At 50.8% G+C, this 64,157-nt stretch overlaps 1 protein-coding gene across 1 annotated transcript; it reads right to left on the bottom strand.

The window, feature by feature from the left end:
* Positions 1-6,461: 6,461 nt before the first annotated feature.
* Positions 6,462-47,250, bottom strand: LMO1 (LIM domain only 1). Its single transcript, XM_040258434.1, has 4 exons — positions 47,052-47,250; positions 10,822-11,035; positions 8,252-8,377; positions 6,462-6,846 (listed from the first exon to the last, which is right to left on the bottom strand). Exons 1-4 carry the CDS (start codon positions 47,071-47,073, stop codon positions 6,741-6,743), a joined length of 468 nt encoding a protein of 155 aa, XP_040114368.1. The 5' UTR covers positions 47,074-47,250; the 3' UTR covers positions 6,462-6,740.
* Between the last annotated feature and the right edge of the window lie 16,907 nt (positions 47,251-64,157).

Genomic DNA, 64,157 nt, shown 5'->3' with positions numbered 1-64,157 from the left:
TGAGAAACCTCCAGCCCTGGGACTGGTGACTGAGAAACCTCCAGCCCCAGGAGTGGGTGAGCTGCTGGAGTCTCATCGTTGCTCCACCTTGCACTGCCTCTAACTCCATCACCTGGAACCGCTCTGTCCCAGCCCAGCACCCAGCACAAGCCAGGCCCAGTGACAGGCTCAGTCGGGATGTGCAGTAAGGGATAGAAGGGCCATCCTTACCCAAGAAATAAGTTCTCATTTGGAGGATGGGTTGTGAGACTCAGGGGCAGTCTGGGGAGGTGGAAGTCCAGGGGCTATGTCATAGGCAAAACCTACTGTGTACGCTCAGATCCTTTCACTGCATGGGGCTGCGTCTAGCTATTCATCTCATATGGAAATTACCTGCATGGAATCTGGTTAGGCCAGGTCTGAATTCAGATCTAGGTTCTATTGCTTACTAGAACAGCTCTCTGAGCCTCTTTCTTCAGCTGTAAAATGGGGATGATGATAATAGTGGCACCCATAGCAATGGGGGTAACAAAAATAGCACCTCCCAGGGACGGGGGAGCCTGGTGGGCTGCCATCTATGGGGTCGCACAGAGTCGGACACGACTGAAGCGACTTAGCAGCAACAATAGTTACGGCTTCCCTGGTGGCTGAGCGGTAAGGAATCCACCTGAAAAGCAGGAAATGTGAGTTCAGTCCTTGAGTTAGGAAGGTCCCTTGGAGAAAGGAATGGCAGTGCACTCCAGTATTCTTATCTGGGAAATCCCATGGACAGAGGAGCCTGGCAGGCGACAGTCCATGGGGTCCCCGAAGCGTTGGACACAAATAAACAACGAACAAGAACAGAGCTCTAGAACAGCTCAACTGGTTTTGGCATGTTTTTGCTTTTGAAAGCCCACTGAGTCCAGAGTGCAGTGCCCTTTCCAGGGAGCACACACCGATGCCCAGGAACAACCAGTGGCGTGTGGCCAGAGGCTGCCGTGGGGAGCCCAAGCCTCCTATGGGAGGGCTCCAAGCCTCAGAACCAGACCTAGACATGGCTGAATGCAGTGAATGTTCCAGCAGTGGAACTGCGTGTTCTGCTATTTACCATGAGCCTGCTGCAGTTGTAAATGTTGTCCACGTAATGACTCACTTAATGCTCAAGGCAGCTCTGAGAAGTAGGTACCATTGACACATCCCTTATAAGGATGAGGAATGCCTCATCTGTAAGCTAAGTAAGTTGCCCAAGGCAGTAAGCCGCCAAGAGGAGGAGCATCTGAACCCACACAACTGGCTCCCAGGCCATGTGCCGCCACCATGCCACACTGCCCTCTGCCACCATGGCGGCCCCTACCCCAAGTCTTCCCTGCAGTTAGCAGATTCTTCCCAGACTCTTGCCCATTCTCTCTCCCACTCTATCTCATCTCTTTTCGTCTCTTTTCCCCACGTCCCCTTCCTGCTCCCTATCCTCATTCGCACCTTTCCTCCCTTCCTGCTCCCTCTCTCATTCCCTGCTTCAGCTCTCCCTGACCCTCTGTCTCAGGGAAGTGACCCCTGATCTGTGTTGGCAGATGGAGAGGGAGGAGGAAGAAGGGGAGCCTGGGTCCCCTGGGGAAGCCTTTGGCCCCTTGGGGCGAGCCCCCATGTCCCCAAGTGCAGCGGGGAACCAGGTGGAACAAGAGGTGTGGCCTGGGAACTGCCTCAGTCCCTTAGCATCTCAGACTCTGGGAGATAACCATGGACTTGCCAGAACTATTGGAAACTCCGCTCCGCTCACAAAGCAGACCCAGGAGGTACGAGTCTGTAAGTCAAGCAGAGGGAGAAGCCCCTGCCTTAGCTTCTCTCTGGGATCTGGTTGTGCCTGCAGAGAAGGCAGGGGAATGTGGGTATGCAGACCCCCGAACTCGGTGCTTCAAGCAGCCCAAGGGACTCAGCCTTTCTCTGCCAAAGTCATAGTCTTTGTAAAGCCCAGTGCCGGTGGGATGGACTTGGGACTGGGCTGCTTGTCCTGGGCTCTGAGCATGTGAGTCCAGAGAATCGGGGCCTGAGCAGCACCCACTGGAAACCTTGGGTAGCTGTGCAGACTGGGCATCTGGAGAGCAGGAGCGACTGGTGATTTGGAGTACCCAGCAGCACAGAGGGCTTCTATCAGTTCTCAGAAAGGAGAAGGATGTGGCCCCAGAATAAAAAGCATTTTGTAGAGTCCAAAATATTTGCATCCAAGTTTCCCCTGCCCCAAACACTGAAAATAGGTTCTTAAAGCTAACTTCTCTCTCTGGGCTACAGGGTTCCCTCCTACCTGAGGCCTGGTCCAGCCTCTCCTTCCTGCTACAGCAGTTTCAGAGAAAAGCACCTCTCACCTCTGCCCCGCACCCCTGATGGATGCCGGAGCAGCAATGGCGTTCCCTTTCCTTAGGTGCAGCCCTGAGACCCTAGAGAGGGTCGTGAGGATCTAACGCAGGTGGAAGGAGCCACACCGGGGGAGGTCCGCTGATCCAGTGAGATGGGTATAGGCGGTGAAAGCGAGAAAGCACAGGGTGGAAAGAAGTTTGCTGTGAAACGTATTATGTGAGCGTTGGATCCAGTCCCAGGGGGAGAGTTGGTGAGTGCTGGAGGCCACTAGGGCCTCAGGGGCTGAACATGGTAGCAGGAAGAGAGAGGTGTTGGTAGATTGGGGGCAGACCCACTGGCTGGAGGGGCTGTTGGCGGGGGACCAAAAAATGGCTCCAACAGAAGGGAGCTCAAGAACAATCTACTCTGGAGGTACCAAGAGTCTGAAGAAATCTGGACACCCCTCAAACCTTGCATCTGGGAGCAGGAGGTTCCCACTCTTGCTGGGATAAAGTAGCCTGAGAGTCTGCCCCAGGGGCCAGGAGCAGAGATGAGGTTTGCTCAATAGGTACTGATTAACCAGCACTTTTTTCCTGGATCTTAGTTCTGTGTGTGGGTGTGTGTTTGGTTCATTTGATCATTTTCTCATGATAAACCAGTCTGGATCAAGTATTTTTCTGCACCAACTCACCTTCATGTCAGCTCTTCTCTATTTGTTATTAGGCAATTAAAGTATCGGAGGAAATATATAGTGAACTTTGGCCACCTGATGCGAAGAGCCACCTCACTGGAAAAGATCCTGATGCTGGGAAAGACTGAGGGCAGGAGAAGAAGGGGGCAACAGAGGATGAGATGGCTTGAGTTTGAGCAAATTCCGGGAGACAGTGAAGGAAAGGGAAGACTTGTGTGCTGCAGTCCACGGGGTCGCAAAGAGTCAGACACGACTGAGTGACTAAGCAACCAATAGCATATAGCGAAATAATGATTTGCAGACTGACAGAATTTTCTCACTGGAGTTTTCACCAAGAGTGATACACAATCTCAGCTACAAAGCATCTTTCCTGAACCTACCCTCACCTCGTGGCAGCATCCCCAGGTGGGTGATGCTGGGGATCGCTCAGTGCCAAATTTAGCCTGCCCTTCACTATCTGACAGCTTTAAGGGAAAGAGCAGCTGCCTCCATGTAGAGATGAGATGTCCCAGGCAGAGATTTCATGTGGATTTCACCTGTGGCTCCTATGTGTCTCATGGTGTGGAGCACGGTTTCTGGGCCATGTGAGATTTCAGGATGGGCCTTGTAGTAGTCTCAAGGCTAGAATCAAACTTCTTTCCAAACACAGACTCTGTGGTCCAGCTTCAGACCAAGCAGTGGGGGCATAAGCACATGCCATGTTCCATGGGCCCTAGGCCTCTTGTTAGAGTATTCTTGATGCCAAGCCACTAAGGAAAGCAGGAGGGGAGATGGGACCCCACGGGCTGGTTGGGGATAGAGGGGATTTAAGCATCGCTGCAGTGCAAGGCCTTCCACATTCCCACCACCCACAAGCCCCAGGCTGAGGCTTGAGTGACTATAACCTCTACTGGATCATGTTCAGTCAACCTGGCTTCCCTAATCCATTCCCCTGCGGTGGTGGGAGGCAGCCTCAAGGAGAACCAGGTCAGGACCATTCACGCACTATATTTAACCAAGTTTCTCCTACACAGTGACCAGGCAGGTGGAGAAAATCAAGGTCTTCCTGCATCTCCCCTGGGGGCTTGCAAATCCTCTCCAGGCACATAATGCCTGGCTCCCAGTAGCCACTCCAGCCCTGGCTTGGTTGCCCTGCTACAGAGAGATTGGACCCCTCTCTGACTCACTCTCCTCCCCACCTACTGGTTCTACACCTGCGGAGGCAAGGCCTTGTGTGGCCTCTTCGTGGGGGCAGCTGTGAACTGTTATGGGTCTTCCTGGGCTAAGGGTCTCCTACTCAGGACTTCATGATGTCCAGGATGGTGACCTCAGCTCATGTAAGCACAGCACTTCACAGTGTGGATCTCAGCCTTGTGGCTGTCCCAGGAAACAGATCACCTCCATCTCCTGGAGGAGGACAGTGAGACAGAAGTACGTGGAATCATGATGCTGGACTTGGAACTTTCCCCACCATGTTAGGCTGAAGAAGCATCCTGGCAAGGTCTGAGTCAGGCAGAGTGGGGCTGGGGTCATCTTAGAAGGCCGGCTCTGCTCTTAGGGGCTTTCAGAGCCTAGCTGCCTGACTTCTGAGTCAATCTCATTGTGAATGAATTAATTGTTGTGCAACCTAGAGTGTGAGACAAGTTAATTACATAATTACTGCAAAATGACACATTATTTCATGGCTGCAATATGGTAACTCTGTTGGAAACAACTGTAATTGCCCAGAAACTGCATTCGAGTGGCTCCGTTATTTCTCGATAACCATGCAATTAACTTGCATTACAACTTTATCTGTGGCAAACTCCAAAGTTAGGAGTTGGGTTCTTAGGGGTGGGCACAGCCATCCTAGACCTCAGGGCCCAGGGAGGGTCTGGCACTGGGGACTCTGCTACAGTCCAGAGAAATAATTTACTTGTTCATGTTGAGCAAGAAAAATCCCTCACTACGGACTTCAGCCTCCAGTTCATGCGCTCAGATCCATTCAGTCTCACATAGTCATATGGATGACAGTTCCTGGTCTCACCAGACTCACTCAGAAGTACCCCCTTCAGCCTCTCTTCTCTCTCATATACATGGATGTAGCTCCTTCACAGAAGGTGGGAGACCCAAAGAGGAGAACTCTTACCCCAAGATCCTTGGCCGTAGCAATCCCTTCCTGTGGACTGGGTCACTGGCCACAAAATCATATCTTAGAGACACAACCTCCTCCAAGTGCCCCTAAGAGCCCAGGTGTCCTCCCACGTCACTCCAGGAGAGAAGCAGGCCTCGGAGCAGGTGACGTGAGGTCACAGTGCAGCCCCCGCTCCATCCAGGCAACAAGTCCCTTGTCCAGGAGTAGGCAGAGCTTGAAGCTGTGGGCTGACTTCATCTGGGCTCCGGTCTGTGGCCAGGAAGAAAACAGTCCCTGGGGAAGGGGGAGTGAGTGGCCTGATGGTTGGAGGAGCCTGTCCATTCAGCCTGCTCTGTTTCGGCTCTGGATCCAAGGAGCCTCTCTCTTTAATATTGAAAAGGTGATACCTTTTCAGCTCCAGGCCATGTGCTTGGCACTGTGGCTGCAGCCATGGCCCCAATCGGCCACTGGTTGTCTGGCTGCCTTCCGGTCTGAGTACCTGCCAGCTACCTGGCTGTCCCTACCTCTCTCTGCCAACACACCCACCTACGTGTGTGTCCATCTCTTCTTCCTGTCAGCACATGTATCTGTCTGTGTGGTGTTGACTTGTCTGTCTGACTCTGGAGTCATCGCAAACAGTCCTGTGTCTGCTGGAGGAAACGGGCCTGTCCCGGGTCTCCCCATGGCATTCGTCCTCACTTTGATGTGATCTGTTTGTTTTCTTGGCTTTCCCCTTGGTCCTCAAGGGCACGGACTGTGTCCGATCCGTGATTCATCCTCGTGTCTGGTACTGGCAGCACAGGGCTGAGACAGAGAGCATTAAGGTTTGCCGACTGAATGAATGAAAATCTCCAGCCTGCGTGGGTTGAGTTACAGAGAAACAGGATTTTCTCTCTCACCCAGAGGAGCAAAATGCCAAGACCCAGCTGTAAAGAAGAGACAGAAAATGCTGCTTGTCCCCTTGAAGGTGAAGAGAGGTTTCAGGATTGTGGTCCCATGGCAGGGAGCCTGGGATTTGGGGTCTTAGCATGGAGGTAGATCAGAGCTGGGTTCCTGACTGAGCAGTACTGCGGGGATGTAACACAGGATCCCAGGGAAGGGAAGTTTTCATTTGGGGGCCAGGGTATATGGTTGCCAGAGGATGGGGGGTGGACAGCCTAGCTCCCACTTCTGGTTGGGGGGTACTGGGGGTTGTCCCTTCCCCTCCCGCTTTTCTCCGTAAAGCCCACCTGGAACTCGCTTGCCCAACAACAGCACACGCTAGGGCCCCCACGTCCTGCTCTAGGGCCCTCCTCCCTGCCAAGAACTGAGGGAGGGCCTTGTTTTACTCCCGAGCTGAGGGGAGGGTCCCCCAGGTCTGTGTCAGTCATGTGATCAATGCAGAGGAACCTCCCGGGAAACATTCATAAGTTTAATCCACGCCAGTAATAAAATCGCATTACATTTCTCATAAAATAAATGTTCCCATTTATATACAGAAGACAGACTGTACAGGCCCAGCCTGGCCCCAGGAGGGGTCACACACAGACGGGCAGCGGCGGAGGGAAGGCCGTCCCTCCCATCGAGGACGGAGGAGTTCTGATCGGCAGGAGAGCGGCTGGCCGGCCAGGCGGGTGGACAGGCGGGTGGATGGACAGACAGACGGGCCTGGAGGCCAGGTGCCGGGCGTTACTGAACGTGGGCGTCAAAGGCGCCATTGAGCTGCCCCTCCTCATAGTCCATCTGACACAAGATCATGTTGTTCTTCAGGAAGAATTTGTCTCCCACACAAAACCTGGAAAATCCAAGCAGGAGAGAGAGGCCATGGTGGGGTCCCAGTGGATGGCAGGAGCTCCAGGCAGGACCCCACCCGGCCCAGGAGGAGGACATGTGGACAGTGAGGTCCTGGGGAGTCTGTGCCTTGAGCTTTCCAGAAAGGATCCCAGAAAGTCCCAAGCAAACCCAGCCAGTCACCCTGGGTCAGCCCAGCCCTCGGCCAGGCCCACAGCCCAGGCCACAGGCTTCCACAGCCAGGTCTCTCGTGGGCTTGGCGGGAAGGTGTAGAAATGACGCCCAAGAGAGGGAGAAAGAGAGATGGACAAAGAGATAGGAAAAGACCAAGAGAGGAGAGGGAAGGAGAGAGGCAGAGATGGGGAAAGAAGAAGGGATAAAATGGCTGACTTTTCCAATCCTCTGTTCCCCACCCCACCTTAAAGAGATGGCTCAGGGAAGGGCCCTCGTCTTCTAAACAGAATCTGTGGGTTTCCGGGAAGAGGTGACCCTGTCCCACCATCTTCCCTCTAACCTAAAGAAGGCCCTGCCCCTCCCAGTCCTCCTCAGGCACTGAAGGATTCAGCCCTTCCCCCAAAGATGTCCCCAGGGGGTCGGAGGCCTTGAGTGGGACCCCAAGGTCACAGGCCCGGTCCCAGCCAATCCTGCTTCAACCACCAGGTGGCGCTGCAACTTCACTGAGCCCCTCTGGCAAGTGGGTCTAGGCATAGCCCCAGACAAACCAGTGTTCCCTGGAGGTCCCCCTGGACCTCAGCCTCTGGGAGCATTTGTATGAGCTCTTTCCTAACTTTGGGGCTCCTGAGCAAAGGGTCTTTAGGGTCTCCCACAGGGCAGGGGGGGCAGGGCACAGAGCAGGGGCCAAAAGACCAGAAAGAAGGCTGGGCTGGAACCAGAATCACAGGAATGAGTGACAGTTCCCAGGGGCATTTCAGTGGTCAGGTCTGGGAGACTCTTCTCATTAGAACATCCACGCGTGCATCTGGCCGTAGCACATAGGGCAGAGGACACATACGCAGGGCTCTTGTGCACATACATTTACAACACACGTGCTCAGGCATCCTCACCCGTCACACACATGCAACACAGAGAAATGTCCGCCTCGTACACGGACACTTAAGAATACAGTCATGGACACGACGCGCAACGCACGCGCCGCTCACGCACGGCCCTGTCCATTCCGTCTGCACAGAGATGGACTCCACACATGAGTACACATGCGATTAGAGCACACACATTGGGCTGGAGGGCGCAGGCACACATAAAACACGCACACACATGTACATACTTACAGCAACATGCACACAGAACCCGCGCTTGCGTGCGTGCCTCTATGGCACTCCTGCTCTGTGGCAGCAGGTGTCAGCTAGGGTCTGCTGAGCGTGTTGGGTCTGGTACGGACCAGCACTCACCTCTGGTTGCAGAGCTGGCAGGCAAAGCAGTCGAGGTGATAGACGTTGTCCCGGGCCCGCATCACCATCTCAAAGGCTGGAATCAGCTTGCTGCAGGCGGCACAGTTTCCTGTGGTGCCGAAGAGCCTGCAGAGGGAAGGGTGCAGAGGGCTCAGGGGCCTGTGGGGGGCTGTGGGGGGCAGGGGAGTTGCCTTGACTTGCGGGCCCACTTGCCCCCTACCCCTGTAGTTCAGCAGGTGGGCCCGGGCCAGAGGAAAGAAGCACAGATGGCAGTGTCTAACTTGGGCTAAAAGAGCAGGCTTCAGAGAAACTGATACAGTCACTCAGGTAGGAGCCTGTGGGGACTCAGGAGTTGGTTGATACTGCCTGTCCCCTGGCTTCGCTGACAATGAGGGCTCCCACTGGGGTCCCTCAAACACCTGGGGCTACCAGAACAGGTAAGTAGGCTGGGCCCTGAGCAAGGATTCCAGGCTTACACAAGCTTGAACTTAGATACAGTCTGCCAGTCATGGGCTGTGTGTCCTTAAGCAAGTCATTGAGTTTCTCTGAGCCTGATTTATTTCAACTGTAAAATGGGGACTGAAACATAGCCTTCACAGGCTTGTGAAAACTGTAACCTCTTAGCCACAGCTCTTTTAGTGAATGCCTACATAACATTTGCTATATGCCAGGTGCTATTCTAGGGGCTCTTCAAAGACCAAGTCATTAAATCCTGACACCACCACTATGGGGTAGTCTTTTTCTGCTACTGACTTATGGTGTGACTTGCCTAACTCCCTTGAGCCTCAGTTTACCCTTCTTTAAAATAGGGATGCTGGACTAGATGATCCTGTTTAAAGACGCTTCTAAAACAGGACTGATGCCAAAAGGAAGTTTCAAGGACATCTGGCACAACGCCTCTTTGGGGCAGGCACCCCTTCTCTTGGCTGCTGATTGCAAAGCTCTAAGGACAGGGAACTCACTCCCTCCCCATTCAGGCCTGCCCTTGACTGGACATTCCAGGGGTATGTGCCAGCCAGGCCCCAAGTGAGGCAAGGGACCGAGAGGCAAGCGGGAGGCCCTCTAATCCCTGATCTGTTCAGCTCAAGCTCAGGCACCTGCAGATGAGCGTAGCTCCATTATTCATCAGCCTGAGCTGCCTGGTGGCTCAGATTAAGGCAGACAAAGGCTGGGCCACAACATCTGCCCGACAAGAGGGGCCTTTCTGGCCACCAGTCCAATGAGAAGTCACTGCAGAGGGGCAGGTTCTGGACAGCCATTCTCTGGGACTGAGCAACCCAAGGAAGCCCCACAGGCCCCCTGGCCTACTGGCCCACATGGCCTCAGAGTCATTCCTGGGCCTCTGCCAGAGCCCAGGAAAATATCTTCAGGCTCCAATAGGTGCCGGGGCCCAGGGTGCTTGTGGATGCATTGACCTTATAGATAAGCCCCTCCTGCACTGTGGCCACCCCTGGCCAGGTCAGTTGGTCTGCCATCTCCCCTCAGCCTGGTTGGGTTAGCCCCCAGGTGATGTCCTAAACCTCCAGACTTGGAGGTGGCTTCCAGATTGCCAAGGGGTGAGTCCCCAATGCCTAACCCCTCCTCTTGGCCTCAGCATCTCTCCTCCAGCCCCAGTCTGAGTCACACATCTTGGTTTACAGCACCACTTTAAAAACAAAACAAAACAAAACAAAACCTCCTGCAAAGGCAGAAGGTGGAGGTAGGTAAATCTTAGGCTCTTTGGGTAAGTAGAGGAGCCCCTGCTGATAATCGTACCCTCCCCCGCAACAAGCCCAGTTCTGAGCAGAGGGAGCCCCAAGAAACCCACGACCTACTAATTAATGAGATGGGCCTTCCTTCCCCGCAAGGCCCGGCCACTACCCAGCAGCCTGCATGGGAGCCAAATGCAGATGCTGGGTCTAAGCCAAGGCCCCTGCTTGGTGGACTCCTTCCAGCCTTGCTGATGTCACAGATGGCCTAAGGGAGGGTTAACTGGGGGAAGCAGCCCCAGGGACTAGGATCCAGGTTGTAGGGGAAGGGTGGGTTGGAACTCTGAGGAATGCAAGGTGGGGAAGTGTTGGTATTTTCACTATCTATAGAGGAGTAAACTGAGGTTGGGGAAAGAGGCTCAGAACTAGTTTAAACCCAGGTTTTTAAGCTCCAACATCAGTGGCTCTTCCAGGGTCTGGCTGCCTACCAGATTCTGCAGGCATGGGGGTGTCTAATCCCAGGGCCCACCTGGAGGATTGGGAGCTGGGCCCTGGGGATATTGAGGAGGAAACCAGCAGGCTGGGGGGCCCAGGGAAGTTGGAACTCCCCTACTTGCTCCTGGAAGCTCCTTCACCGCATCCCTTCCTCGATTCCAGGGACAGGGTGGGTCAGAAGCGCCTGGCAAAAGCAGAAGCAGAACCATATTGGTGCCCTTGGGAGGCTCCTCTTGGATGCCCTATGGTTAGAGACATGCCCGCCCTGGACAAGTGCTGGGCACTGAGTCCCAGGGGCGGGGCAGGGGCTGGGATGTGCGTGGACTGGGTGTGGGGGCTGAAGCAGGGCAGAGCAGGGGTGCATGCGGGGTGGGGGAGGCCGCCCACCTCAGGTAGTCACGCCGGCACAGGATGAGGTTGGCCTTGGTGTAGAGTGTGGAGCCCACCTCGCCCAGGCGGCAGTCACAGCAGGCGCACTTGAGACAGTCCTCGTGCCAGTACTGGTCCAGCGCCTTCAGCAGGTAGCGGTCCTTGATCTTGCGGTTGCAGCCCGCGCAGCCCTTCTGCTTCCCTTTGGGCTGGACGGAGAGCATCGGCACACCTGTGGACGGACAGACAGATGGACACGGTGGGCACTGTGGCTCAGGACATGTCCCTCTGCTTCTTTCTGCTGCCCCCTCCCAGGATCCCTCCCCGTCTCCTTGGCAACCACCTCTCCCGGCCTTGGGTCCCACGCTGTGGAGCTGCAAGGCACAGCCTCCTCCCCTGGCCCATGAAGCTCCCTCCAGAAGCTGCAAGAGCCCCAAGTCTGCTCGGCTGCAGGCACACAACCAGCCCCAGGGCCCAGCCCCCGAGTCACCCCTCTCCATCCAGCCACTGTTCCCTGTGCTGTGTGACCCACTGGACACCCGAGGCCTCCTCAGGCAGCCCCATCTCATCAGTGCTTCCAGCAGCCCTGAGAAGCTCATCATGGGCTTGGGTTCCACTAGGACGCCTAGATCTGTTTGCCACCTCAGGACGTCCTCACACTGCAGTGTGCTTTTTATTTTAACTGGACACATCAGACTAAAGCCTCGTGGTTGTGGGGGTCTCAAGAAGAAAGTGGAGTGCTCCTGTGATACGCCTAGGGGCACAGGAGCTCTGGAGCTCCTGGCTGGTGTTGGGGAGACAGTGGGTGCTGGCCTCGTTGGTGGTTTCCCTAGGAATGTTTCTGCATGTGTGCCTGCTCAGTTGCTAAGTCGGCTCCAATTCTGTGACCCTGTGGACTGTAGCCCGCCAGGCTCCTCTGTCCATGGGATTCTCCAGGCAAGAATACTAGAGTGGGTTGCCATTTCCTGTTCCAGTGGAACTTCCTGACCCAGGGATCAAACCTGTGTCTCTTGCATCTCCTGAATTGGCAGGTTGATTCACGCTGGGCCGCCTGGGCAGCCCCCAGGAATGTTTCTAGCTAGATTCAAATTTCCTACCTGCCCTAGCCTGAGGAAGGCGAGTTTCAGTGCCTCTGCACCCTTGCTCGAGCTACCAAAGTAAGACTCTTGGAGACTCTGGCCGGCTCCCAGGGCCCATATGAGCTTCCCAGCATACAAAAAAATGGTGAGTACAGAGGACAGGAAGCTCAGCATGGCCTTGCCTGGAGGGAGGGGCAGACCACCCAGCAGCAAGCAAGTGCATTCACAGGCAACCCGTGCACACTGGCACTGCATGCCGGCGTGGGCTTGTCTGTGCACAGAGGCTCCTAGGGCCCCAGCCCTGAGGCCACAGGGAGGGGAGGTTGAGGAGGTGGGGGCAGATGTCCCCAGGGGACCTGGACACCCATGCAGAGCCCTGAGGCTTGGGTGTGGTGAATTCCAGGCTTGGATGGACGTGCGGGGAGTCTCAGAGACAGGCTGGACAGCGGGGTTGCCTGTGACACTTGTCTAAGAGCCCCTCACAGGGGTGGTGGGGGTAGGGGGTGTTCCTTCCCTGACCAGGGCACTGCTGGGCTGAGGAGTCGCCTCTGGAGGAAAGAGCCCACTTCTTCCTGCCCCCTCGGTTTTCCAACAAGCCCCTGAAGGCTCCCTCTTCCTAGGCCCATCTTCTCCAAAGGACCTGCGTACTCTCCAGGCTCTTGGTTCAGTTCTAGTTCCAGGGCACCCCTCCTCTCGGCCCTCCCCCTCACTGCACCCCCCACCCCAACCGTTCCCTTCCTTCCTCCAAGGGTGACCCTTCCTAAGGCTTCAGGAGAGAAGTAGCTTCCAAAGGACCTCAGTCTCAGAGTCCACAGATGTCTGGTCAGAGGGGCTCCCAGAATTCTTATAGGCAAATGCTCTCATTCCACAGGTGGGGAAACTAAGACCCAGACAGGCCAAACTGCTCATGTAAGCCCCGCATCAAGTTGGCCTCTGGGGTCCTGTGTCCCTCCTGTGCTCTTCTCTGCCTCGCTGCCTCCTCTGGGAGAGGGGGCGGCCCTGGAGAACCCAGGATCAGCAAGACAGGCGAGGGCAGTGTGGAGGCCGACCAGGCTTCCTGTGCTGGGCTCGCTTCTTCCTCCCCCAGTCCCCGCAGGGCCCATCTGTTAGCTGGGAAGTCCGTTGCCTCATTTCCTTAATGCAGCTCTAAAGGTTAATTGGTCTGAGAGAGTGATGGGGCTCAGGTTGGCTGCATCCTCAGGCCTGCTTGTGTCTCCGCTGACAGGGGCCAGCCCGGTCACAGAGCTCTGAGGAGCCCAGAGAGGCTGGCTGGGGAACAGACACGCCCGCGAGCTAAGAGGGGCCCAGGGGGCCTTTCCAAGGCCTGGCCTACAGGGAGCAAATGCGGGAAGGATTCAAAGAGCTGGGTGTGGGAAGGTCTGGGGGCTCCCGGGGGCAAAACTGTCCCTGGGGCCTGTGGAGGGATAGCCAGCCAGCATAGCTATGCATATAAATTCCAGCTTGGAAAACCCCAGGCGAAGCCTCTATCCAGCCTCCCTAAGGCTGATTTTCCCCTTGTTCCCCTGTGCTGGCAGCAGGCCTGGCTCCCTTCCCAGACATGCTGGGCCCTCCCGGGGCTCTACACTTGTGCTTTCACTGCTTGGGGGTTTGGGAGTGGCTGGAACTTCCTTACTCAGGGGATATATCTGGCCCACTAAGTTATACCCCCAAATGAAGGGGGATCCCAGCACTAGGAGTGTCTGTCCTGCTCCATATTCCATCTGGCTTGACTTCTGGAAAGGCTAAGCCTGCAGGGCTATAGACCACATGGTAGCCGGTAATTCTATCGCCGCTGGGACGGGGCACCTAGAGGACCCAGGGAGGTTATGGGGAGTGAATCTACATGCTGCCCCAGGTCCCCAACCTGGCATAAGGTGGGGGCTCTGTATGGCCTGAACACCCTGCTCCAGGCAGGCTGCTTATCTGGACACTGCTTTCTGGGCCCTGGAGAACTCTTAAGAAGCCATGTGGCTCCTGTTAGTGTCTGATGTCCACTGAGACACGGAACACTAGGGTCAGCCTGGCCAAGGAGGTCCCAGAGCATCCAGGGACCTTGTGCTTTCTCTGCCTAGAAAGTCTGAGGTCCTGGGAGAAGTCTGACTCATCCCGCCCTTCTTTAGGGAACACTCACGCTATTTGCTCTCCCTGGGCTGGTCCAGGAGACTTGAAAACACCCCTGGCAAGGTGAAAGGGCTTTAAGGAGGACATCTATGGTCCCTTTTTCCCCAGATGGAGCAAGATGCTCCTCAGAGGGTCTGGGCTCTTCCTCCCTGTCCTGCCTCCCCAGCCCCCTTCCAGCCTGCCAGTCGGCCCTGCAGACACCTCTTCCCTCCCTCCCTCCCCTGCCCGGCTCTGGGAGCTGAGCCTCGGGCCATGCACTTTCCATTAAGGAGATAGCATCCTTTTGCTGAAGTCCATTTGGGATCCATTTTAGTGTTATCTAAAAATCAAATCTACATGGTAATCCTTTTAATGTACTTCTGACTTTAGAAAAAAACAGCTTTGCGCTCCTTCAGGAAAGGTTTTAAAGCATTACCCAGTAATTACTACTCACCCATGAAAACACTGATATTTTACAATGGATGGTGTTTGCCCCTGCACGCGTGTGCAGGCTCATGCTCACACACACACACACACACACACACACACAGGACCCAGCAAAATAAACTAATGCACTCAGCTTGAGTGTTCCCTCAAATCTTGGGGTGTGGAGGGGGATATTTGAGGGGAGATGAGCCCAACCCTTACCCTATCCCTACCCTGGTCAGACTGAATCCCTGGGCGGGCTGATGCAGGAAGAAGGCAGGCTCCCAGTCTGACTCATCCGGCTGCCAGACACTAACCCTCAGCTCTTTAATCTGGGGGAAAGCCAGACAGTCCGGGTGACCGGGAGGGACTGCCAGAGGTCATTCAGCTCTTCCCACAGCCCACAGAGTGGTCTGTCAGGCCATACCCAAGTCCTCAGCAACTCTTGCCACCTACCCCCAGCCAGCCTGCCCCTCAGATCGGATGTTTCCAAAGTGCCAAGGCCACCGGCTCCTGGGCCCACCCATGCCTCCATGCTTGGAAAGCAGGCTAAGCCCAGCTGTGGAGCACTCTCTCCGTTCCTAGTGATCTCAAGGGCCGGTCCTCCTCCCCAGAATGCCAACCCCATTCAGCCCCGGGTCACTCCACGTTATTTATGCTCTGTGGCTCCCCTGCTGGAAGCCACTGTGGCTACCACCCAGAACTCCACCTGGTATTTGAGGCCCCCTCCACTGCCTGGCACTGTTGGTTCCGCTCCCAGCAGAATCCAGGAATAATATTCCCTTTCCATCCTGCAAATGGAGTTCATCTGCTTCTGCCCCAAAGCCTTCCTTTCACCATTGCTCCAGGAAGAAAAATGCCAGGTCCTGCCCACCCCACTCTTTCCCAGAGGTCAGGGTCAGCAGTGGAGCTGAGGCTGAGAGCCTAGACCCTGAACTCAGAAAGCCTACTTTCCAGTCTTGGAACTGTCCCAAGTCACTGGAGGGCCTGGTGCAAATCCCTTCACCTTTCCAACTGTCATCTGTGAAATGGGGCCAAACCAGTTTCCTTCCACCAGGTCATGGTGACGATAGAATAAGGTTCTGCATAGGAAGCCACAGCCCAGAGTCTGGCCACTGGCTGGGACTGACAAATAGGAGCCTCTATATTGTTAACATGCACCCTGGGAAGTCTTCCCCGTTCTGACACTTGTTTTCTTGCTCTTTAACTTTTTATCTGTCACCACTTCAAACTTCCAGGTTTTGCAAGAACAGAAAGAATTCCTGTATATTCTTTACCCCAAACCTCTAAATATTCACTTTTTAAACCATATTTACTTTATCCTTCCCTGTTTATCTATGCAGCTATCTCCTTCCCTTCCCATAATTCTTTTCCTGACTCAGTTGAGAGTTGGTTTCAGTAATGAAGCCCCTGAACCCCTTAAAACTTTGGTGTGATTTCCTAATAGAAAGGACAGTCTCTCACATGACTCCAGTACAATGATCAAAACCAGAAAATTACCACTGATCTAATACTGTTATCCATCCATTCAGATTTCATCAGTTCCCCCAATAATATCTTTTACGGCAAAATAAAAGTCATGCATTTCATTCAGTCATCAAGTTCAGTCTACTTGAATCTGGAAGAATTCCTAAGCCCTTCTTTGTGTTTCAAGACACTAGCATCTTTGAAGAGTACAGGCCAGTTATTATGGAGTTTCCTTCAATTTGGTTTTATCTGACACCTTTGACTATATGACCTTAACTGCTCTGTGCTTCTTTGTTATAAAACGAATATGAGAATAGCACTCCTAGAGTTTCGGTGAGGAATCTGGGAGCCAATCCATGTGAAGTGCTCTGGACTAACGGAACCTGGTAGTCCAGAGTTAGCCCTGATTAGTGTCAGCCCATTCGGCACGTGGGGAAGAATGACATTAGTCACAGCTCCATCTCAGGGCCCTACAACCCGTGATGGACACATTTAGAGGAGAATCACTTGATTTGAACGTACCACCATGGTTAAAGTCATACAGGCACTGACTAGAGTCGAGCCTTACCCAAAGGACTGCCTAGTGGCCACTGCAAACGTGTACAGATCGGCCGCGTCTATCTGACAGGCAGCTTCAGGGACCAGTCAGGGGCAGATGGGGGCTGTGGCAGCTCAAGGGGTGACAGCTCAGGGCAAGTCTCGCTGGGTGCCCTGGGAGGCCTGGGACACAGGCAGGTGTGGGCTTGGGATTTCTCATCATTGCCCGACATGCCTCAGCACAATGTTCCAAACCGCGTTCACACAGCACCACACAACTGTCCAACACAGCACTGGGCCTCCCTTTCTCACCCGAGGGGCAGGCAGGGAGCCAGGGCTAGACTCTCCTGGGGGCTAAGGGTATTCTGGAGGGAGATATCTATGATTGAATACTTAGCAGTGCTCGCCTCCCAACTGCCTTATGAGATGGTACCCTGATTATTTTCATTTTATTATTTTTTTACACACTACGTGGACCCCATTCCTGTCCACTGTTGACACCTTTGCCTCCCCTGAACTTTTCCTCGGCTCTGTTGGTGGTGTGGGGCACCCACTCCTGCAGCAGGCCGATGGAGCAGGGACTCCATGGACAAGCCCCTGTCTGGTCTCCTGTGCAGAGCCCTGGTCTTGATCTTGGATGAGTCACTGCGTCTCTCAAGCTCCTGTTGGTCTCCCCACCTGCATGGTGGGAATGACTCTAGCATGTACTTCCAGGATGTCCTCAGGGACATGTAGGATAACATCTGGCATTAAGTGCACCTCTCCTCACAGAACCACGGAAAGCCCTCGTGCACCAGTGAAGACCCAGCGCAGCCATAAATAAATAAAACTATATTAAAAAAAAACCCACAACACATCCAAAAAGTGGATTGTAGCTCAAAATCAAGCTCTGACTTGAACAAAACCCACAAGAAGAAGCCTGGCGCTCTGTCCTCAATACCACGTTCCCCAGGAAATGGAGGCGCTCGAGCCCTGAGGTTTTGCCCACATGGACCCACGTGAAGTGGCTGAAATTATCCAGAAGTGATCAGTCTACAATCATCATACCCATGTCAGCTGCCAGAGGGTAGGGTCTGGGTCCCTGCCACCTGCAAGGTGCCTGTACCCAGCAGCGTCCACACCTGGGCCTGGAACTGCAATGTAGGATCCCAAACACAGCCAGCCGGCGGCCCCTCCTCAGCATCAATCCCGTTTAATAAGGAAATTTGAAAGTGTAATCTAATTCTGCAGAATCTCTTTAAATCTCGTTTTCTCAGAAGTAACTTCATTTCACACGGACACATCCAGCCTTGTGCGAAGGCCTCCATTTCACACCAGTTTTATCTCCACAATTTCTCGTCTCACTGCACTCTTATCCCAGGGCCTTGCCATGCGCCAGGCGAGGCCTGAACTAATAGCATTTCCTACTCATTTGGACTCAAAAGCCAATGAGAACAACTGTGGAAGCACGCAGCTACAGCCACCTAGAGCACGCTCATTACTACGTCTGTGTGCACACCCCCTTGCAGGCAGGCGGCTGTGTGCTGGATTCGATGAGGGAGGAATGTGGGGCTCCTGTGATCTCCAACTCCCCGTGGTGGGGGCTCGGCTCCTGGGATGCTGGTCAGTGCAGTGGGGCTCTGGCCCCTTTGACTCTGGAGGAGAGGCAGGCCATGTAGACCCTGACAGTGGTCCACACAGAGAGATGGACTCAGCTGACTCCATCACTCCCCAGCCCAGGCTCAATATATTCACCTGCTAAATGAGGACAGCCTACTTTAAAGGATTATTTAGAGTATCAAATTAGATAATGGACATGAAATGCTTATAACAACGTTTAACAAAGTAGCTTTAAAAAGTCAGCTAAGAAAATTTACATACATCTGATGACCCAACAATTCTCTTCCTAGATATGCACCCAAAGAGTGAGAGTTTATGTCCACCAAAAGAGACGCACAAGGATGTTCCCAGCAGTTCTCAATAGCGCCAAACTGGAGACTGCACAGATGTCCATCAACAGTAAAATGGATACTAAATTATGCTATGATTACACAATGGAATAGTACACAGCCATGACAAAGAATGAATCCCCAATATACACAACAACATGGATGAATGAGACAGTATAATGTGGTACAAAAGAAGCAAGACAGAAAGGCACACTATCATTCTACATGTATGAACTTCCCAAACAGAAAGCCGACCCATGGTGATCAATGTCAGAATGATGGCGTGTATCATCACCCGCCAGAAGATGTGAGGAAGCCTGCCGAAGGCCTGAAAATGTCCTTTATATTGATCCTGGTGGTGTGTCAATGGGTGCACACATACAGAAAATTTCACTGAACAGTTGAGACTTGGGCCTTTTACTGCATACACATTATACCTCAGCAACAACAAAAAACTAAGAAGGCCCCTCAGTTGGGACTTTGTATGTCTTTTCATAAAACCCACCATTTACCCACCATTTACCCACCATTCACTACCTCTGTTGTCTCAATGAATCCTCATTTTTACCCTGAGGCACTAAATGATTAATGCACTCAACAGAGGCCCAGAGAGGTTCAGGCTGTTACCCAAGGTCAAACAGCAAGAAGGTGGGAGGGGAAGGATTGGAGCCCCAGCCTGTCAGATTCCTAGGATCAAGTTCTCACCCCTGCACACACCCCATGGCCTCCCTGAACAGCCCGGGTGACGAAGGTTTGCTGGAGCAGCTTCTGGGTTCTCCTGTGCAGCCTGAACAGTCTAGGGTGGGACTCTGGGGGCAAGCTTAGAGCAGGGTCTGGACTAAGGGCAGGAGGAGTGACGGGCAGGGCACTGTCTCCAGGCTCTGGTGTGTCACAGGCTTCTCACCTGCTGGTCCTTCAGAAGCTGTGGCTGCTATGGGATCTAGACAGGGCTTCTGGCTGGGCCAGCAAGAGGATGTAGACTGGAATCTAAGGACAGAGATGATTCAGCGGCTGGGAAGGGAGCAGAAAGACTGTGTGGAGGCAGGGCTGAGATGTTTGCACTGAGGCCTTAAGAAAGACGAAGAAGCTTCACTAGGGAGAGCTGAGCTGTGAGAGGACAGACAGCTGGCGGCTCCATACCCAGAGCTACAAGGGTTGGGGGAGCCTCAGTCAATAGCCAGGAGCTTCATGTGAATGAGATGATTGGGGAAGCGGGGCCTGGAGAGGGGCCTAGGTAAGAAATTTAAAGGGGTCCAGCAACAGTTGCCTTCTCTAAAGTGCCAAGTTTCTCCTGGTCTCCACAGACCACCACAGTAGAGGCCGAAGGAAAGCACTCTCCAGTCCTGTCCCAAACATCTGCAGCCACAGTGGGTGCGTCTGACCTCATGATAACACTCCACAGTGAATGCCTACGACAGCCAAACGCTTTAGACTCCTTAACCCTCATCCTCCTCATGACCCCAAGGTCAGGGAAATCACAATCCTGCCCAAGGCGACCTGTGAGTGGCCGAGCAGGGCTTTGGACCCAGGCTGCTGGCCAGGAAGTGCCCCACCCCCTCCCTGCTCTCTCCAGAGGCAGCATTGCATCATTTTTTTCCTAAGCGATGGGGAAAGTGAACTTCTGCTTGGACCCGATCTAGGCCTGGCCGAAAGAAGGCAGCTCTGAAACACCCCTTGCAGGGATGCACCAGGACAGGATGGGCCCCTGGTCCCCAGGGTCCCCCAGGGAGCCACTTTCTGTGCTGGAATCTGAAAGCAGCTGGCACTTCTGCAGTAGGTTCTGATGGAGGCAAACTTCCTGAGGTATGGTGCATCTGGAAGCCTGAGCCCGCGGGGACCTCCAGTGGGGGCAGATAACACCACATGGGTCCCTGCTGCTGAGGGAAGCCGGACCCAGCATAGCCTGCTGTCGGGCAACAGCTTAAGGGAACCCAGTAGAGAACTTGAAGGGGAGCACCGAGAGACGTGGGAGCAGCTGCAGACAGAATCTCAGGGCACTTTGAAACATCAGAAGCTGCATGTTCTCTTTGGAGGTTGTCACGGGGAATGATGCCTAAGTTAACTGCATATTTATCTTCTGTGCGTGCCCTTCCAGCATGGGTGAAGGCCTTCTCTTCTCATCTTTGGGAAGCTCCAGACACATCTAGGAAGCAACAGATCCAAAATAGGGCTCTAGATCTCCCTCAAACCTGTATCCTTACCCAGGCTTCTGTTCACAGTCCTAACACCATCATCCGTCCTGGTGCTCAGGGCAGAAACTCAGTCATCCTCAGATCTTCCATCATTCTCATTCTTCTCCCCTGCTTGATCTGTATCCCATCTCACCTACTTCATTCCACTTCCAGAGCCACCACCATCTTTCACCACACTACTACCTAAGCCCCCAACCAGCTTCTTCCTCTGTTCATATCTACAACCCAACTTCAAATAGCAGCTGGAGAAATCTTTCAAAACAAAGTAGGTCAGGTCTCTGCTCAGCTTGAAACCCTTCCTCAAGTTCCAAGGGGCTGGGTATATCACCCACACTTTTCATCAAACCCATGATCTCCTTGTGTGGTCTGGTCTCTGCTCCCCCACCCCCAACGAGCTTTAGCCAGAGTCCAGATCTCCCTCTTGCCTCAGGGCCTTTGCACCTGCTGTTTCTCCCTTGCCAGAACACCCTTCCTGATTCTTCATGAGGTTGGTTGACTCCTTCTCATCTTTTGGCTTCAGCTTAAATGTTATCTGCTTAGAGAGGCCAGCCTTGATCTCTTGATTTCCTTATTTAAATGACTCCTTGGTCATTTCCTTCTGAGTTTTCACCACAATTTGTAATTGTTTTTACTTTTTTGTGGTTTTACCTAGGAAAAATGTTTGGTCTCTTATCATAAGAATGTAAGTGCCATGAAGACCTATTCTGGGGGTTCTGCCTTGTTCACCACTGTGTCTCCAGCACTGAACCCCATGGTGATCACTTTTAAACCATCAGTTCAGTTAATGAATGAAGAGACTGAACAGAATCTATCCAGATATTACTGACCAGAGTTTGCTGGGCCAAGTGGGCTGATGCAGATAGGCGGGCACCCCAGAGATGGGTCCTTTCATCAAGCTTGGTGTTGTCCTGAATCACATACCTGGAGCTATGTAGCTCAAAGAAACAAACACAGATGAAACTGCAGCAGTGCCTGGCCTGCCACTCTCTGGAATTTGAATAGGCCCACCCCAGGGCTCCAGCTGAGAAATGACTGCTCTTGTGCAAACACTGGATTGGCCAAAAAAGTTCCTTTGGGTTTTTCCGTATAATCTTAAGGAAGAATCAAATGAAGTTTTTGGCCAACCCAATATAAACCCTCTACCTTTTAGATAAAGGGGCAGCAATCCTATCCTTCAGCCCTGCAGACCCATGAGGAATGAAGCCTCCCTCCCCTCCTCAGTGTATCTGAAAGTGAAAGTATTTGAAAGTATTAGTAGCTCAGTCGTGTCTGACTCTTTGTGACCCCACGGACTATAGCTCACCAGGCTCCTCAGTCCATGAAATTCTTCAGGCAAGAATACTGGAATGGGTTGCCACTCCCTTCTGCAGGGGATCTTCCCCAGCCCAGGGCTTGAACCTGAGTCTCCTGCATTGCAAGTCTCTTGAGTAAATACTCCATCCCAACTCTCGTGTTGGGGTGGAAGCCTGGAGCTCAGGCATCTGTGTAATCTTGGCAGTTCAGTCTTTCCCTTTGCGCTTGTGGCCGGGGCGCCCCTCCCCTGGCACACACTCCCACAGCTCCCCTCTTGAGGGTCCTTTGAACTTAAAGATATAACCACTCCTCCCTCCCTGCCTACTCTGAACCTCTGGGGGGCAGTAGGAGGAAAAAGGCCCTGAAGTTTGCTACAGAAAACCCCCAGGTCCAAGCCTCTCTCTATCCGCAGCTCCCACAAGCCCCATCCCATCCTGGTCTGTTGCAGCCAGCCCCCAGTCACTTGGCAGGATGCTGCTTGGAGCTGCATAATTGTGGGTACTAGTGGGGAAACGTCTGGAAGCTGAATTCCCCAGAAGGCAACTCAGCTGCTCCCTGGGCACCGGCAAAGCCCGCGTCACCCATCTAATGAAATAGGGCTCCCAAGGGTCCTGCAATCTCCACAGAGAAGGAGGAGGGCACGGACTCTCAGACGAGTCTCAATTTCACAGCATCAGAGACGTGAGCACCAACGCGCTGAACCAGAAAACGAGAGTCTGGCAGGAGCTGCAGACACACCGTGAGCGCCAGGGGATCGGAGATTAGGGCCCTTCAAAATCAATTTTGAATTCAAACTTTTAAATGTGTTCTCTAGATGCCACGAGGGGACCCTCCAGGCAGGCTTGGCCTAGCCAGCTGCTGGGTCCTGCTTGCTTCTTGGAAAAGCCAGGGCCCATCTGCTAGCCCCCGGGCTGGGTGAGGGAGGGGAGGGTGAGGAGGCTGGGAGAGAGACCTCAGAAGTGGGAGAAGCCTCTTAGGTGCCAGTAGCCCCAGTACGGCCCCTGGGGTGCCTGCCTGAGGTGCAATCCTGGGGCCTCCTGTTGAGGCCTGGGGGGCTGCTCCTCCCTCCTTTGCAGACCTCGGTGAAAAGAACTGAAGGCAAGGCCCACATGAGCCAGATCCCCACAAACCCCTAACCTGGCTGAGGAGGCTTGTGGGGCCCCAGTGGAGGAAGCTGCTAACAACACGAGCAGTGAGTCAGACAGGCAGGAATTTGTATCTCAGACATTTGTAACTCAGACCAGCCATGGGTTACCAGGCAGAAGGTGTTGGTTCAGAAGTGAATTTCCCTTCCAGAAACCTGGTGGGAGGAAGCCTGCTGTGCGGGCCTGGGTGTGCAGGCCCTGGGAAGTGAGAGTCGTCTGAAGCCTCCCAGTGCAAAGGGAGAGAAAGCATGACTAGGTAGCTGGACTGCTGGGAAGGCCAGGGTGGCCGCAGGCTGCACTGAGGCATGGGGTCTGCAGCCAGAGAGCTGACAGTCAACCCTGCCTGCCACCCGTCAGGCTGGGTGGGGCGTGCTGAGCACCATCCTGGCCCTGCACTGGAAGGGGATGGGACTCACGGGGCAGCGGGCCTCAGCTGGAAGCCAAGCAGGACAGACTGCTCCAGCCAAACTTGGGAGGAGGCCCCTGGGCCCGCAGGAGGAGAGCCTTGGGGATACTTGCAGGCAGAGTAGGCTCCTAGCAGCCCCTGCTCTGCCTGGGGCCCTGCTCAGGCATATTTGTTCCTCCAAGCAGACGATCAGGCCACGACTGATGCCTTCCATCTCTGGATGGGGAAGCTGGTCCATGACAAGCCTGTCTGACCTCAGTGACTCACCGCCCTGCCCCTCCAAACCTGAGGCTAAGCCCTCAACTGGAAGCCACACTGAAAGTAACATAAACATGAGCAACTGTGAGCCTCTTCCACTGAGAGGCACCAGGAGGGCAGCCCCCTTCTGGAATGAGCAGCCCTGCAGAAGGGCTGGGGTCACCAGACCACTTGCAAGCGAGGAGGCAGGAATGCCCCAACCCCTCCCACCCCTTGTCTTGGGAGTGGGCTGCCGGCTCTGCGAGGAAATTACAACATGGGCCTGGGTAATGCTCCTTTTAGTTACAGCATAAACTGCGGCAATAAAGCGTACCTGGGGAATGTTTAGAGAAAGCACTAATGATTTCTTCCCCAGTGGTTAATAAATTCACTTCCAGATCAATTTGTTCGTGATAGAGCCTGGCGAGCGGAACCCGCGCGGCGGGCACAGCCGACTGTGTCTTTTTCAGTATAAATGATTTATTACAATGATTAGCGGCACATAAACAATTTAAAATACAACGCTAATTAGTTTGGGGAAGAAAGGAGGGGAAAAGCCACCCTGCCTCTCTCCCCATTATGTTCTACTTCCCTAAGTGTGTACTTTTTAATTAAATCCAAATGTCACAATAAATTTAAAGTGTTTTATTACCATTCAGGCTAACTAAGGCAGTCATGCAAGCCCCCGTCTCAGGCATCATGGGCGAGGCTGGGGGTGAGGGCTGAGGTGCAGCAGGGCCTGTCTGCAAGCTCTCCTGGAGATGAGAGGTTTGGGTGAGACCCCTGGAAACCCCTCCTGCTTTCTGGCAGCCCCAGGCTGGAGAACACTGGGAGAGCGCACCTCCTCTCAGCTTCCTGGCCAGCCCAAGGGATGTCTCCTCCCCAACACCGGCTCTGAACAGCCCAGAATCCACCCATTTCTCCTCAAAGGTCCCACAGCACTCCGCACCCTCCCCAAGCCCCACTCAGGTGTTGTAGCACCTGCCTCACAGTGTGCTTGGCATTTCCTATACTTCTTACCACATTCTCCTCCCAGTGCTCTGAGCAGTAATCACTGCTTCAGTTTGGTGGATGGGGAAATTGAGGCTTAGAGAGGTGGAGCAATTGATCCAAAGTCACACAGCTGAAAAGTGGGCTCTTAACAAACCCTAGTGTAGCATTTTGCCTTAGAGCCCACGTCTTGCCACGTCCGTGGCCTGACTTTCCAGCACGCAGGATGGGGACAGGAACGTGGTGGCTGCTCAGACAGGGATCTCCCTCACATAACACCCTGCTGTGCCCAGAGACACAGGCAAGATAGGAGTTCAGGCCGAGGACCTGGACCCTGATGAGTCTAGGTTCAAGTTCAGGTTCTGCCATGAATCCACAATGTAAACTCAGTCAAGTCCTTCAGCCTCTCTGAGCTTCAGCATTCCCATCAACAGAAGTCAAGTAATAATGCCCAAATTGCAGGGCCAAAGGAGCAAAGCAGCTAAAGCAGGAGGAGTGTTTTGCAATCCTGGACACGCTATGTAAGTAGTAATTACTAACAACAGCTCTTGAAGTGAGCAAAGATCCATAAGAAATCCCACTTCACTGATCAGAAAACTGAAGCCAGCAGGTGAAAAGGACTGCCCAGGGGACCAGGCTACAGGCAACCTCCTTTCCCAAAGCTCAGACAGCCAAGGATGGTTTATCTTCTTAACATTCTTATACTATTTATTTAAAGTCAAAAACAAATATCCCTAAACATAGAATTACCATATGACTCAGCAATTCTACTCCTAAATATATACCCAAGAAAAATGAAAACATATGTCCACACAAAAACTTGTATATGAATGTTCATGGTAGCATAATCCACAATAGCTAAAAAGTAAAAACAATTCAAATGCCCATCAACTGATGTATGGATAAATAAAATGTGATATATACAGATAATGGAATATTATTTGGCAATGAAAAGAAATGAAGTATTGAGACATGCAACAACATGGATGAATCTTGGAAACATTATGATAGGAAAGAAGTCAGCCACAAAGGCCACCACTTGTCTGATTCCATTTGTATGAAATATCCAGAATAGGCAAATCCATAGAGACAGAAAGTAAATCAGTGGTTGCCAGAGAGGAGGGGAATGGGGAGTGGCTGCTAACGGATATGGAGTTTCTTTTTCGGGTGATGAAATGTTCTTGAATTAGATAATGGTGATGGCTGCATCACTCTAAATACACTGAAATGCACATTTTTAAAAGGTTAATTTTGTGGCATTCAAATTATTCTCAGTAAAGCTGTTATAAAGGAAAGCAAAACAAACAACAAAACAAATATTCCTTTCAAAACAAGAGAAAACAGTTCATAAAAAGTAAATGCTGGGGTCAGGAGAGGGGTCCAGCCAGCCCTCGGCTGTGATCACCCTGTCTCATAACAGCTACTCCACAGGGAAGGGCTTCAGATCACCCTCCCCACCCCTACCAGCTCCCTCTTCAGTACTCCCATCCAGAAATCTGATTCTGCCCTCTCTTTCCAGCCCCACTCCCTAGGCAGCTCAGACCATCCTGGTGTACCACTCTCCTCTGACTCCCTGAGTGCGTCCACGCCTACACTTGTGTTTTATCTCCCTAGAGCTCTCTGTTGAAATTTCTCCATCCTCTGAGGCTATCATCCCACCTACAAACAACATACTCATGGAGGGGGGGGTCCCTTTTCCAGACCCTGAGCTTGTCCTACATCAGGTACAAGTGATAGCATGGGCACTATGACTAGGATGGGAGTGAGGTCCTCCAGGTTCCCAGCCAAGGTTCAGAAAGGAGTGCTACCCTCTCTCAGGGCCTGAGAGTCTCCCCTAGGCGGGGTGTACCAGCTCAGATCCAGGCCACAAAGGTCAGGAAGGAAGGCGACTAGGCTGCCTTGGGGTCAAATGAAAACTGCTGGAGGGAGAGAGTACAGTGCCCAGGCCAGGGCAGCACCCCTTGTGGCTGGTCTGAGAAGGTGAAGCAAGAAGATGAAGCATGTGGTCAGCAGAGGGAGCCAGGCCCACTGTGGCAGGGCGCACCTAGCTACCCCTGAATCCGGGGCCTGGACTGATGCTCTTGGGGTTTCTCTCTTCTTGGGGAAGGGGATCTGAAGCCTTTACCCTGGAAGGGAAGGCAGGGCATCTGGAATGTGGGCCATGGGAAGAGTGCAGCCAGGGTGGAATGGTCTGGGTGGCTCCCTAGGCCAGGCAGGAGCGGTGCTGCACAGAGGCCCTGAGGAACAGCTCACTGCAGAGACAGGGCCTTACACTCGGCTCACCATGGAAGTGCCCTCAGACACAGGTTCTGATCTTCTCAGGCCAGTCATACTCTCACATAATCAGGAGGTGGGCTGTATTAGACATGGATAAGGGTAGAGGGACTTGGCTCTTTCCCAGAATCAGGAGTTTTTAAAAAAAATTTTATTTTATTTTTGGCTGCACTTCACTGCTGCACTTGGGTTTTCTCTAGTTGCGGCAAGTAGAGGGCTACGCTCTAGTTGTGATGCACAGGCATCTCTCGTTGCGGAGCACAGGCTCTAGGAAGCCCAGGCTCAGGACCTGCGAAGCACGGGCTGAGCTGCCCTACGGCATGTGGGATCTTCCTGAACCAGTGATTGAACCCGTGTCCCCTGCATTAGCAGGCGAATTCTTAAGCACTAGATCACCAGGGAAGTGCAGGAGCTTTCATGGAAGCCAGTCTGAGAGAGGAAACAGGCCCAGAGCTATGAAGGCCAGGAAACACTTTACAGACCGATCAAATGAGATTCTGGGAGTTGGGAAGTGGATAGCTGGTTGGGCTGGACTTGCTGCTCCCCCGCCCTGGTGTGCTCCCGCCTGCCTCAGGCCAAGAGCTTCAGCTCACTCCTTTGAAGGCTGGAAAGCCAGAAGCTTGGTCCAATCCTGGGGCAGCCACAGAAGAGAGCACATGTGCAGGGAGCCTCAGGCCAAAGCTGGGCAGGGTCAGCAGGAACCTCCGGGACAAAAGTGGATAAGGACAGGCTTGCAGTTGAGGACTCTGTCTGCCTTCCCTGGGGCTCAACTCTGGAAACTCAAGCCTTGCTACTGGTAGTAGAAATGCTCTAGGCAAGATCTTGACCACCAGGAGACTTCAGAGGAGCCCTCACATTTCCAAGGCCACAGTTCTAGCCACGCCCTCCACCATTTCTTTCCAGGACTTCAACTGCCTCCAGTCTGACCATCTAGCCCCCGTCTTCACCCCACCCACCCACAGGCCCAGAATGACTCTTGGAAGGAAGGGAACTGCAGGAAGGAGCAGAGGGCAGTCTGAGGCTGGAGGGGGTAGGGAGTGGTCATCCTATAAAACTCAAAACAAAGAACACTTCCCTCCTACGTCATGCCTGGTCTTTTTCTGCCCCTAGGTTTATCCCCTCCAATTATCCTCCAAATTGGGAAAGGAGCACGTCAAGGCTGTATATTGCCACCCTGTTTATTTAACTTATATACAGAGTACATCATGAGAAATGCCAGGCTGGATGAACCACAAGCTGGAATCAGGATTGCTGGGAGAAATATCAATAACCTCACATATGCAGATGACACCACCCTTATGGCAGGAAGTGAAGAGGAACTAAAGAGCCTCCTGATGAAAGTGAAAGAGGAGAGTGAAAAAGCTGGCTTAAAACTCAACATTCAAAAAACTAAGATCACGGCATTCGGTCCCATCACTTCATGACAAATAGATGGGGAAACAACGGAAACAGTGACAGACTTTATTTTCTTGGGCTGAAAAATCACTGCAGATAATAAGTGCAGCCATGAAATTAAAAGACATTTGCTCCTTGGAAGAAAAGCTATGACCAACCTAGACAGCATATTAAAAAGCAGAGACATTAGTTTGCTGACAAACGTCCATCTAGTCAAAGCTATGGTTTTTCCAGCAGTCATGTATGGATGTGAAAGTTGGAACATAAAAAAGGCTGAGCACCAAAGAATTGATGCTTTTGAACTGTGGTGTTGGAGAACTCTTGAGAGTCCCTTGGACTGCAAGGAGATCAAATCAGTCAATCCTAAAGGAAATCAGTCCTGAATATTCATTGGAAGGACTGATGCTGAAGCTGAAGCTCCAATACTTTGGGCTACCTGATGTGAAGAACAGACTTATTGGAAAAGATCCTGTTGCTGGGAAAGACTGAAGGCAGGAGAAGGGGACAACAGAGGATGAGATGGTTGGATGGCATCACCAACTCAATGGACATGAGTTTGAGCAGGCTCTGGGAGTTGGTGATGGACAGGGAAGCCTGAGGTGCTGCAGTCCATGGGGTCGCAGAGTCAGGCGCGACTGAGTGACTGAACTGAACGGATTGAGTAGATAAAACAGTAACATATCTTTGTCTTTGTCTCAGGTTCCTGGCACTGAACTCCCCTACACCTTGGAATGTCCTGGGTAATAGGAGTATCTTTTGTTATTCATAAGGAGTCCCTAGTGAGTCCCTCTGAGTTTATACTAATGAGGTGACTTAGGGTGGGGGCCCTAGATAGCCTCAGGCTGGGGCTGGTCACCAGAAAGACCTTATGATTAGATGGTCAGAACTTTCTGCCTCACCCACTGACCTCCAGGAAAGGCTGGGAGGTGGCTAGTGATGAAGCTCTATTCAGAGTCCTGAACAAGATTCGATGAGCTCTGGGTTGGTGAACATGTCCACATATTAGGAGGGTGATGCATACCAACTCCACAGGATGGAAGCTGCTATGCTCGGGACCCTACAGACCTCACCCTGTGTGCTTCTTCATCCACCTGCTCATCTGTATCCTTTATCATATCCTTAGAGCAAACTGGTAAATGACAGGAAATGCTTTCCTGAGCTTTGTGAGCCATTCCAGGAGACGATCTCACCTGAGGAGGGGGTGTGGGGAACCCTGATGATTAGCGTGTTGATCTGAAGTACAGGTGACACCTAGACTTGAGACTGGCTTCTGAAGTGAAGGCAGTCCTGTGGGAGTGAGCCCTGGACCTGTGGGTTCTGACGTCACCTCTGGGAGGATAGATGTCAGAATTGAGTTAAATTTGTAAGACATCCAGTAGGTGACCACTGAGAACTGGAGAATTGCTTGGTGGTTTTGGAAAACATTCCAGAGTAGCCCAAATGATCTTAATAAAATGAAAATCTGCCCTCTCTCTGGGATAGAGGAATTCTTCATTCTGTCTATTCCTCTCCTGCCTTCCTTTACCTGTTAACTCATTCATCCACAGGTCATGCAACAAATATTTACTAAACATCTACTACTAGGGGCTAGCTCCTAACAGCTATATGTTAATAAGCATTGTATCTTGATGATATTTCATTAAGAAAGTAGTTCTTAATGAGCTTCATTAAATCAGTTTGATGCCTTGATCAGTTTTCTATTCATTAGTGTTAAACAATTTCTTTCTCCTCCATTTTATTATATTGGAATTATTCTCATTGGGGTAAATTATTCTTAGATTTTTAAGTTACTATGTGGCTCATGATCAGTTTGGTGCTCAAATGAAATCTTTCAAACTAGAGCTTTCATTGTTGCCGAGGATATTTTTTTTTGTAGTAATTATTTATACCAGGAACTATTTCCTGAGCCAACTTTGGCAGGTCTAAATTCTATCAGGAAGATTTGGTTCTTCTGTCAATTTTTAGTCAATAACGTATTTTGCCAGGTGCAGTCTTAACTCTTGCCAGTTTTGCTTTTTGTTAATTATTTCAACCAATTTAGGTTTTTTCCTGGATTATTTTTTTCTTTACATTTTCAATAATACTAATGAGATGTTACTCTTGTGTAAAAGGCATATTTTAGCACTGATCTGATAAAGCATTCTGAGGATCAAAGAGTAGTGTGAAAACAGCCTAAGGGGCAAAGAGGCAGGTCAAAACATCATACTCTGTACTTGGGCTGAGTACTAATCGGGGACCTGTGCCCAAGTTAGCCCCGCCCACTGTCCTCTGCTCCTTGGGAGCCCTAAGCCCTTCCGGGATGCCTGGAAGCTGGGGAGCAGCCTCTGGCTGGCATGAGAACGGCTGCCTACAAGAGATTGCCTCTGGTCAACAGGCAAAGAGATGAGGTTTAGCCCTGATGTCCCATCCCAGGTTGCAGGCAGCCTCTGCTGGGCCCCAGACTTTTCAACTCAGAAAGTATCAGCTGAGTATCTCAGCATCAGCAAAGAATTATTAATGGATGCTTCTTGGTGCATTTATACCCCCACCCCCCAACCACTGATAAAAGGACATAATTGACCTGGGTCCTCTCAGGTCTTGAAGCTGGGACAGGCTCACTGGCCTCCAGGCTTTAGGCCTATTCCAAGAGTCCCCTTTGTCTCCTAGTTGAGCTCTGCCTGGGAAGAGCCAGGGATGGGATCATCCACCTTACCAAGTGTGGAGGGTTGGAGGCCACAGATGCTTTCACCTGGGATCTCTACTTCTCCTGACCCTGGGAGATGAAAGAAAGACACAGCAACATCAATGGGGTGGTGTCTCTCTCCTGGTCTTGGCCTCACCCCAACTGCTTCCCACCAGTGGTCACGTCTCCATGCATGGTATAGCTGGGCATCAAGCAGCCAGCAACCCTGGAAACATAAGTGGGAAAACATAACCTCAGAGAGGAGAAGAAGCCTGCCCAGGGACATCCTGTGAGTTGGTGGCAGAGCCAGGTGGAGGAGGCATGAGTTTTGGTCTCCATCCTTGCCCCAGCCCACAGGAGAGTCTCCTTCAGCCCTGTTCACAGGTGAGAAACTGCTGAGGTGGCTTCTGCCCAGGCCACCTCAAAGATGCCAGCTCCACCTGAGCAGAGCAGGCAAGGGGCTGAGGCCCTCCGAGAGAAGAGAGGCCCTGGAGTAACAGACAAGTGCTTTGCAAGCCTGCCCTCTCTGGGCATAACCCTCTCCTCTGCAAAATGGGACTAATGCTGAGCTCCAGCCTCCTGGAGGTGCTGTGAAGATGAAATGAAAGGTGCTGGGACATCTGTGTCCTTCCTGGTACGAGGTGATGCAGGGAATAGAGGCGCTCGGCCTCCTGGGGAAAGAGGTGAGTCACTCTCTCTGGGGGCAGCTAAGCTGTTGGACACCTGGGGCCTGAGATGCTATTCCGGAGGCTGACCTCTCACAAGCAATAGGAAGCTTCTTAAGATTGTCCCAGTGGTCCTCTGGCTTCCCAGGTAACTCAGTGGGTAAAGAATCCACCTGCCAGTGCAGAAGTCTCAGGAGATGTAGGTTCGATTCTGGGTTGGGAAGATCCCCTGGAGGACAACCCACTCCAGTATTTTTGACTGGAGAATCCCACAGACAGAGGGGCTTGGTGTCTCTGGGGTCAAAAAGCGTTGGACAGACTGAAGCAACTGAGCACACAGGCATGCAATGATCCTTTGCACCCTGTGCCACCCCACCCCCTACCCACTTCCTTGAGTATGAGCTAGACCTAGAGACTTGCTCCCAAGGAAGAAAATACAGCAAAAGTGATGGAATGTCACATCTGTGATTAGATGTGTCACATTTTATAAAAGACTGTGACTTCCTGCTTGCTAGCAGACATTCTCCCTTGGTGGCTTCAAGGAAGCAAGCTGCTCTAGTGGAGAAACCCATGAGGCATGGAACTGAAGGCAGCCTTTGGCTATCCTTCAGTGGAGAATGGAGGCCCTCAGTCCAGCAGCCCACAAGGAATTGAATCCCACCAACAGCCACATAAGGAGAAGGCAATGGCACCCCACTCCAGGATTCTTGCCTGGAAAATCCCATGGACGGGGGAGCCTGGTGGGATGCTATCTATGGGGTCGCACAGACTCGGACATGACCGAAGCGACTTAGCAGCAGCAGCACCAATCACCACATGAGTGAGCTTGAAAGCTCATTCCCCCAGATGAATCTTCAGATGAGACCACAGTCCCAGCCAGTGCCTTGATTATTATGACAGACCCTGAACAGAAGACCTAGCTGAGTACCTGAACTCCTGACCTACAGACACTGTGAGATTAAAAAGTGGGTTCTTTTTTAAGCTGCTAAATTGTGAAATAATTTGTTACACAGCAAGAGATAACTAATATACCACCACACTGGTGGATACACACAGGACAGGAAGAACCTTTCCTCAGGCCAGAGAGAGGGGGCCTGTGTACAGATCTCAGCCCTACAACCCCTGTTGTTGTGAGCCTCCTGGAGCCCGGTTCTGGCTGTGTAGTATGGAGAGGTCGGAGGACAGAACACTCTCTAGCCTGCTGTAGCAGATTCCCTGTTCTCTGCTGGGCAGACCAGGAAAGTGGGTGGGGCTGACCCACTTCCCTGTGGAGTCATTGCCCCGGGTCCTCTCCAAAGAACACTCCTGCCGGAGCTCTGAACCCAGGCACATCTGGAGCGGAGTAAACTTTTCAAAGCACACCCACATCCACTTTCTCCCCTGCTCCTCCCAAAACCCTAGGAATGTGAGAGAAACCACATCAATCACCTTTAAGACCATCAAGAGCTGTGTGAAGATGGTCATGATCATACCCGTTTCAGCAGTTAGAATTACTATTCAGTTTACTATCTAGAATTACCTAGTGACCAAAGTGGGATTTGAACTCAGTCTGTCTGACTAAGCCCAAGCTAGTTTCACTTGGAAAATTAAGAAACGGAGAGTTCAAGCATTCATGAGGCAGCCCCCCACAATCCATAGGCAGCCCCCCACAATCCAGGCTGTACAGTCTATCACCAAGGGATCAGGAATTGGGGTTTTTAAAGATTCAGGGGACAGGAAAATCTGGATGGAGTGGGTGCCCGTGGGGGCCATCAGAGCCCAGACCAGGGCTGCTCCCACTTATCCAAAAAGAACCAGCCTCCCTCCCCGTCTCTATCAAGTCATTGTGCCAACCAGCAAAGGTGAATTATTAAAACTCCCTTCTGGGGTACCACATGGATTTTTCTCCACTGAGATTCCAAGCAGAGGGGCGGCTGCTCCCGCCACACAATATTAAAATGTCAGGAGTTTAAGGTCTGCGTTGGTTGAGTCATAAGTTATCAGCACCCAGTGAGGGCCGACAGAATGCCTCCCTTAAATTATTAAGCAGAAAGCGTCAGACTGTAATATTTTGCTAAACCAAAGTACAGACACAGACAAAGATGTCATTTCAATATTTGAAACCAGCAAGTTTAATTTAAAATAAGAGCAAACCAATAAGCTCAGAACATAGCGGCGTATGAGAGGAAAATTATACTGTGAGAGGAAAAAAAGTGGAAGGACTTAAGAAATTTATAAAAGTAATCTCCAAGTGGAAATTAGAAATCAAGGCCTAGAAACAGAATAACACAAAAGAAATATTACTGTCCACTTTCTAAATCAATATAACACTGCTCCACGCTGGAATTACCATGGTAACTCAAGTAAAAAGAATCAAGCAATTCTTATTATTTCAAAATAAAATCACAGCCTGAAGCCTGGGTTTTATTACAACCACTGATAGATCGCTGGCTTGTATTTATCTGAAATATTGCTTTTCAATCAGCTGGTTTATGAATGTACACGGGCCTCTCACCAGCCCACTTACTGCCCTGTTTTGAGGCGAGGGGCTAACCAATGAATTGATTCCCGCCTGGCTGCATCTGCATGGATGCCCAGGTTTCAGTCCACTCTGGGAACCATGGAACTTCACGCCCCTTCCAACTGATGGGTAGCTTTGCAGGACAGACGAAAAGCCAGAGAAGGCAGTGGGGCCTGACCTCACTGTGGTCCCCGCCAGTCTTCCCCATGGAGGAACCGGCCAGGCTCTGATGTCAGCTCCCAACAATGGCCCCCACAGGAAGCCTCCCACACCCCCAACCCCAAGTCACCCTCTCCCATGAGCTTCCCCTGCAGCCCTGTTACAGACCATTCCTGATCCTACTCAGGGTCACAAGTGTCCTCTCCCATCCTCAAGCCTGCCAGCTGCAACAGGGAGCTGGGAGCCAGCAGAGCACAGAGAGGGAGTGCGGATGGCCTGGGCTCACAGCCAGCTCTGGGCTTGTGAGTTGTGCAACCTGTACGTGGCTCTAAGTCTCTACCCCTCCCCATATTCACACCCTTTGCAATGTGACTTTTCACCTCCTTCCTTCAAGGATAGAACTGTTCTCCCATCTCTTGAATTGGGGCTGGCCTTGTGATTTATTTTGGCCAACAGAATATAACGTGACAATATCCCAGAGCCAAGCCGAGGCCTCAAGAAGCCTTGTGCACATTCATTCTGGACCTGCCTCCAGCCTGGGAACCATCTAGAAAAGTCTGCTGGATGATGAGGGACATAGTCTTGTTATCCCCAGCATCCAGCTGATCAGCCATCCCCCAGGCATGAGCGAGTCCAGCCAAGGCCCAAAAAACCCCTTAGCCAAGCCTAACCTTCATTACTGACACACAGATTCAAAAGCTAAATAGATGCTTGTTGTTTTGAGCCTCTGAGTTTTGGAGTGGTCGGTTATGCAGCAATAACTAACTGATACACATGCACAGTACAATGCTTGCTTTTAATTAAGGGCTCAGTGAAACAAGAGCTGCCGTGTAAAGACTAAGAGGCCAAAGCCAGAGAGATCATCCTGCATCTGTGTAGAGAGCACTCTCACTTCACATGGACACTAGGCTTCCAGGAGTACCAAGTGTGTACATGGACATGAGGTGCCAGTTTAAGTGTTGCCCCCACTGTAGACATGTGAAAACTGAGGCCCAGAAGTTGCCTGAAGTCACCCAGCAGTCAGCTGGGTCTCCTGACTTCAGGCTGCACCTGAAGCAGTAGGCCACTCAAGAAAGCCCACTTAGGAAGGGGTGGCAGGTGGAGTTGGGGATCCAATCTGACCCGGTAGGCCTGCACTCTGAGGCATCTGTCCCTGCACCTGAGCCAGCCCCCCTCCCCCCTGCCCTCCACTCCTGTTAGGTCAGCCACAATTGGCTCCTGCCTCAGCCAGAACACAAAATAAACATCTTCCAACCAATGAGAGATGAGCTTGTAGCTAGTTGGGTGGATGTGACTCTGAACAGGACCTGGAATGGTCTGTAAGAAGCCTAGGCTGCCTGTAGGCTCCCTCAAGGCCAACCAAAGGGTAGAGAGGATGCATCAGGCAAGGGGGACAGCATGAGTAAGGGTACAGAGGGAAATGCCAGAACGGCATGGGAGATAAAACCAGAGTGGACATATCAGTCCTGCCCAGCCTAGTGTGGCAGCAGGTATCTGCTAGAATGTCAGGGTGGCAAAGGCTGGGTCCTCTGGTACCAAAAGAAAGGTGGTAGATGGGATGGGAGAATGGTGGTGGAAGAGTTAGGTCCAGAGTCCCAGATGAATGTAGTCCAGTGGTGTGTTGATAAATATCTCACAACTGATTCTCCAGGAAAAAAGAAACCTTGATTTCCAGTGTTTGCCAATTTCTGTGGTGTTAATATTTCCACTATGGCTTGTATCAAGTTACCAATGTGATGTCACTGAACTCAGAGTTGGAAGGGATGTGCAAAATCAGCTTTTGCAAGTCAGCACAAGGTGACTCCACTGGTGTAGCCCTATCTAGAGTACAGACCTACCAGGAAAACTCAGGCCAGCAGCATCACAGAAAGTTCAGCCAAGGCTGGGAGGATGTCGTGTGTGCCTTGGTGTCCTTCAGCTCCAGGCAGAGCAGGCAGGCAGCATGGGCTATAGGCCACATGTACCTCTGGGGTTTCTCCAGCCCATGAAGGCCCAGGTCAGGTTAGCGCCCATCAGCACCTACCAGGAGGACCTACCTACATCTGAGAACACATGTCCTGGCTGTCAGTGGGGCCATGAGTAGGATGCCCAGACACATGGTCTTGGTTAGGCTCATATTCCTCCTTATCAGAGATTTCTACCATCCAGGCTTGTCACACTTTGGGTACAGGCAGAGGCATGGAAGCCAGGATGGAACACAGAAAGACGCTAAAGCTCTGGGCTTTAACTCCCTACGTAATTCTGGGCAACTTTAAGTCTCAACTCTGCCACTATAAATGGAAGGGCTTACAAAGAGTGATTTTGGAGGCTTCTTCCCATGGTGCTACCTGACTGTAAGGACCTGAACAGTGATGAGTAGTGAGTTTGCCCTGCCTCCCGGACAGTGGTGAGGGATGGCCATGATGGATAAACTAGAGAAAAGGGAGGATGAGGGCCCAGTGCCGGGCAGCAAACAAAGCACGGATCTGGGCACAGGACTATTTCAGATCAGCCTGTGGTTTTGCAGATAGCACTGTTACTGCACAATGCACGAAGCTTCCTGGTTTATTATGTATGTATGTGTACATTATCTGAGTGAATTCTGATAACAATCCTGCCAGTTAGATGTGGTTGTTCTCACCATAGAGATGAGAAAGTATAGAGGCAAAACCACCTCAACGCTGGGTTGGCACAGAACACAGAACTACAGTGGACATATTGGGCCTACGTAGCTCAGCACAATAGTAGATGTGGCAGCCAGTCCCATAGTACCTGCCACACTGGGTATCAGGTCCTTTTTTCTACCTTCATCCCTAGCTGCTTCCAAACTTCATAATGTGCCTGATCAGGGGTTCCTGGGAGGTCCTCTGGCCCCTGGAATTGGACCTGAACAACAGTTTTGGCCTCCTGGCTACACGGGGACAGCTCTGCCCTTTGTGGGATGTAGCTCTGGAGGGGGCCTACATTGGCTGAGGACCCCATGCTGGCTTGGGTCACTTTCATCAGCCAACCAGCTCTGTCTTCTGTTCAGAGAAGGCCCAGCCAGGACCACTCTCCAGCTTCAGCAGCCTTGCCTGTGCCAGCAGTCCAGCTGTGCTGAGGCTAAACCTCACGTCTCTTCCGATCATAGAGGGTCGGCCGCCAATGCTCACTGGCAACCATCCATCTGTTCCAAGGGGGAGAGACCAAAATAGACCTCCTCTCGGTCCTACTCTCAGATGGGGCTTTCTAAGCAGTTCCTTAAATGGAAGCAGGTGGGGCAGCCACCCCATCTGATTCTGGGACTTGGAGCTAGGTGGGAAATCAATTCTCAGGAGGGATGAGAAGCAGGCCCCGGCTCTAGGAAAATGCACATTTCCATGTGCTAAAAGCATCGTTGTGGGACATGAAAGAGAGAGAGAGGCAGTTCCTACGGCCACAGAGGCCAAGTGAGTGGCCAGGCCAGGGCCGAGCCCCGGCACGCAAAGGGTGAAGCTTTTAGGCAAGCAGCGGCCAGTGATCTCAGCTTCCCCCAGTCCTAATGCTCCTGAAAGGCTCTCTCCCACTCCCTGTAATTGGGCATCAGTAGTTAATGCAGTATTGACTGCATTACACGCTCCCGTGCCTCCCTCGCTAATGCCAATTGCATCACCTTGTACAGTCACCGGCTTGCTTAGCCAATAGCCGTTAAAAGCAATCCAAATCATGAATCATATGGGAAACTTTTAGCAAGACACTGCCATCCAAGGAGACAATTTACAGTTGAGTTAATCTGGGTACATTAGCGAGACATGGATTCCGGACGACAGACCAATTTATGTTGTTTCCCTGTCCCCCCACCCTGTCCCCCCCCGTCCCGAGCTCTCCGCATGGGCAGATGAATGGAAGAGCAGGGAACAGACAGAAGCACCTGCTTTTTACCCTGGGCTCTGGGAGGGGGTTGGGGAAAGCCATCCTTATGGGCTCCCTGCCTCGCTGACTTTGGGAAGGAAGGGGACATAGCTGTACATGCTCAGATTTTGTGATGCTTCATTCCCCTGCATGAGTAAATGGCTGAAGCCCAGGCCAGACTGGTGGGTGCAACTGGAGACCCTTCTCTTCCAGGCACATGGCGAGTGCCAGGCCTGCTCTCTACCGTGCCAGCCTCACAAGGCCTCTACCAGCCCTCAGCAGAGAGCAGTGTCCAGTGGGCTCCACCCTCCTGCCCATGGGTTGGGGTTTGCACTACGAAACAGCATCAGGGCCCACTCCCTCCCTGCCTTTCCTCCAGGACCAGGGAGGTCCTGGCCACACTCTGTTGGGAGAGGCCCCTAGGACCCTCTGTGGTCCAGAGCATGACGGGATATTCTAGGAGGTCCTGCTGGTCAGTAGCCAAGTGTAGCTGAGAGCTTGCCCCCATGGATCAACCTAGTCTGCTGTGGAGGTCGTGCTCACAGTGGTCATTAACAATTGAAGATGCACTGTCTGGTCCTCCTCAGGCCAGCTCCAATCTCCTTAGGTCTTTTTAACTTATTAAAAATGCCCTAGGAATTAAGTCTGGCATTTAGTTCCACTGGCTGCCTGTTTCCTGTAGTCGCCCCGGCCCTCCTGCCGGGCTTATGCAGAGGCAGCTTACACCCAGACCTGCCCTTCTGCAGCACACACGTGGGGCACTTGGGGGTGACTTCAGCATGCTCTCCTGCCCATTCCTTCACAACCTGAGGCTCTCCCTGTTTCTGGGGCTGCCTGGACCCTCTGCTGCCTGCTCCTGCTCTAGGGCCATTTCTCCAACAGGCTGAGAGCAAATCTGACTCTTCAGGGTTCAGGGCTATAGCTCCCTTTGGACCACAAACCTCCCCTGAAAGCCCACTGCCTGGTGCCAGTCCAAGCACAGGTGCCAGGGGGAGAAGGGTGGTTTCTCCAGGAAAGTTGGAGCTGGGCTCCCTTTGCTGACAGGCAGGCCCCACGGCATGTAGAAAGGCAGGACCCTGAGTTCCAGTAAAGTGGAGCTGGCTAGGCCAAGAGCAAGCATCCAAATGAAAGCAATTAATCTTGAAACCCGAAGTTTAACCGTTTGCAAAACAGATCTTTCCTCTCTGTGGTGGCCCTTCACTGCTCGACCTAATGGATTACTTTATTAATAATGCACTGTGCTTAAAAGCAAAAAAAAAAAAAAAATTTTTTTCTGACGATTCAATACTTCAGAAAGTCTCTTAAACCCGTTGCTACAGCAAAGCGATTGATATTTTATTATCTTTCAGAAGTGCAACATGAAAGCCCTGCAGCCCAGCAGAGCAAGAGCTTTGGTCCTCGGCAGCTGGCAGACCTGACTTCAACCAGAGGAGCCTGGGCCTCTTCCCACAAGATGCTGTCAGGTGGAGAAAAGGCGTTGGGGGTGGTTAATAGGAGCCCGAGTTCCCCGCTGCAGCCAGACAAAGGGTGCAGTCCACAGCCGGGAGGAACACACTCCTCGGGGCCCTGGGTACCACTGCTGCCACCCAGCCCAGACGGCCACCTGCTGGGAGAGCATTAAGTGTGAGGAAGGTTTGGGGTGGGGGGGGGCGGTGAGGATGTGAATGGGTCTAGAGCCTTTCTTCCTCCACCTAGCTGAAGGTACCACCTTCAAGATTTCTTGGAACCAGGAGATGCTAGACTCCAACAGGGAATGGAGGGTGGATTTATGAGCAAAAAGGCTGCTTTTGAAAGACATGCTCAGGACACAAATCAAATGACTCCTCAGGACTTAAGCCAGTCTTCTTCCTTGTGCTGTGAGGGGTCCCAGAGCTCAGTGATCTCAGCACTACTGGGCACCACATCGTTAAGACTGGGCAGGCTGGGGGACCTTAGGGCAGAGTCAGCTCTTCTCTACAGGTCTGGGGAACACTAAGGGAAACACATATACCAGGGTGGGTAGGCAGGAGACTGGTTGAAATGACCTCCAGAGAACCATTTCCATTTAGGGCTCATCTAGAAACCTTTAGTACACAGAGCCGAGGCATTCTGGGGTGCCTGCACAGGGTACAAGAGCTGGTGCTGGTGGCGGTGTTATCTTGTCAGCTGGAAGCCAGTCTTCCTGCCTGAGGCCACCTGTGTACAGGGCCTGGGTCTTCTGGATTTCTGGCTTGGGCCTAGGGAGTCAGTGCCAAACAATCTGGGCTGAAGACAGACCCCAGTTTTCACGTGCTCCCCATGGTGGGAGCACCTCCAAACACCAAGGAAGGACCTGGCTGCCCTGGCTCCTCACTTTACCAAGAGGAAAAGTGAGGTCTTGAGATGGGCATGACTGGTCCAAGACAACACGGGGAGTGGATGAGAAAGGAGCTAAAGCAAGGACTCCTCCTTCCTTGTCTGGCCTCACCCCAGACCTCTTCTCCTTTCCAATTTGTACACACCTGCACCAGCCCAGCCCTCTAATGGCCCACCTGGGGCTCCAGGGGAGGGGCCCACAAAGAAAGAACAGCACACAGGAAGTGGGTGTCTCACCCTAGTCAAACCCTGGCAAACCGATTCTTTTGGCCTGAGCATTTAGTCCTCCTCCCTCTCTTTCTACACATATGCCCAGAAATGGGCTGACCAGCCAGAGCTCCCCAACATGCCACCCCTGGGCCAGATATTTTAAACGGCTCTTCCTGCCTGAGGTCTCAGTGGGTGGAAGGGAGGCTAGGGACATCGGCACACAGTGGCAGCGAAGCGAACATCCTGTGTGACCTTAAGTCACTTAACTTCAGATTTCCACCAAGTGACCAGGTCAGGAACACCACCAACCTGGAGGCCAGAGGGCACAGACCTCCATACTCACTGGGAGAGGTCAGCTGATGTCACTCAAAGAGGACTCCCGCTGACTCACAGGAAACCCCTCTTCTCACGTCCTCACCAGCAGCACAACGCAGCTGGGGCCTGGATGCTAACAATTACATTCATGTCTCCCGACAACACTAACCCACCAGGTAACCCTCACCTCCAGGGCAGGAGGGCCTGGGCCAGGGCCAGGGCAGGGCCACTCTCCCGATCCTGAGGGCTGCCCCTGGGTCACAGGACACCCGCTGGTTTTACCCTCAAGGGGGCTGGGTTCTCCGACCTCTCCTGCACATAGCAGGACAATTACTGCGGGACAGTCGCAGTCAGGAAGGCTTTGGGTGTGTGAGATCCCCTGCTCGTGGCTTCTAGCCACCACGGGCCCAGCTGTTCTGACCTCTCAAGCGCAGTGAAGCTTTTGATCAGGGTAGGTCCTGGTGGCTCCGGCACGCGTGCTACTGGCCAGGAGCGGGACACTTTCTTCCTCTGGGCCAAACTCCTGCCTCCGAGCTCAAGAGCCCGCAGGGAGACAGTGGGCAGCACAGGAGGCGTCCCTTTATCTCAACGAGTTTTCGGGCAGCTGTGTCCCCGAAGGTCCGGCCGGCTTTCCCCCTGGCCTGCCAGGCACCCCGGTGGCCACCTTCTTTCTGCGCGCCAGCCGGCCGCAAGCTCTGGAGTCCGATTTCCCGAAGCCACTGGTTTGCTCGGCGCTCTGCGACTCTCGGTTACGCGTGCGGCGCGAGGGTGATGGCTGCGGTGAGAGGAGCAGCCGCAAAGACGAAACGCTCTACGCGAACCGCCTCTGCGCCGAGATCCGAGGGCAGCCGGAGCCTCCACGGGGCCCCGCAGAGCATCACACGGCCGGAGCACAGCTCGCCCGCCCGCGGTCCGGTTCGGCCTGGCCCGGCCCCGGGGGCGCGCAGCCCACAGCTCCCTTGCTTCCCCACCCCAGTCCCAAGCCCCCTGGGGACCGCCAGCCCAGCACAGCCCGGCGTGTGCGCGCCCGTGTCCCGGCGTGTGTGTTCCCGCGCGCCGCGGCGGGGGCGCAGGGGCGCGGGGCGTTGGGACCCCCCGCCCGCCACCTACCGTCCTCCTTGTCCAGCACCATCATCTCGGGCGCTCCGTGTCCAGCCGCAGCTCGACTCGGCCGGGAGAAGGGCGCCGATTCCGGGCGCGCTTCGGCGGGGCGGCCGGTCCTCGGGCAGCGAGCGGACTCTAATTACCCGCTTGTCCGGCTCTTAACCTAGATTGCACTCAGCTAGAATTACATTCAGGAGTGAAGCACTTCGCAGATACAAAAGCAGTCTCACCTACTTTTGTGCCTCAGAATTGCAAGGAACTACGAACTGCAATTTGGAGAGGGAGAGGGAGAGGGAGCGAGAAGTGGGAAGAGAGGATCAGAGCCGTTTCTTTGATTCTCACCTTCTAAATGGCTCAATTTGCCCAGTATAATCTGTCTTAATGTAATTGCATTTGATAGCTCATAACCCTGGCTCTGGCAACGACACAGCTTTCAGCCTCATAAAGTGTTTTCCCCTCGGATTTAATCTGAATCTCAATCTAAAATTATATTCAAAGAGATGGGGGAATCTCGGCGGCCGTCTCCCGCTGCCTTTCTCCCTCAATGTATGAGGTTTGCACTCCTGCTACTGAATAAATGCACACATTTCCCGAGGCCCCCCTCCCTCCCAAGTTAATGGGGAGTGGAGACGCGCGGCTGCCCGGTTCCGCAGCGCCACCTGGAGGCCTCTAGGCCTCAACTCGGCGCGTGGCTCTGCTCAGGCCCCAGGGTCCTCATTCCCAATCACTGTCTGGTAGACCACTCCTGTCTGTCAGTCCCCTCAGCCTTGATTTTGGCCCCCTCCCACGGGGCACTCTTTCTCTGACCACGTACCCTACCTTCCTACCTCCTCTCTCTGGGGTTCCTGGTTGCTTCCTGGATTGTTTGGCAAAGTTAACCCTCTGCAGGGCACAGATTTTCCCACTGTTGAGTCTTCCATCACCACCCTTACTCCAGCAGCCCTTCCGAAGAGCATCTGGATTTCACAGAGAATGAGATCCTGTCTCAGCTTCTATCTGAGCAAGCACAGCATGGCCTTGAAGGTTATTACTTTCATTCCACAACTATTTATTGAGCACATATTATGCACCAAGGTCTATTCTAAGGCACTTGGGGATACAGCAGTGAAAACAGATTCCTACTATTACCGAGTTGATGATTCTTGCTTAGTAATGCAGGAGGCAGGAAGAGATACAGTGTTCATCTCCTCTCCTTCTGAACCCTGCTTTTCTCTGAGCACCCTGGGGCTGGTGTCCAGGCTGCCTTCTCCAGGAAGGCCACTCTTCAATATCAAGGGCTTTTTTTTCTCTCTTGACAGTACAGAGTTCCAGGATGGGGTGGAAATCTTAACAGCTCTTCTCCAGACACATGTGCCAGAGGCTCATCCCCCACAGTCACTTCCAAGGATTAGATCCAGGCAAGGAGAAGGAAGCTGGAGTCCTTGGAGGGGCAAAGGGCCATCACGACTTCATCTCGTCTCTGCCTATTACCAATAGGGGACTTTTGCAAGTTATTTTCTCTCCCTGGGGCCTCAGTTTCCCTGTCTGTGAAGCAGAAGACAGCTTTGCTATCTCCAAATTTGCTGTGGGGATCAGATGAGACAATGCATATGAATGTGCTTTGTAAACTGTGGCACCCTGGACAACGGTTGGGGGGAGGCAGTGGGTACAAAGGAGATTTGAAGGCCAGGTCATGCCCCTTAAGCCCTAGAGGGCCCCAGTGTGGGGTGCCTGATGGGAGGGGGAAGGGGAGAGGGGATGGTGCTGCAGCCCATCCTCCTCTACCCTAGGCAGGAAAGTCAAGCTTTGAGAAAACAGAAGAGAGGCTGCTTCTAATGAGATGCTTCATCCGCAGCTCAGAGAGTTTCGCTTTCCCCTTCATCTTGAATACTTAATCCTAATAGTCCTTGAGTATATTTGATGTTAAATATATCATTTTGCTCAGACTCACCATCCCTCAGGACTGCGAGCTTGATCTCTCCCCTGCCACTGCAGCTCAACTGTACCCTGAGGGTCTGAGGGAGGCTTTGGCACTGCCGCCGCCGGCACATTTAGTGCCAGCCCCTCACCCCAGCCTGAGCTGGGGGCCTGACAGCACAGCAAGCACTGGACCTGGCAAGGGGGAGCTTCTTTCTGTAGACACCTCTTTGCTACCTGGAGGTGTTCACTCTACAAGGGCTGTGGCCTTACTCATGGCCTCCGGGACTGCTTCTCCTCACTCTCAGGGTCTGGCCCTGATCCACAAACCCAAACAGATTACCTGGGGCCACCTTCTCACTCTCAGGTGTGTGCTTGGGACTCTGTCCCAACCTCAGCTCTCCTCAGCTCCCAAGGTGCCCAATTAGCACCCACACAGTTAGCAGCATCTCTTTCGGGAGTCAGGGGCCTTGCAGCCCAACCCAGGGACTGGGGCAGGCGTGGGTTACAGAACAATGCTGTAGAAGAGGCTGGGGTGTTAGCAGGGGGTTGGTGTTGTGTGTGAAGGGCTAGCTGCCTTTGCCCACAGGCAGTTCCCTCTGCAGCCCCAGTGATGAGCACTGAGCTGCCACACTCATCTGGAGAGGGGCCTCCACAGAGGCCTTCTGATGGACAGAGCTACCCAGCAACCCTTGGACGCTTTGGGTGACTTGAGCTCCCACCCAGGAAGGGGCCTGCAGGCTGCTCCTCCAGCAGCCTCCCTCGCAGCTTATGGGTAATTGTTGGGCAGGGAGGTAACTCCTGTGCCCACGCTCACTCCCACCCAAGCTGCCTTCAGGTCCAGGGGCACGCCCACAACACCGAGGTGGAATTCTCGTATCCCCTGGGGCTGGGGGGCGGGGGTGGGGTGGGGTGGGGGGTGTCTGTATCTGACACATTCCACAGGTGATGAGCATGTACTCTGACTGTGATACTGCCAAGAGTGCTCCAAAATGCCGTTGAAATGCCTCTGGGGACAGCAGAGGGAGGCTAGTTGCTCAGCCCCCTAGGTTACAGTGAGCAGAAAGGGGGTGAGCCTGGCTGCTTTACAAAGTTTTGGGCGGGTCCTAGCAGTTTGTCATTGCATCTGGCAGTAAAGTCCCAATGAAGGATTCCTGCACTGGGGTTGTGGGGGAGGGGGCTGAAAACCTGATGCCCCGGGGGCCCAGCAGACCAGATATTCCAGAACTCCTCAGTGGGGCTTGTCACATGTGCCTTGGCCTGAGGGCCTGCTTCCAGCTCCAAGATGGAGTTACAAGCTGGCCTCACAGGTGACACTCAGATGGGGTATCTGGAGCGACAAAGGCCCGTTCCCAGGGGCCGCCACAGCTGAGGGGACAGAGTGAATCTACAGACTTTGCGTACCATCAGGATGCCTGCTGGCCAAGTTCAGGCGCCCCACCCTGCCCAGCCTCCTACTCCCACAAAGCAGCCCATGCATAGGGATTTGCAACCAATTAGAGTGGCAAAGTAGACAGTTGGCAAACTTTTCCTCTTTCAGTTTCTGGAAGCCCAGGACAGGCCTTCCAGGAAGCTGCCATTATAACTTGTTAGGTTTTGTGAGGGCCTATGGAGAAGGCAATCGCACCCCACTCCAGTAGTCTTGCCTGGAGAATCCTATGGATGGAGGAGCCTGGAAGGCTACAGTCCATGGGGTCGCTAAGAGTCGGACATGACTGAGCGACTTCACTTTCACTTTTCACTTTCATGCATTGAAGAAGGAAATGGCAACCCACTCCAGCGTTCTTGCCTGGAGAATCCCAGGGACGGGGGAGCCTCGTGGGCTATGGGGTCGCACAGAGTCAGACACGACTGAAGTGACTTAGCAGCAGCATGCAGAATCTACACTCCAGAAAACAAGTCTCCCCGTCCCTCCAATGAAGGCCAACCCACCCCTGCACAACAGCCCAGAGAAGGTTGTGGATATAGGCTGTCGACCAGATGTCCTAGTTTGACCCAGTTCTCTGGACTGAGGGGTTTCCAGGACCCGGGACTGTCAGTGATAAAACAGGGATGGTCCTGGGCAAACCAGGACAGTTAATCACCCTATTGGGAGGTGGCAGGGTGGGACAAGGGACTAGCGGGGCCAGAGTGAAAGGCCAGGCACCCAGACCCCTCCCTGCACACCGGCAGCTGCCTCCCAACCCCCAATTTCCCAGCCTCCTGCCTTAGGGCTTCATCTCCCTGGCTCCAGAGAACAGCCCTAGTAACTGGGGATGCTCCATGGACCAGAAGAGCTGTGAGTTCTCCTAAGAGAATGGCAGTTACAATGGGAAGGGTGTGAGCTGGACCCAGGGGTGGTTAGATTTTCTGAGAGTCAAGCTTCCTTATGCAACTAGGGTTGGGGTGGGTAAGTAAAGGGTCTTTAAGAAAAATAATAGGAGATTTACTAAACAAAATTACAACGGAAGGGCTCTGAAGCTTAAAAACTCATTCCTTCAAGGTGAATCCGCCTCTGCTATCTTGGATATACAGCCCATCCACATGCCCTAACCGGCAGTGCACCTCCCAACACTCTGGGCTGGGGTAACTGATCGGTGAGAGTCCTCCCCAGCCCGGTCAGGTGTGAAGCCATGTCACCCATCCCGCAGCTATGAAGTTCCAGACCTGAAGGACCCCAGGACGGTGCTGGTTGGAAGGCACCCCCACCCCAGGGTTTTCTGGGCATCCTCCTGGGGGAGACTTTCCGCAAGGGTGCAGAAGCGGGAACATGCAGATACCCAGTGGGGAGGCAGAGAGACTGAGGTCAGTGGGCACTGCGGGGAAGCCCACGGCGCGGATTGGAGAGGTGCTCCTTTGCCCGCGAGGCGGCAAGAGCCAGTGAGAAAGTTCCCTGCCCGAGCGTGCAGGGCTGCCGGGCTTGGCTGGCCCGTGTGACTTCCTAATCCGGCTGAGGAGCCTCGGGCTGAGCCCGGCACTCCGACAAGCACCCGCGCGCACCTCCACCGCGGGGCTTCCGGGGAGCGGGCCAAAGGCGGCCGGGGCCGGGCGCGGGGGAAGCTGCAGCCGCCCTCGCCCTGCGCCCCGCGGGTACCCGGGCACCTACCGTCCTCTTGGTCCAACACCATGGTCCCCGGCGGCTCCAGCCCGGCCCGGGCCGAGGACGCGGAGGTGCGGGCGGCTCGGACTCCACCGTCGCCCGTCTGCTTTGCTCCCGCCGGCCCCGCGCGGGCTCCGCGCCCGGCGAGCGCGGCCGCGGACTGGGGCGGATCGACCGGCGCCCGGAGCTGAGCCCCACCGGCTAGGAGCTCCGGCAGGCGGGCGGGCGGGCCGGCCAGACCCGGGGGCGGGGCGGGACGGGGCGGGGCTGGGGCGGGGCTGGGGCTGGGGCGAGTCCGCCCAGCCTCGATGGCCAAGCCGAGCCGAGCCGGCAGCCGCTGCCCGGGCCGGGCCGGAGCCGCCGGAGCCGCCGCCGCCGAGCGCTCTTCTCTCCGCGCGGGCCGCGCTCGCTCAGCCGAGTGAAGAAGCCTGCGTTTCCCAGGGCCCCTCAGATTCCCCTGTTAATTAAATCAATTCATTATGTTCAGATCTGATTAGCAGCCCTTCCCCCCCCCTTTGAATCAATTATTCAATACACAAACATAATTGCTTGGGCCAGAGGTGCCCGCCATTAGCTTATTTAACTCCAAGGACACTAATTACCCGCAGGGCACGGGAACTTTTCTCATTAATTCTGACAAAACACAAAAGCACAGCCAGAGTGTGTGCGTGTGAGGGACAGTGTGTGTGTGTGTGTGTGTGTGTGTGTGTGTGTGTGTGACCACATGCCAGAGTGAGGGCTGTGTGGGGTGGTGAGACACCGTGGGAGCTTCAGCTTGGACTTGGGGGAGGCGGAATGTGGGCAATTTCGGGTGGGAGTATGTGGGGTGCCGTTTTGAGTCTGTGACTCTGTCCTTGTGAGTGTGGGACTCCCCGTGTGTGACTGTGAGTGTATCGGGGTGAGTGCAGCTCTGGGGCTGGGGACCGTGGGCCAGTGACTGAGACCCAGCACAGGAATGTGTGAGCTTGTGCACGCGTTTCTGTGTGTGGCTGTGAATGTGACTCTGTGGCTACTGTGGCCGGCGCCCCATTCCCTTTCATTTTGTCTAATTTTCTGGCCATTGCACACTGCAGGCTCAAACCCACAAGGGCAAGTGCAGACCACAGAAGAGACGAATCAGGAGGCAGCTGGGGTCTGTGGAGCCAGGCTGAGAGAGTGTCCTCCTCACCCCATCACGGACTGGAGGATGCTCCCCTTCCCCCCACTTATAAACTCCAGGTTCCCATCATCCCCTTCTCTTGCCCTCTCACTGCACATCCCTATATCCGCCCCCCTCCCCCATTCTCCAGGTTTTATTCCAAAGCCCTCCCCAGCCACAGCTTGCCTCCTCCCACTTCCACAAATGTCTGATATCTAGGTGCACCCCCAACTCCCACTCCACAAACCCTAGTTCTTTGCCTCCTGTTTGTAAGGCTAAACGGAGGGTGTGCCTATGGTTGACCAACTTCTCCACATTTTACCTCCCAGGAAATCTCTATTGAGAGAAAGCCAGTGAGAGAGCCCACAGAGGCAGGGACACAGAGGGTAATTGATTCCCCCAAATTAGGTTTCTGCTTTCTAAAGACCAGTATTGTTCCTGTTCTCAATGTGCACAGAGGTATTGAAGATTTCCTTTTTGTTTCCTCGGGCAATGAATGAGCTTAATCCATTTGGCTTTATAAATCAGGAAACTAATATTCGCTTCTTCCATAGCAGCTTTTTAAAAAATTTAATTGGTGGAGGAGGCACAGTCGGTCACCCTTATGCTGTCTCCCAAGCCCCCACTTATCAAAACACATTCTGATTGAGGGGTGGAGAGAGGGCTAAGGGAGGGCAAGGGAAGGCTCATCCTGATTCCTCCTGATTCCTCCATCCTTGCACATTGACCCACATAGTTCATATGGGGCAAAGTTTTTGAAATGAGTGAATTAATTATACTCAATTCAGTGAAGAAAAGGGGGCTGTTCAGGGGTGCTGTTCAGAATGACCTCCCAAATCTGCTGCTTTCATCTTCCACAAACACCGGACATAGCCATGCAGTGACCGAGTTTGGCAAATCCTCCTCACTATCCAGCATAAGCTGCTAGAGTCATCTTCTTGGTGCCAAGACCTAACCCTACTACTCTCCTGCTCAAAAAGTTTCCGTGGTTCCCCTTTGTCCACAAGACCAAGCCCTAATTGCTTATCAGATCATTTTAGGCCCTTCACCAGATCTGGGGAAGCCTTTGTAACCACCACTGCCCTTCACTTCAATTTAATTGCTATCTATTGACCTCCAACAACAGCCTCACACTCCTGCCCCTCTGGATTGCTTTGCTGTAATTGAACACACCCTGCAGGTTCTTGCTCTAGTGATTCTTCTCATGGCATCCCTCTGCTTAGGAAGCCCTTGCCCACCTCTCAAAGTCCTCTAAGGAAACATCTCCCCTATGTTCCTCTAAGTGAGTGTCTCTGTGTGAAGTTTGGACTTCTGAGTGGTGCGTGCATTACTTCACTGAAACCTGGAGAATAAGGTCAGTCCCTGAGGGCACAGTTTCAGCTCTCCCCTAGAGTAAAAGGACAGATACCATATGAAGAGTCTATACTGGGTCACTGGAGAAAATGGGAGCCGTAGAGGCAGGGGAGGAATTCAGATATAAAAATGGAGGCTCAGAAGGAGAAAACCTTAGGCACCATGTTTTTGTCCCCCCCCCCCCCCCAGGACCTCAGATGGAAAGGTACCAGAACCCAGGTGCATGCTTCCTATGAATCCAATATTTTGATCTCTATGCTCTTTAGTTCTCTGTGTTGCTAGGCACGGTCACTGTCTAGACTGGTTCTGGCTGTTCCTGGCACTAGGGCTTCTGGCCAAGAGGACAAGACGGGGCTGAAATTCTGCCCTCTCTCTGCTTTCCAAGCCATGTGAGACATGGCTGCACCTGCCAAAAGAGAGTACTTTTTGCTAATTTTCAGAAAAGTACTATATGGACAAGCATGGCCTTGCAATTGGGTTATCTGCTTGGCCAGATCTGACACTTGAGTCCAGCCCAGCTTCACTGCCCCACCCTCACTTACACCAAGGGCCTGTGTGAGCGCTTTGAAGACCAGCCTCATGGTTTTCATAGTGGAAGAGAAAATTAGAGCTTCACCATGATGGGTGGTCAGGGATACTGAAACAGATGCCCAGCCCCATCTCTGAATGTATATGGGCCTCAGGCACTAATGAAGGACACTGAACTTAGTCCATCCCTGAGATTCGGACATGGATGGATGTACTATAAGGAGCAAGGTCCCCAAAGGGGACCACGCTGGAGGAGAGACAATGAGGATCCTGAAAGGAGATCCCCATGGGGGTCTAGATTGAGTAGCAATGGCTGGAGTTTGGAAGGGCAACAGTTCCAGGTATGGTGCAAAGCTGGGCCTGGGCCCACTTCTGCCCAGCACTCCAGTGAGAAGAGGGCAATGATGCAGATGAGGAAGCAGGTCACTAAGAGTCCAACAGCTCTTCATCAAAGCCTTCTCTAAAACAGCTGGTCACTAGAAATGATGGGTAATTGCAGAGAGGGACAGAAGTGCCTGTGACAGAAGCTCAGTGGCATGGGTGGAAGCATGTGCGTGCAGTGGATGACAAGATGGTGAGAGTATCAGGGAGCAACCCTAATTATATGGGAGGCATCTGTATCTCTAGCCTATCAACCCTACCTCCCAACCCTGGGAATGTTAGAGAAAAAATAGCTTTATCCAAAACTCAAAGTCTGATGGTGTCCAGAGGGCACCTGGATTACATGTGTAAGCATTCTTAGAAGGTCTTACACCTTTTTGGAGAGGAGGACCCAGAAGAGAGGAATCAGAATTTGGAGCTGACTGTTATAAATGTGTGAGATCTGGTACCTGACATATATACGGCCTCTACGTTCCAACCTGTTGTAGCTATGTGACCGGCATGAAGGGAGAGGCTGTGGGAGCGAGAATGGGCCAGAATAGCACCCACAGCCAGCCTTGCCTGGGGGGCAGTGGAGCCCAGCCAGAGACGCAAAGGCGTCATCAATGTCATCAACATCAGGCCAACCAAAGGCTTTACTCCCACTGCCCCTTGCTGCCCGGAAGGTCTCCTGAAGCCACACTTGTTCTCCCACACTCTCTTCTCTTCGTGTCCTCTTTCTCTTCTTGTCTCCCCAGCTGTCTGACCCATTTCCCTGCTCCACTGCAGTGTCAGTGGGTGATGTCACTTCCTACTTTAAGAGATGAGATGTGTCAGACAGAAAGGCCCAGGTCCTCCTGCCCCAGCTCTGTGCTCCTACCATTATTTTCCACATCTGCAACAGGCACCTGGTCATGCATACCTTCCCTCCTGGAGAACATGACCTTCTTCCTGCTGGGCCCTATCTCTCAGCATGGGCGCTGGTCCACCAGCTACCACTGGTCAAAGGATCCCATTGGTTCTTCCCCTTCCCTTTGACCTCCTGGTTCTGCTGGACCTTTCACCACAGCAGGCAGACAAACTCTGGTGTCTCACCTGAAACAAGTAAACAAAGGAGTCCCTTGGACCTCACATCTGCCTTGAGGCCTTTTGCCATCTATTCCCTTTGTTGTCACACTTCCTCACCACCCACCCTCTCCTCCTCCACAACTATCTGGCTTCAGCCTCCGCACGGCTTGCCAAGGTCACCAGTAACTTTTATGTCACTAAAAGACTATGTTTAGGCCTCCCATACCTCTCAGAATTTAATGCATATAATCCCTTCAGTCTTGAACATATTTCTTCATCAGACAGACACGTTCTCTGAGTTTTCCTTCTACCCGGTGGACATTCCTTCTGCTGCTGCTGCTGCTGCTAAGTTGCTTCAGTTGTGTCCAACTCTGTGCAACCCCATAGATGGCAGCCCACCAGACTCCCCCATCCCTGGGATTCTCCAGGCAAGAACACTGGAGTGGGTTGCCATTTCCTTCTCCAATGCATGAAAGTGAAAAGCAAAAGTGAAGTCGCTCGGTCGTGTCTGACTCTTAGCAGCCCCATGGACTGCACCCCAGCAGTCTCCTCTGTCCATGGGATTTTCCAGGCAAGAGTACTGGAGTGGGGTGCTATTGCCTTCTCTGGGACATTCCTTGTAGTCTTCATGTATTGCCAGCTTTCCTTCTTTCATCAGCTGTTAACTGTGGCATCCCTCAGGACTGGGTCCTAGGCATCTCTGAACACCTTCCCCACCTTGAGGTGCCATCTAGGGTTGTTGGTGTGTGTAGCCCTTACTCAGGATTCTCCCTTTGAGTTCTGCTCTGGTATTCCCACATACCCTCTTGAAATCTCCTGTAGAATGTTTCATCCCACTTGATGTTTCCAGTTGGATGTATCTTAAAATTTAAAATCCAAATTGAGCCCATGATTTTCTTCCCAAATCTTTCTTCATCTTGTTTCAGCAAACCAACCACTCAATTCTTAATACCAGAAATCTAGAAGTAAAGCAGAATTTCAACCAAGCCAGCAAAAGCAACAACAACAAAGGGGTGTGTGTGTGTGTGTGTGTGTGTGTGTGTGTGTGTGTGAGGGGGGAAGAAACAACAAGTATATGGAATAAGACGGAAAAAGTAAAGCTAAGCATATCGGTATATTATACTACATGTGAAGAGGCTGAATTTCCCTATCAAAAAACAGATTGTCTGAGTAATTTAAAGCATAAAATATAGCCACATGCTGTTTACAAGAAATATTCTCAAAACAAGGTGACAAAGAAGACTGAAAATAAAGCAATGAGCAAAGATACACCAAGTAAATGCAATCAGGGAAGGAGTAGGAACAGCAATATTATTATAAATAAGACTAATCTCAAGGCCAAAAGTATATACTGCTTGGCAATTAAGAAACACTCTTTTAAATTACTACTGGACCAAAAATAAAGTCAAAACTGAAATTACAAACCACCTAGTAATGAAAAAGAGAATAGCATACCATACAGAATTTATAAGACACAGCTGTATTCAGAGGAAAAAATATAGCCATAAATTGTTTTTTGTTTTTTTTATATACTTACTATAGATATAAGAGAATTTTAAAAAATAGTTGGATCATAAGTGCTCTTATCAATGAAACAAAGACTAAAAAATTTTAACTAAGTATTTAGTTTAAGAAATTAGAAAGAAAACAAACTAAGCCCAAAGAAAATAAATGAAATTAACAGTTATAAAAATCAGAAACTAACGCAACAGAAAATAAATAACAGAAAAATAATTAAAAGAAAACCCAATCCCGGTTCTTTGAAAAAACCAACAAAATTGATAAACTTTTCCAGGCAACCTTAGTTAAGAAAAACAAGAAAGCAAAAAAAGAAAAGAGGCATATCACAGGTACAGAAAAGGTTAAAGAACTGTAACAATAATGTACATAAGCCTATGAAAACAAATGTGAAGACCTACAGGAAATAGATGCTTTCCAGGCAAAGTAGAAAATTATCAAAATTGAGCACAGAAGTTGAGATCTTGAATAGGCCAATAAACAGAAGTTGTTGTTGTTTTTTTAATGAAAACTCTGCTATTAAAACATTACAAGATACCATGTGCATGCATGCTCAGTTGCTTCAGTCATGTCCAGCTCTTTGCAATTCTATGGATTGTACCCCACCAGGCTCCTCTGTGCATGGGGAGTCTCCAGGCAAGAATACTGGAGTGGGTTGCCTTGCCCTCCTCCAGGGGATCTTCCCAACCCAGGGATTGAATCCAGACATTGCAGGCAGATTCTTTACTGTCTGAGCCACCAGGGAAGCCCAAGAATACTGAAGTGGGTAGTCTATCCTTTCTCCAGGGGAATTTTCCCAACCCAGGAAGTGAACTGATGTTTCTGGCACCAGGCAAGAGTATTGTAGTGGACTGCCTTGTCTTCCTCCAGGGTATGTTCCCAAGCTGGGGAACAAACTCGTGTCTGCTTGCATCTGGTGCACTGCAGGCAGACTCTTTACCCACTGAGTCACCTGGGAAGCCCACAAGATACTGTATGATCCAGCAATTCCTCTCCTGGGAATATACCCCAAAGAATTGAAAGCAAGGTCTTAAAGAGGTATTTGTAAACCCCTGTTTGTAGAATTATTATTCACAATAGCCCAAAGGGGGAAGCAACTCACGTGTTCATCAGTGGATGAATAGGTATACTAAATGCAGTATATATACGTAAAAATATACATATATATATATGAGGGAATATTATTTGGCCTTAAAAAGGAAGGAAATTCTGACACATGCTACAACTTGGATGAAACTTGAGGACATTATGCTAAGTAAAAAAAGACCATTACAGGAAGATCAATACTGCATGACTTCACTCATAAGAGGTACCTGCTGCTGCTGCTGCTGCTGCTGCTGCTAAGTCGCTTCAGTTGTGTCCAACTCTGTGCAACCCCATAGATGGCAGCCCAACAGGCTCCTCTGTCCCTGGGATTCTCCAGGCAAGAATACTGGAGTGGGTTGCCATTTCCTTCTCCAATGCATGCAGGCCAAGTCACTTCAGTTGTGTCTGACTCTGTGCGATCTTATGTACAGCAGCCCACCAGGCTCCTCTGTCCACGGGATTCTCAAGGCAAGAATACTGGAGTGGGTTGCCATTTCCTTCTCCAAAGAGACACCTAGAACAGTCAAATTTATAGAGACAGAAAGTAGAACTGTGGCTGTCAGAGGCAGAGGGAAAACAGGGAGTTTTTGTTTAATGGGTATAGAGTTTCAGTTTTGCAAGATAAAATGAATTCTGGAGATAGAGTTTCAGTTTTGCAAAATAAAAAGAGTTCTGGGGATTGGCTGCATAACAATGTAAATGTACTTACCCTTAATGACACGTACACTTAAAAATGGATGAGAGGGTGAATTTTATGTCATGTGTATTTTACCATAATTAAGAATAAAATAAAAATATTACAAGCCACAGATTATAGCAAAAATGAGTTTTATATAACCTTTAAAAACAGATGATTTTTAATGTTACCTAAATTATTTCCAGACAAGAGAATAATTTGGAAATATTACTGGTTTGTTTTATTCGCTAGCATCTTAATTCCCCAAACTTATAAAGATTGAATTAAAAGAGAAAGAAAAAATTACAGACCAGTTTCAATGAGTGCAAGATCTAAAATAAGAATATTAGCTACTAGATATGGGAAAAGTATCACAAATTTACACCATACATAGGAGAGTTTATCATCAAAAACATGATTCTGCATTAAGAAATTTATAAATATAAGTCCAGTACATCAACTAATGAAAGGATCAAAATATGACCATAGTAATAGATGCCAAAAATCATTTCATAACATTCAGCAAATATTGCTAATAAAATACAAAGCAAAGTAAAAAAAAGAAGAAAAATATTTTAATTTGATAAAGACTATCTATCAAAACTCAATAACAAATATATGACATTCAGAAGCTCTTGCCAGAAATTGGCAAGAGCATCTCTTGCCAAGATGCTCATTACCATCACTAATATTCAACATTTTTTTGGAGATTTTAACTAATTCAATAAGACAAAAATAAACTAATTGGAATAAATAGCTGATTTTTTAAAGTGACAAACATGTTTGTTTACAAATGATATGATTGTATTTCAAGAAATTCCAACAAAGTTTAGTTTAGAAGTTACTAGGTGGCTAAATACAAGGTAAAGGAAAATCTATAGTTTTTTTCTCAATGCAATGACATATTAGAACATAAATGACAAAATATTAATTTGCAATAGTGACAAAACAGTAAAATACTAAGGGATAATTTGAAAACAACAATCACAAAGGTAAAGTTCTTTGGATAAAGTTATGAAATCTTATTGAAGGACATATAACAAGATCTAAACATATAGAAAGGTAGCCATGTTTCAAAGAAAAGACTTATTCTCATAAAAATAATTCATTTCCCACTCCTGACAAGCCAGCCTTTTGGAATTCCCTTGTGGCTCAGCTGGTAAAGAATCTGCCTGCAATGTGGGAGACCTGGGTTCGATCCCTGGGTTGGGAAGATCCCCTGGAGAAGGGAAAGGCTATCCACTCCAGTATTCTGGTCTGGATTTTTCCATGGACTGTATAGCCCATGGGGTTGCAGAGTCGGACGTGACTGAGAGACTTTCACTTCACTTCACTTTCAATGCAATTTCTATTAGAATCTCAAATTTTAAAGTATTTTAGAAATGTAAAAAATTAATTTGAATTATATTTGAAAAATAAGTGTCTGAGTCTAGTTGAGAAAACATGAAAAGAAAGACTGGTTCACAAGATCTTGCATTATTAGATAATAAAAGATATTACAAAGCCACCATGGCCTGAACAGTACAGGATAAGCTAGGAAGTGGTAAATAGATCAGAGGAACAAATAACCAATATATAGATCCAAATTAGAAAATAATTTAATATAAAGTTTCATTTCAGTTCATCAGAGAAAACAATGAATAGATCGAACTGAATAGATAGTTCTCTGAAGAAGATAAACAAATAAGCCAATAAGCCACCTGAAAAGATGTTCATCACTATTGGAAATGCACATCAAACCACAATAATATACCACTTCACATCCACTAAGATGCTAAAATCAAAAAGTCAGATAATAACAAATGTTGGTGAAGATGTGGAGAAACTGGAACCCCTAACTGCTAGTGGGAATGTGAAATGGTGCAGCCACTTTGGAGAACAGCCTGGTAATCCCTCAAAAGGTAACCACAGAATCACCACGTGGCCCATGAGTTCCACTTTGGAGAACAGCCTGGTAACCCCTCAAAAGGTAACCACAGAATCACCACGTAGCCCATGAGTTCCACTTCTAGGTATGTAGACAAGAGAACTGAAAACATATCCACACAAAAAATTTGTACATTGATGTTGAAAGTAGCGTTACTTATAATAGCCAAAAGGTGAGGAAAAAACAAATGGCCATCAACTGACAAAGGAAATTATTGGGCCACAAAAAGGAATGAAAGACTGAATACGTGCCACAAAGTGAGTAAGCCTCAGAATGTTATGCTATGTGAAAAAAGGCAGTTACAAAAGTCTACATATTATATGATTCCATTTACAGAAATGTCAAGAGTGGGCAAGTTTATAGAGACAGAAAACAGATGAGTGGTTGCAGGGGTAGGAACAAGCTAGCACCTAAAATGTTGTTGCTGTTATTCATATGCTGAGTTGTGTCTGACTCTTTGCAACCCCATGGACTGTAGCCCTCCAGGCTCCTCTGTCCTTCACTGTCTCCTAGAATTTGCTCAAATTCATGTCCACTGAGTAGATGATGCTATCGAACCATCTCATCCTCTACCTAAAAGATACAAGGTTTCTTTTTGAGATAATGAAAGGTTCTAAAATTGACTGAGGTGATTCGCCTATCTAAGAATATATTAAAATACATTAAATTCTATGCTTTAAATGGGTAAATTGTATGTATGTGAATTATATCTCAATAAAGGAGTATGTCAAGGCTGTATATTGTCACCCTGCTTATTTAACTTATATGCAGAGTACATCATGAGAAACGCTGGGCTGGAGGAAGCACAATGTGGAATCAAGATTGCCAGGAGAAATATCAATAACCTCAGATATGCAGATGACACCACCCTTATGGCAGAAAGTGAAGAGGAACTAAAAAGCCTCTTGATGAAAGTGAAAGAGGAGAGTGAAAAAGTTGGGTTAAGGCTCAACATTCAGAAAACGAAGATCATGGCATCTGGTCCCATCACGTCATGGCAAATAGATGGGGAAACAGTGGAAACAGTGGCTGACTTTATTTTTTGGGGCTCCAAAATCACTGCAGATGGTTATTGCAGCCATGAAATTAAAAGAGGCTTGCTCCTTGGAAGGAAAGTTATGACCAACCTAGACAGCATATTCAAAAGCAGAGACATTACTTTGCCAAGAAAGGTCCATCTAGTCAAGGGTATGGTTTTTCCTGTGGTCATGTACAGATGTGAGAGTTGGACTATAAAGAAAGCTGAGTGCCAAAGAATTGATGCTTTTGAACCATGGTGTTGGAGGAGACTCTTGAGAGTCCCTTGGACTGCAAGGAGATCAAACCAGTCCATCCTAAATTAGATCAGTCCTGGGTGTTCATTGGAGGGACTGATGCTGAAGCTGAAACTCCAATACTTCGGCCACCTGATGGGAAGAAATCACTCATTTGAAAAGACCCTGATACTAGGAAAGATTGAGAGCAGGAGGAGAAGGGGACAACAGAGGACGAGATGGTTGAATGGCATCACCTACTCAATGGACATGGGTTTGAGTGGACTCCGGGAGTTGGTGATGGACAGGGAGGCCTGGCATGTTGTGGTTCATGGGGTCACATAGAGTTGGACACGACTGAGCGACTGAACTGAACTGAACTGAGAGTTAGTTTTTAAAATGGTGCTGTCATAAATGGGCCAAAGAACTAAACAGACATTTCTCCAAAGAAGACATACAGATGGCTAACAAACACATGAAAAGATGCTCAACATCACTCATTATCAGAGAAATGCAAATCAAAACCACAATGAGGTACCATCTCACGCCAGTCAGAGTGGCTGTGATCCAAAAGTCTACAAACAATAAATGCTGGAGAGGGTGTGGAGAAAAGGAAAGCCTCTTACGCTGTTGGTGGGAATGCAAACTAGTACAGCCACTATGGAGAACAGTGTGGAGATTCCTTAAAAAACTGGAAATAGAACTGCCATATGACCCACCAATCCCACTGCTGGGCATACACACTGAGGAAACCATAATCGAAAGAGACACATGTACCCCAGTGTTCATTGCAGCACTGTTTACAATAGCCAGGACATGGAAGCAACCTAGATGTCCATTGGCAGATGAATGGATAAGAAAGCTGTGGTACATATACACAATGGAATATTACTCAGCTATTAAAAAGAATGCATTTGAATCAGTTCTAATGAGGTGGATGAAACTGGAGCCAATTATACAGAGTGAAGTAAGCCAGAAAGAAAAACACAATACAGTATACTAACGCATATATATGGAATTTAGAAAGATGGAAATGATGACCCTATATGCAAGACAGCAAAAGAGACACAGATGTAAAGAACAGACTTTTGGACTCTGTGGGAGAAGGCAAGGGTGGGATAATTTGAGAGATAGCATTGAAACATGTATATTATCATATGTGAAATAGATTGCCAGTCCAGGTTTGATGCATGAGACAGGGTGCTTAGGGCTGGTGCACTGGGATGACCGTGAGGGATGAGATGGGGAGGGAGGTGGAGGGAGGTTCAGGATGGGGAACACATTTAAACCCATAGCTGATTCATGTCAATGTATGGCAAAAACCACTACAATATTATAAAGTAATTAGCCTCCAATTAAAAGAAATGAATTAATTTACAAAAAAAAAATATGGTGCTGTCATAATTGGTTATCCATCTGAAAGAAAAAAAATGATATCCCTACCCACCGCCCATAAAGATTATGTTCCAAATGGATTAGAGACTTTAATATAAAAATGAACCAGTGAAAATATTACAAAAATTTAAGGGAAAATAGAATAGATTTGGATAATGAAATTATGAATAAATTTAGTGGGATATACCTGTGAGAGTAACAGAAAAAGATAGATATTATACTACAGTTGATTTTCAAAACTTTGATGGTAGAAGCTACCATTAACAAAGAAAAAGACAAATGATTTATCAGAATCTGCAAAATATAAAACAGTAAAAGGGAAATTATGTCATATATACAAAGAGTTTCTATAAATTGTAAAGAAAAAGACAAATGCCCAAAAGAGAAATGGAAATAGGGTATGACCTAGTCATTGTGAGAGAAGACCTAGATAGCCAATAAAATGCTTACCCTGATTATTAGCTGGGAAAATGCAAATTAAAGTGAAATAAGTTTTCATTGCTTTAATTCGTCAGATTGGAAAAAATGGTAAGAGTAAAATGTTCAGGTCTGCTAAAAATCTGAGGAAATGGTGCTCTCATTTGTTGCTGAGCAAGTAATCTGGCACTATCTATTACAATTTGGGGCAAGTAACCTGGTGCTATTGATTAAAATTAGAAATGCACATGCCTTTTGACCTAGAAATTCTCCTTCTGGGAAAGTATCTTAGGCAAATTACCCGTATTTAAGGATAACCTAATAATTTCAGCATTGTTTGTGGTGGCAGGAAACTATTTGAATATCAATGTCACTCAGTGATCAAACAAACTGTTGTACAGCCCCGCTGTAGAACACCAGGAAGCTGTTAAAATATGAGTTAGACCTACAATCCTACAGAATTGCAAAGGATATCTGTGATGTACTGTTAAGCGAGAAAAGTAGGTTGCAGAGTAAGTAGCAAGTAATATCCCATTTAAAAGAAAACCTCTCTCCCTTTAGATGAACACAAAGGAAAGATGTGCAAGGCTGCTCCTGTTCCAGCTGTCAGCAGGGTGGCCTTAACAGGTAAGAGCGGAAGATGAGCGTTAAGGGGAAAGTATTACCTTTCTTCATTATTAACTTTTAGAATCTTTTGATTATTTAGAATGAATAAGTCATTTGTAATTTTAAAAATTTAGAAATAAACCAGAGTCATATTTAACACTCTCTCCAATTACACAGTCACCACCACTGTCCTAGTCCAAGTGACCATTATCTTTTCCATGCTGCTACTCCAAGAGCAGCATGAAATCTCAACATTCAAAACACTAAGATCTTGGCATCTGGACCCATCACTTCATGACAAATAGATAGGGAAACAATGGAAACAGTGACAGACTTTATTTTCTTGGTCTCTAAAGTCACTTTGGATGGTGACTACAGCCATGAAATTAAGACACTTGCCCCTGGGAAGTGTCTAGAGAAATCTAGACAGTGTATTAAAAAGCAGAAACATCACTTTGCCAACAAAGGTCCATATAGTCAAAGCTATGTTTTTCCCAGTAGTCATGTATGGATGTGAGAGTTGGACCATAAAGAAGGCTGAGTGCTAAAGAAGACACTTTCAAACTGTGGTGCTGGAGAAGATTCTTGAGAGTCCCTTGGACAGCAAGTAGATCAAACCAGTCAATCCTAAAGGAAATCAACCCTGAATATTAATTGTAAGGATTGATGCTAAAGCTGAAGCTCCAATATTTTGGCTACCTGATGTGAAGAACTGACTCATTGGAAAAGACCCTGATGCTGGAAAAGATTGAGGGCAGGAGGAGAAGGGAATGACAGAGGATGAGATGGTTGGATGCCATCGCCAACTCAATGGACATGAGTTTGAGCAAGCTCAAGGAGATAGTGAAGGACAGGGAAGCCTAGTCTGCTGCAGTCCATAGAGTCGCAAAGAGTCCTACATGACTGAGCGACTGAATCACAAAAGCTCCACGAGCATCCTGTTAGAATACCTGCATCCACCCTGAGGCCTGCTAATCCAGCCTCCATACTCCATAGGCAGGCGGGACATATTGCAAAAACACAAATCAGATTTTGTCAACCAACCTTCAAAGCTGTAATGGCTCCCCATTACTCTCTGAAGAAAGCCCCCGTCTCTGCCCGTCCCTTGACTCTACACAAGTAGGCTCTCCTGGAGCATCTCCCATCACGGACATCCACCACTGGCCCCCGCCAACACCCATTGCCCATGTCACCGCCTGAACCACTGCCTGCCACAGGGCCCTCGGACTTGCTCTTTCTTCTCCTTGGAATGTTCTTCATTTGGACCACCTCTGGCTCACACTGTGAGTCTTGGATTTAATGTCCCTCCCTTCATCAGGGTGGCCTCTCCCCTCCAGACTAGGTTAGATCTCCCTGTTACAGTCTGGCAGGGCCCTCTCTGCTTTTCCTCCATAGCTCTTATCACAACCATCTAGTTAATTACGTAGTTATTTGTACAGTGATTTGTGTGATAGGGTTAAAAGAAAAACTAGTAAGCTGTAAGTGTTTGCATCTTCTCTTCCAGCTCCCTGCTTTGGGGGAGAAATGGGTCAGACAAAAGGCCTTGGTGGTCTAACCCAACTTTGAGATTCTGAACTTGCCCTTGCCCTCTGCACACTTACCACCCAATGCCCAGTTGGGAGAATTTGTCTGCTCAAATATTTCCCTCCACTCTCTTATTTATCTAGCCAACTGGCTTGTTCTAAGAATTGGTGATGACAGAGCCTCTGTATTGCTGGGGAGTTTGCAGCCTTCCTCAGCAGTTAGAATGAGGCACACCTGGAGGGTGGGTCTCTCCTAATGGCCGAATGGCTTTCTCTGCACCTCCCACCCCTAAGAAACCCTCACCATGGGGGCTCTTGGAGCCCCGATGTCCCTTCTGGGGTCACAGCCACACCAGTAACCAAACTCCAGCCTGATCTGCAGCCTCAGAATCCCAACCTCAGTCCCAATCAGAATCCCCAGTGTTCATCCTGCAGGATTCGGGTCCTCTCTCCCTCTGCCACCCTCCTAATCGCCTGCCCACTGAGGTCTGGAGTCCTGGAGTGGTCCTGGGCTGGGTCTCGCAGGCTGGGTGTCCCCACATGCTCCGGGGGCTGATGCCGGTTCCAGAGCTTTGTGGCTGGCCCGTAGGGCTAGGCATGCTGACTCACTCCCAGAACAGACCGTCTCCTGACAAGCTCACGGAGTGCACACACCCACACGCAGGTGGTCCCCTTGGAGCTACAACTGCGTGTCCCAACAGTACACACCTCACAGAAGCCGTCCTCCTGCTGCAGGCAGGGGCCGAGGCCTGTGGCGCTGGTCGGGGAGCATTCCTGGTCTGCTTCCTCCAGGCTCTAGCTAGTGGGATCCTTCTGTCCCATCCCTACCCCAAGATAGAGGGGATCTTCCTCGTGCACCACCAGCTCCCAGATGATGCAAGTTTGGAGGAAAACCCAGCCCCCTGGGAGCACATAGTCCTCCATGCCTGCTGCTCCCCAGGACCTGCCTGGGTTTCTCCAAGGCATTGAGCCCCTCTCAGCCCCTCCTATGTTAAGTCGTAAACACGTCTGAGTCATGTCGGGGCTGGTGGTCACAGTCAGCCACCTCTCAGAGCTCACACTAGATGTGCCCAAGCCCAGTAGTCTAGGTCATCCCCAGCCTGACGGACTTCAGGCTGGAGACTGGCTGCTAATTCAGACACTCAGAGCTGTGGTGCTGCCCTGAGGCCTCTGGGACTTGGTGGTGACCGCTCAGGCTGGATCCTGATTCGGGTTCAAAGATCTACTCCATGCAGATCTTAGGCAAGTTCCCCTTCCTGAGCCTGGCCAACTTCTGGTGGTCTCCCAGCCTTTTTGTCTCCTCCCTCCAGGCATACAGCTGCCCAGCTATCTTTCTCAGTTTCCCTTAAAATAGGTGTATACACTGTTCTCACCTGTAGGCAGGACAGGTATGAGCTACTTCCACCTCTCCTGCGTACAAGGACGTTGTTTATCCAGGGCTTCCTGGCTTTACCCTTCCCACAAGCTAGAAGACAGACATTTTAACACCCAGATTTGACTCTGCACACCACCACCAGAAGGGATGAGGGGAAACACAGTGGAAGGAAGATGGGTCCCTGAGTGGCCTTGCGGAGCAGCCCTGCTAACCTGGGCTTTCTCCTGTCTTGCTTATCACACTCGGTTGCTCAGTCATGTCCGACTTTTTGTGACCCCATGGACCGTAGCCCGCCAGGCTCCTCTGTACAGGGAATTTCCCAGAAAAGAGTACTGGAGTGGATTGCCATTTCCTCCCCCAGGGGATCTTCCTGACCCACTGGATCAAACCAGTGTTTCCTGAGTCTCCTGCATTGGCATTCAGGTTCTTTACCACGAGGCCACCCAGGTTATCCCCTGTAATGTGAGACAAAAATAAAGTTTCATCTTCCTCAAGCCATTGTAGATTGGGGCCAGTTACAGCAGCTAAGTCTTTCCCCTAATGAATAGACTAGGCCTGATTTTCCAGCAATAAAATAGTTTCTATGATTTCTTCAAGTTTCAAGTTTCCAATACCAGGTTTTGCTCTGCCAGGCACTTGGTCTCTTGGAAGCTGCCCAGAATGGAAAACTTTGTTCCTTGGCCTGGAGCCAACCCTTGCTATACCCCCTGATTCCTCCTTCCTTCAAGAAGTTCCCTGAGGGTCACATAAAGGCCTGACCCTGGAAGAGATGGGGGAAAGAATATGCAGAAACATCCAAGACCTTTCTTTTTAGCTGAGGGCACAGATGGAGCAGGAGTCAGGCTGAGGGATTGGTCTCAGTCTCAGGCTGCCTAGCCCTCCCTGGTTT

The sequence above is a fragment of the Oryx dammah genome, unplaced genomic scaffold (assembly GCF_014754425.2).
Source record: "Oryx dammah isolate SB20612 unplaced genomic scaffold, SCBI_Odam_1.1 HiC_scaffold_17, whole genome shotgun sequence".
NCBI lineage: Eukaryota > Metazoa > Chordata > Mammalia > Artiodactyla > Bovidae > Oryx > Oryx dammah.
Note: the sequence above shows the minus strand (reverse complement) of the source record. Positions and strands in the feature narration are given on the sequence as shown.

Coding starts and splice junctions, on each gene's coding strand:
- LMO1 (XM_040258434.1), bottom strand. CDS start 47,073: ATGGTGTTGGACCAAGAGGACG. Junction 11,036..47,051: donor GGTGTTGGACCAAGAGGACG/GTAGGTGCCCGG, acceptor GTCCGTCCACAG/GTGTGCCGATGCTCTCCGTC. Junction 6,847..8,251: donor TGCCAGCTCTGCAACCAGAG/GTGAGTGCTGGT, acceptor TGGATTTTCCAG/GTTTTGTGTGGGAGACAAAT.